This window comes from Notolabrus celidotus, chromosome 19, assembly GCF_009762535.1.
Source record: "Notolabrus celidotus isolate fNotCel1 chromosome 19, fNotCel1.pri, whole genome shotgun sequence".
Classification (NCBI taxonomy): Eukaryota; Metazoa; Chordata; class Actinopteri; order Labriformes; family Labridae; genus Notolabrus; species Notolabrus celidotus.
Genome location: NC_048290.1, coordinates 28,345,985 through 28,417,741, shown reverse-complemented (window position 1 = coordinate 28,417,741; position 71,757 = coordinate 28,345,985). Strand labels below are relative to the sequence as shown.

At 40.4% G+C, this 71,757-nt stretch overlaps 4 protein-coding genes across 7 annotated transcripts in view; 2 read left to right on the top strand and 2 right to left on the bottom strand.

Annotated features, from left to right (window-relative positions):
* LOC117830650 (matrix metalloproteinase-17-like) overlaps nt 1-13,133 on the top strand; it is a 169,925-nt gene extending 156,792 nt beyond the window's left edge. For both annotated transcript variants that reach the window (XM_034708838.1, XM_034708839.1), the window contains exon 10: nt 11,326-13,133. In XM_034708838.1, the coding sequence (XP_034564729.1) occupies nt 11,326-11,651 (326 nt within the window). In that variant the 3' untranslated portion in view covers nt 11,652-13,133. The remainder of the gene's footprint in view (nt 1-11,325) is intronic.
* A 15,105-nt stretch (nt 13,134-28,238) lies between these two features.
* Nucleotides 28,239-35,331, top strand: LOC117831315 (T-box-containing protein TBX6L-like). Its single transcript, XM_034709950.1, has 10 exons — nt 28,239-28,278; nt 31,523-31,703; nt 32,087-32,228; nt 32,413-32,515; nt 33,154-33,318; nt 33,397-33,543; nt 33,647-33,723; nt 33,847-33,920; nt 34,044-34,257; nt 34,486-35,331. The coding sequence occupies exons 2-10, from the start codon at nt 31,688-31,690 to the stop codon at nt 34,679-34,681; spliced, it is 1,134 nt and encodes a 377-aa protein (XP_034565841.1). The 5' UTR covers nt 28,239-28,278; nt 31,523-31,687; the 3' UTR covers nt 34,682-35,331.
* An 8,678-nt stretch (nt 35,332-44,009) lies between these two features.
* On the bottom strand, nt 44,010-58,237 carry crkl (v-crk avian sarcoma virus CT10 oncogene homolog-like). Of its 2 annotated transcripts, XM_034709183.1 has the most exons (4): nt 57,677-58,237; nt 56,966-57,278; nt 55,982-56,456; nt 44,346-46,352 (listed from the first exon to the last, which is right to left on the bottom strand). In XM_034709183.1, exons 2-4 carry the CDS (start codon nt 57,274-57,276, stop codon nt 46,218-46,220), a joined length of 921 nt encoding a protein of 306 aa, XP_034565074.1. In that variant the 5' UTR covers nt 57,277-57,278; nt 57,677-58,237; the 3' UTR covers nt 44,346-46,217. The 2 variants fall into 2 exon arrangements, with proteins under 2 accessions (XP_034565075.1, XP_034565074.1); XM_034709184.1 differs by having other exon boundaries at nt 44,010-46,352; nt 56,966-58,237.
* Nucleotides 58,238-63,299: 5,062 nt separating this feature from the next.
* Nucleotides 63,300-70,864, bottom strand: si:ch211-222n4.2 (uncharacterized protein LOC101885505 homolog). Of its 2 annotated transcripts, XM_034710358.1 has the most exons (7): nt 70,291-70,860; nt 68,001-68,048; nt 66,721-66,835; nt 65,094-65,289; nt 64,866-64,966; nt 64,711-64,770; nt 63,300-63,738 (listed from the first exon to the last, which is right to left on the bottom strand). In XM_034710358.1, the coding sequence occupies exons 1-7, from the start codon at nt 70,604-70,606 to the stop codon at nt 63,612-63,614; spliced, it is 963 nt and encodes a 320-aa protein (XP_034566249.1). In that variant the 5' UTR covers nt 70,607-70,860; the 3' UTR covers nt 63,300-63,611. The 2 variants fall into 2 exon arrangements, with proteins under 2 accessions (XP_034566249.1, XP_034566250.1); XM_034710359.1 differs by lacking the exon at nt 64,711-64,770 and having other exon boundaries at nt 63,300-63,774; nt 70,291-70,864.
* Nucleotides 70,865-71,757: the final 893 nt, after the last annotated feature.

Here is a 71,757-nt window from a genome sequence, read left to right as displayed (position 1 = left end):
ACACACGGCTTCTTTTTTTTTTTTGTCCGCCAACACTCTGCTCCACGCGCACACAGTCAAACACATTCAGACCTTGGAGCGGGCCCAGTGTAATCACAGCGAGCAGCTACACTGTAGCAGCTGAGCGTCAAGGTCAGTGACTGTTTCCACTAAAGCTGCACGGCCACTGAATAAATGTGCACGTTATTGAGAGGTGTTAAACTGTCAAACACCATTTTTTTGATGGACTTTGAACAACCTTTTTTTCTGTAAGGCTCTTAAACACGTGTGAATAAGACTGTGAATGATGCTAGGAGTTTTTAACACTGACAAGTACCCACAAAGCTGCTTCTGAGTCCTGAAATTTGAAGCCCCTTGCAATATCAGCCAGAAAGGCCCCAATCCCCCCCCTGCAGAATGTAAGGAAGCTCTTTCCCTGTCAGGTGTTTAGTGCTGTGTTTTATGTCTTCATCTTACTCCTGGCTCATTTTGATGTGTGTGTGTGTGCGTGTGAGGCCAGTAGCGCAGTCCAAACTCTGCTTCACCCCAGGCCATTAACTGCGGAGCCCACGGGGTAAACTTGGACACAAACACACAAACAAGCATACGCACACACACACACACACACACACATACACACACACATAGACCATGGGGCCTGGGAACTGAAGCCACATTAAAGCCTGCTCTCTATATTTTTCACTGACTCAGGAGGAATAGAGAGAAAATAAGAGATAGCAATAGACAGTGTGGGAGAAAGGAGTGATATGACAGCAAGAAAAAGAAAAGAGGTATGGTGACACCTTATTATGACCACAGAAAAAATAAGAAAGAGAGAGAAAAGTATGAAAGGGGGACTGAGACAAGAGGAGAAACGGGGACACTTGAGGATGCAGAAAGATCACAGCGACAGGGGAAGAGAAAGAAAAGATATTAGAAAGATAGATGGCTTGACTCAGAGGACAGATAGAGAAATCACAGAGACAGAGAAAAGCAGTAAAACTGTAGAGAACTGTTGCTGTAAAAGGAAATAGGGGGCATTAGGGATAGTAATGTGGCTGTAATGATTATACTAATCATTGCAGCGGCTGTCGGTTAGGCTCCCAGGAATAGTTTAGCCTTTTAGTCATAGGCAGTAAAAGGTAAAACAGAGGAAATGAAATTCGTCAGGCATCGATATTATCTTTAACCATGAGGAAGTTCAGTTCAGAGGAAGTTATGAGACCACATTTCAACACAGTGTTAATATTGTTTTTGGCATCATGGTGAGTCTGAAGTTGATGTTTCAAAATATTATATCTATGCCTTGGCTTTTAAAAAATAGACTGAACTAAACCATTTGAAAGAAGAAATTACTGAGTAAACCTGAGTGAATGACTGAAACTAACAATGCAATGGTCCCATACTGACAAACAATGCCTGTGATCTCTCATTTATATCATCATTCTGCGTGAATTATTTGATTTTGATGAGTCAAAACTCCAAAAACTGTGATTAATTCTCAACAGCTAATGCATCACCAGGGACAACCTGATTACATGTCATATTTAATCAATCTGTGGAAAGGAGTCCAGCAAATTTCACCTCTGCCTGTTGACACTGTGGCAAAAACAATAGTTTCCATCCATCCATTATCTTGACCGCTTATCCCGTTAGGGGTCACGGGGGGCTGGAGCCTATCCCAGCTGGCTCCGAGTGGAAGGCAGGGTACACCCTGGACAAGTCGCCAACCTATCACAGGGCTAACACAGAGAGACAGACAACCATTCACACACACATTCACACCCACAGGCAATTTAGAGTGACCAATCAACCTGGTGAGCATGTTTTTGGACTGTGGGAGGAAGCTGGAGAGAACCCACGCATGCACAGAGAGAACATGCAAACTCCACACAGAAAGGCACTCTTGTATTCCTTTGAGGAATTCAAAGTTAGGCCCATAAAACCAGATATTGTTATTAATTGAATCAATTTACTTTTTTGAGAGTTTGTTTTGGCTTTAGAAGTTATTGCACCTTAAGTACACTCTCCACATTGAGAAATTACTCACAAAAAACACATACTAGAGCCCCTAAGAGAAGTGCCTGTTCTTTAAGTGCCTTCATCTGGAGCTTCAGTTGTTCAGTCTGGCCACTGATTCCTTTTCAGTGAAATAATCTGAAGACAAACTGTACTTTTCAAGCGGATTCAGGAGTTATTAGTCAGGAGTGAGTGACATTTGATATGTAATCAGCTCCCTTGACACCGCTAAGACTCTTCGCCTCTGTGGAATAGAAAGGAGAATATGAAGAAGACAGAGTGGCACTCATCCCCACAGGCCTGGACTTCCAATAACAGCGATAGATAGATAAGGACGGTGACTTTGTGAGTATTTGTACTTAAGGACTTCTATCTCTGTGAAGATCAAGGTCAGTTCTAGACTTAGGGAGTGAGGATGTTTTCAGAAAGTGAGAAAATTAAGGTCAGTCCATGCTGCATAGGGCCTCACAGAGCTATTTTGGGACGAGTGTTTTATAGTTAAGGAAGTGAAAGAAATGAGCTATGTTACTGTAGGTCCTCAGACATTTAGAGGTACAATATGGGTCTGTGAACTCCAGAGAATACCTTATATTAATTCCAACAAGGTGTAGCCCTGCTTGAATATAGTCTCATGATTAGGCACAGGAAGTGGACTCTTTAGATGACTAGAGCCTTCACCCACTTACAAGAAAATACCATATCTACTTCTGTTTCACATTACCTCATACATTTGTCAATTTCCAATTGAAATTTTAGTCTTTAGGGACACAGAGAAGGGATACAAAGCTGTGAGGGGCACTCACTTTGGATACTTTGGAGTTTCGCAGGCGAATCATCCCAGAGCAGAGTCAGGTGTGTGTGTATCCTGATTGAGACCAGGTGTGAGTAGTTTATATATACTGTACATGTGAGTTTCAGTGCTCTGTGCTGACTCAGTGTCTCACCTTCAGAACTAGAGAGAGGTTCCCTCTGTGTGTGTGAACTATGAAATATCTGTCTGTAAACTGCAGAAGATCTTTTTCTGCAGGATTGAAAGCAGTTTCTAGTTTCTACAGTACAGTAGTTGGTTTTCGCTTGACCTATTTATCACCCAAGCATTTATTTGTGCACCCTTGAAGCCCTTTTAAGGGTGCACAAATAAATGAACAAATAAATGCTATGTAGTGGCAACTTAAAGCAAAAATGTGCCACTTCTGCAGGACATGATGTTTCTAGCTCGTGCTTTCCAAAACAGGTTTACCCAATATTGAAAGGGATGCTGTATTAAATTAAACAAACTGAGAATTTATTAAAAATATTGACAGCTAACAAACAAAAATCACAAAAGTCTCTATTAATTGGTTTACTAAAGAAATATAGTTTCATTTTACTCAAAAGCAACAAAACTATAAAAAACTAAAAAAGCTACAGTCAGATAATCTGTTGCTCCTCATCCTGCTCAGATCAAAGGCACTCATTGAAGCGCACATGCTCAGTTGCTCCTATCACCAGCACCAATTAAAGGCACAGATACCCTGACCATCTAGATGAACAAAGAAAGGCATTTAGGGGACTATAAAATATACTCAGCAGAATTCTAACCTAAAGTAATGACCAAGTCTCTTATTTCTATAAAATTGTTCTATAAGGCACATAGATTAGAATTACTCTATGGCTCTGATAGACCATATTTGTGTTTCCTGAGGAGTTGATCCAGGGTCCCCCTGAGAGTTTGCTCTCTGGTCAGCAGCTTGGCAGCAGTGGTTCAGTTTGCCTTGCTCCAGTTTTGTTTTGGTTGTCTTTGCTCATTATTATTGTCTTTTTTTCCTTTCCCTTTTCATCGCTTGCAAAATTAGTAGTTATTCCTTTGGGATAACTTTCAAACCTCCCCCCTCCCTCTCCCAGACCTCAATTGTGTTCCACTCCCCCGCATCCTGACACAAAGCTTGCCCTTCCTTAGGATTCCTGTCAGAGTTCTGCTCCTTGGAAGGCCACAAAATAAAATAAAGGCCCTCTCCAGATTTGGTATTGATATGCGTCCTGAGGGATCCAATCACAAGTAGACAGCCTGAAGTACAGGTATAAACATGCCCAGGATGCACTGGGCAGTGTGTGTCAAGGAATATATTAAAGGACCACCTTCTCTCCATCTTTAAGGCAATGATTTGGATGAGTGACGGACAGCTTGTCTCTCAGTCTAGTCTATTTTTGCTGTATTGTATTGCATTGTATCATATCATGAGTTACTTGGTGATTCCAGCCCCTTGCCTGTGATCAAGAAAAAGATGGTTACCATGTTTTCTTGCACACCCAACTTTAATGAATATTAATCAAACTGCTCATAATGACATGAATGGGTCTTGTACCACATTGTCACTTCAGTCCATGATTGTCCACTCCCTCATGAGTCCTCTGTCTCTCTATCCTAGTCTGTTTTGAGTCTGTATCACAGTCTTCTATCAGTGGAGGTTTTTTTATAATGAAGATGATGGTAATGGAATGTGTTAATTGAGCACTTTCTCTTGTCTGCTGACCTCCCAAAGTGCTTTTACATCACATGTCAGATTCAGCCATTCACACCACATTTATACACTGATGGCAGAGGCAGCTACTTATAGCGCCCATCAGACAGTTTGGGGCACTTTGGGGTTTGGTGTTTTGTCCAAAGTGGACAGGGGGACCTAGGATCAAACCCAGACCTTCCGATTGAGAGACAATCAACTCCAACTGAGCCAAAGCTGCCCCTTGAGGAGATGATGCAAGCTACATGTTTGGATATATGTAGTGCAATCTAATCACTGCTGGTCACTGGAGATCGATTTGGAGACACGCTTTAATGGTTTTAATTTTCTAGGTGTGAACAGACGTTCTTAGAACTGTCTACTTAAGATCCGATCACCTAATGTTGATACCTGGTGTAAACACCCTGAGAGAGGAAATGTAACTGAAAGTGAGATCAGAGATTGTGGTTGTTTGGAATTTATTATTAACACTGAAGAGTGGATAAGGAAATTTAAAGAGCAGAGAGCAATGTCCTTTAGCTAAAAGAGCATGCTGGCAAAACATTGCATCAGAATCATTGCTGTTATAACATTTTATTCCTAAAGTCATTTTTTCTCACAAATAGTCTTTGGTAGATATTCAAGTCAGAGTTCAAGTCCTCCAAAGTAGGTAAACACAAGTAAATGATAAAACTTGTCCTTCTTCTTTGAAGGCAACCTTCATAGCACAGAATAGAATTCAATTATTTTCTTTAAAGACAAAAGTATTGAATGTGGAGTTAATGTTGGGCTTCACGGTCATTTAGAAAAAGAGGCCATTCTTCACCTCCCTGGAGCTCCTTCACCCATTTTTCATCGAATCAATTAAATCAATTATCATTACAGTTTCTATTTGAGACGATGAATGAGCCACATCGCCGTCACATGGTTACTTGACTGTATTCAGAGTTCAGGGTTTCAATGAGATGATAAGGAAATGTTGATCTGCACACAAACAGGGCCTTTAATTAAAAGGCTGTTTTGGAAACTGCCTACTGGTAGATACTGATTTGGCCAAAATCCAGTATGTAGTATGCAGTATGTGAACAACAGCAAAATCTGCAGTATGCCAAAACTACCTGCTGTTGTGCTGATTTGGGAAAATTTCTCAGTATGCAGCGGACCAGTCTCCCTTGCGTACTATTTCCCACAATGCACTGTGATAACATCCCAGTTTTTCTTTTTTCTTCTTTTTTGGTGGGGGGAACTCAAGTATTAAAGGGGACATATCACGCTTTTTTCATCAATATATATTGGTCTAAGAGGTCCCCAAAACATGTCTTTAAAGTTTATGCTCAAAAAAACACTTTGAAATCAGATTTTGGTCTGCCTGAAAAACCCTCTTTTTCATTCCTCCTCAGAACACTCTGTTTTTCCTCTGACCACGCCCCCTCCGGAAGTGGATGTGCCTCGGCTCTCCAGCACGTTGATCTAATGTTTACATGTTGGCTGAATATACACGGCTGCTCAGAGATCACGTTACTTCAACCCTCTGAATCTGATCCTGACGGAGAGGCGCCTGTAGCAGGACCTTTCTGAAGGATTGGTCACAGATTTAGTGTTTCTTGTTGTTTTATTTATCAGTATGTAGACGTGTGTCTTGGTACACAGCTACGAACATGTAGCTATGTGGCTATGCTAACTAGCGCTAGCACTTATCTATGATAAATAAAAATCATCCACTAGATCTTCAAATCTGCAGACGTGGGGAGTAAAACCGACCTCTGCCAGAAAGGCAGCAGGACCTTTTATGAAGGATTGGTCACAGATTCTGTGTTTCTTGTTGTTTTATTTGTCAGTATGTCGACGTGTGTCTTGGTACACAGCTACAGCTACAGCTACAGCTATGAACATATAGCTATGTGGCTATGCTAATTAGCGCTAGCACTTATCCATGACAAATAAAAATCATCCACTAGATCTTCAAATCTGCAGACGTGGGGAGTAAAACCGACCTTTGTGTTTATTAAGACAGCCTACAACTAGCATGCCTCCCTCCTAAGCTCCTTGTTAGCACACATTTGTGCAGGTAATGAAAAACGGGGGAGGGATTCAGTATTATTTTATACAGTCTATGGGCTGAACAAGCTCCGAGCTCTGACTCCGTGACAGACCGGATATTGTTGTGACGTAACAAAAACACTGAAGTCTGAAACGGCTCGTTTGACACACATTTACAAAAAGGTGTAGAAATCAAAACAGGGGCAGAATGGATTTTTTTCATTCTCGGGGGGTTTGTAGACATGCCAGGGAAACATATTTCAGGTAAAGAACCATTGAAAAGTCAATTTTGCATGATATGTCACCTTTAAGGTGCTGTGAAAATTATTACATTCCATATAAACCAGTTCTTAGCTTCTTAAATCATGAGTGAATGCTAAAGAAGCAGTTTCGCAATAACCTTTGCCATTGTTTACTTCCATTTTCCAAAGCCAGCAACGCCTGACCCAGCGTACTGTAGAACAGATCCAACAGAACAGTCATACTACATACTTCTTTTAAACCCAGTATGCAGTATGCAGTACGCACTGCATACTACATTCGTAGGTAGTATGTAGCAGCAGGTTTCGAAAACAGCCTATGTATTCATTATGTCCTTTTTACTTATTCTACAGTCTTTATTTTTCATATAAAACTATGCACAGTCTTTTTGTTATTTTCTAATCTGTTATATTTTACATGCACAAACAAAAAGAGCATGTGGTTAAACAATTTCCCCTTCATTAAATGTGATTAGCATTTAAATTGTCACTTGTTATAATAACTGGATCTGTTTTTTATTAGAATGGAACATTTTGCATTTTGGACGATTTGTTCCCACAAATTGCTATTTTCACCTTAAGCACACACGGCATTTAGTTTTGTGCTTTTCCCTGCCAGTGCCCATGTGGTATTTCAATGACTCTAATTAACTAAGATACCCTGAAGTGAAAGGACAGGCGCAGTAATGGCTGTGTCACTAGCAATCAACTGACACAGCGCAATTACAGTGTCAGGGAAGTCCAGGAGGCGTTACACATACATACACACTCACACACACTCACAGAGAACTCAAATGAAGTTAACCCCTTTTCCTGGAACATTCCTGGATTTAAGAATTGTTTTTTCAAATATATTCAAAGCCCACAATCCTTACCACCTCTGCACGTCATGCACCCTCTCACTTTTGTATCTAATTCAAGGATGATTTGTGCATTCTCCTCTCCTGCTGCCTCCTTTTGCAGTCTCTTCCAATGCAAGTGCTCAATCTTGCAGCCATCACAAGCAAAGTTATTGGCTACAACTCAGCTATTCTGCGCAACATCCAAGTGTATACAGGATGCATCTGTCACCTTCGTTTAAGTTCATATCATCCATCAGCGTTTGTCATTGAATCAGTGCCATGTCACAGTAACTAACAGCCACAGAAATATAAAATCTTGTGACAACACAAACTGGCTGGTAAACACTGATGTGTGCCAGCTGAGCTATTATTTCAGAGAGAGACTGAAGGTTTCCATCTGAGCAGCCGGCACTCCAACTGCTGATCATGTTGTTGGTCTTAAACTAGTCTTTTTTTGGTAACACTTTACAATAAGGGTCCCTTAATAAACATTAGTTAATGCATTATTAAGCATTAATTAACAGTTTAATAATGTTTTAATAATCATTAGAATGCATTACCTAACATTAATTAACATATTAGTTAATGCATCAATAAGCAGTTAATTAATATCTACTGCTCAGAGTTAATTAATACATTATTAAAGCTGCTGTGAGGAACTTTTGTTTTGTATCGATTCTGGCGCCCCCCTTGTGGACAAAGTGATACCTCTTATCTCTTGTCCTATACATGCAAAAGGAGTGTTTTCAACAAAAGCCTCATCCTGTTGTGCTCAACTGTCAACTTTATCAGGCAATGTGATTATTTTCCATGAAAACAGTCAAATAAAGGCTGTTTCTGAAGCGAGATGTCCATCATCTGGACTGACACCTACCCTCCCAGGGCAGTTTCAGGCATTAAAAATTACAACAGAGAAGGTGTCAGTGTTGCTGCTGATGGACTTGTTTGCTATTGAAGGTTATAAAGAGGCATCGGTATCATTTTCAGTCTGTTTCTCAGCCAGTTCAAAACTCCTCACAGGGCCTTTAAGCATTAATAAAAGTTACATAATGTAATTAGTTAACCATTAGTAAATGCTTTCTGGACCCTTATTGTTGTTCAAAGCTCTCCTCTGTGTGAGTTGAGATTTTATCTGTGATTATCTGTTTTATTGTTTTAAATAAAACGTGTAAAATTCTTTATATGTGTTGCTTCAACTACCTTTCATCTAATAGTGGTTCAGCGTATGTGTTACCCAAGGGATATATATGTTACACTTTACAATAAGGGTCCAAAAAGCATTCACTAATGGTTAACTAATTACATTATGTACATTTTATTAATGCTTAATAATGTATTAATTAACTCTGAGCAGTAGACATTACTTAACTGCTTATCGATGCATTAACTATTATGTTAATTAATGTTAGGTAATGCATTATAATGATTATTAAAACATTATTAAACTGTTAACTAATGCTTAATATTGCATTAACTAACGTTTATTAAGGGACCCTTATTGTAAAGTGTTACCCTTTTTTTTAAATGGGGAGTAAAGTGCAGGATCTATTTTTATGGGTCAATGAAATGTTTTATGTTTCTTTACTTTTTCACATAGAGGTAACACAGATTGAAACTTTGAATGTGAACAAGACCAATTTTATCACTTTCTTATCAATGAATCAATCTTTATTTGTATAGCACCAAATCACAACAAAAGGTTGTATCAAGACGCTTTTATAAACAGAGCAGGTCTAGAGTCTAGACCATCCATTCATCCATCCATTATCTTGACCGCTTATCCCATTAGGGGTCACGGGGGGGCAGGAGCCTATCCCAGCTGGCTTCGGGCGGAAGGCAGGGTACACCCTGGACAGGTCGGCAACCTATCACAGGGCTAACACTGAGAGACAGACAACCATTCACACACACACACTCACACCTACGGGCAATTTAGGGTGATCAATCAACCTGGTGAGCATGTTTTTGGACTGTGGGAGGAAGCCGGAGTACCTTGAGAGAGAGAGTCTAGACCATCCATTCATCCATTCATTATCTTGACCGCTTATCTCGTTAGGGGTCACGGGGGGCTGGAGCCTATCCCAGCTGGCTTCGGGCGGAAGGCAGGGTACACCCTGGACAGGTCGCCAACCTATCACAGGGCTAACACTGAGAGACAGACAACCATTCACACACACGCTCACACCTACGGGCAATTTAGAGTGATCAATCAACCTGAGCATGTTTTTGGACTGTGGGAGGAAGCCGGAGTACCTTGAGAGAGAGTCTAGACCATACTCTGTTAAATTATTATTAACATCAAGAAAGGATATGATCCAGTCCCCTCTTACTGACAGGACTCAGTCTAACCTTATCTTCATCCACTATGAGCATTGCACCCCGCAGCATTTAGCTAGTTACAGCGGAGAGGAAAACTTCCTTTTAACAGGCAGAAACCTTGAGCAAAACCAGAACCAGTTGGCGTTGGAAAGAGGAATAGAGGAGATTGAGAGAGAGAGAGATAATAGTGATGAGATGGATAGTAGTAGCTGTTGCATTTTCTACACAGTTGGAACTATTTTCCCTCTAAGTTAAACCAGCTTATGCTAGCTTAATAGATATGACTTCAGTGCAGGGTCAGACTAATGAAAGCAATGTTACATTCAGACAGTTCTGGGAGGGCAGAACGTCCTTTATCCAAAATGTCAATTTGAGTACTATGACAATCATCATGCTTTTTTTTTTGCATGTAAGCTTTTTTGCTCTAAACCTGACTTGTGGGTAAACAGCAGTGTGACATGACTCTCCATGGTGAATACAAGGCTACATACCCACTGATGTGTATTTTGTTGTCCCTCCTTGTCTCAAACAGCTGTGCTGTGGGTTGGTAACAACAGTGCGAAAGTAAAAACATAAACACTCTGCAGCCTGGATCACCCATTCATGAAATGAAGGTCCATAATGTTGTGTAATCCAGATAAGAGAAAAGACAATCCCAAACCTTTAGTGAATAGAAAAGCACACAGTTTTGTATTACACTCAAATGTGAGTGTTGGTGCCCTTAGGGAAGCTTTAGAGGACTCTATGGGGTACTTGAGACTGTTCAGTGTTATTTGAAAAATATCCGTCACTCATAGTTTTAAACAATGAACCATATTTTACATTGTGTATATTTTTTTCTGTGCAATCTTGAGCTGGTTTTAGTTTTCAATTATCTGAGTAAACACAGCGATGTTTAAGTTCAGTGTTTGTCAGCCCAGAGTTTGTTGCACAAGGCCACTTTTGATATTGACTGACAAGCAAAAAGAAACACTAATGAAATAAATGTGTGGTTCCAACAAGAATATAAAGTAGACAAAATATGTAGTGGAAGGTTAAAAAAAGACAGAGAACCAAGCGTAAAGAATACCATCCAGATGAGGAAGAATTCATGTAAACGCTGATGGAACCCTCCCCAGTCTTTATGCTGAACAGTTGGAAAGTTGATTTTCGACAGCTTACCACATGGTGTGCTTTTCGGTTACAAGGCTGTTATTTTGTAAATTAGACACTGATGGCACAGCGCTGTTTTGTTCTTCTTTTGATATGCCTTTTCTCTCCCACCACTAATATTTTGCACCTCTCAGGGGGTACTTGGCAGAAAAAAACATCCTGCTGTATTGTTTTCTGTTCTGTGTTTTACACACGCACACACATTAATTCCAGCCCTGCTCTCTCTCCCTGTAGGCTCGTCCTACTTCTTCAAGGGGAAGGAGTACTGGCGGGTGCCGGGCAGTGACATGGAGGTGGAGGCAGGATTCCCCCGCCTCATCGCTAAAGACTGGCTGCTGTGCACAGAGATGCAGTCGGACTCTCCGGACACAGAGCCCAAAAGCACGGAGACGAAAGGCAACGTGCAGCATCACCCGGACCACGCGGAGAACGGGTACGAGGTGTGCTCCTGCACCTCTGACACTGCGTCGCCTTTAGGCGTTCGTCTCTCACCCTCTCCCCTGTGGCTGCTGCCACCTCTCTGGACGCTCTCACTGGCCCTCCACTCTGAACTTCTATGATGCCAAAGCACGGGACATAGTTCCTGAGCTGATGGGCGGGGGGCCAGAGGACCCTCAGTGGATGCAAAAACCAGAACATTTTGTTCTTATATCATTTGGTATCTTTTTGCGCTTATTTTGCTGTTATTTATTTGACATGTTGTTTGGCGGGCACTGAGTAGTCATCCTTATAGGCATCAGTTCACCCACAATGCTTGGCAGAGTTTTTTCTGAATGGTCACACTGCATCATTTTTGTGAGGAAAAAGCCTATTGAATAGAAATGTGTTCCAGGAGCACCAACAGTTATTGTCCACATGTGCAGCAGGTTTGCAGCAACAGTGACTCAAATACAAACCATGTGGGGGTGTTTGCAGGTGAAATGGAGACAGCATGCCAAGAAATTACACTTCCCAATTTTACATCACTTTACAGATGCTTTTTTACAGGGTACACCACCTGAATTTTATTACAATGACCAAAAACATGTTTTCACACCTCACTTCAGTGATATGCAGCCATAGTACAACACATAGAATTTCATTTTTCTTTTCTGCACACATCCAATTTGATATCCAATTTAAAAAACTCAACAGTATGTTTGCAAAAAACAAAGTCAGCGTGACTCAGGATAACCTGCTGAAGTCAGGGGGATTATTTTCTCCTCATTTAAAAGTAGCTCCAGTGAAAACAGTTTAAACAAAGTCTGTAGATTACAGAGATAACATGACATTTTTTTCTAAGGAGACAGTTCTGCTGAATTTGAAGTTGTATAGATTGTTGCTGTGTGCATCATCCAGCTGTATTGTAAGGGGATGCTGCAGAAACTGTAGCCATGAACACAAATCTACCTGAATGTCAAGAGCTAAAGTTGACTGAGTTAACTGACCTTTTAATAAACCACAGATTCCACACCAACACACACATGCAAACACATCCATGTACTTATCAACATGATGGCAGGCGTGTGATAATAAGTGTGATGTTCTGGCTCCTGCTCTTGCAGAAAATGTGTAAACTTCCTCCTGTGAGAGCTGTTTGGATGGACGGTTGAGTCAGTGGATTGTCTCCATGAGTATCACTTCTCCTGCATAAATCCCTCACTATCACTCTAAAGAGAAGAACTGCTGCTCATGTACTTATTTCTATGGAGTCATCACTCTCCACCTCTGGTTTGGAAGCATTCCCTGCTCTTGGTTAGGTTTTATTAAAATCTAATGAGGTTGTATTCCTGTTAATTTCACACCAATGATTATAGAGTTTTAAAGTCTTTTTGTGACTCCTGGACATTTATTTTATCATCCTTAGCTCCTTCTGAAAGCAAGAGTCACAACCTGGCTCTTGATTTATTCTTGCTGTAAAGATATATTTACCTATAGACTGATATATTTGAGTTGAAAGGCTCTGCAGTTATTGCAGAACCAAGTGGACTGTGTATATTTTAAGCTGTGTTTTCTAATGTAAAATATTTTTGTAAAAAAGAATAAAACCAATCTGAATTATTTTCGGGCTAACTCTGGAATAAGTTTGAAGAGGAGTTTTGCAGCAGAGTGTGTAATTATTTAGTGATACTGAACAGAAGCCCAGCCTTGAAGACAGATGAAGGTACCGTGACAGCTTGCAGACGCCAACTGGGAGCTGCTCTCCTTCGCACTGATGTTCTTCTTAAGCATGTTTCCTCTTGTAGTGGTCAACATGGAGACCACAAATCAATCATACCACACACTCACTCTGAGAGCCTTTATTAACAGATTTGCTGGCAGAAAATCAAACAGCCTTCCTAACTTTTTTAATAAAAGAATAATCAAAAAGTAATATTTCCTGATCCAAAAGTATTCATCGGATCAGGTTTTGTTGATTAATGGATCAAAGACAACAGGATGTGGAGCTTGTTTTTACTTGGTAGACTCAAAAACACCAACACATTCTGGGGCCGCTGGGGCTCAGCGGCAGTCAGTCATCTCTCAAACAGAAGGATGGGGATTCAGTCCCAGCTCCTGTAAATCATATGTCAAGGCTTCTTTAGATCAAAACACTCAGGGCCTGTGTCCACTGACTGCGTTTTTTTCTCTGGCAGCTCCTGTTTTCTCTACCAAAACAGATGCAGTTCAGCATTTCCTACACTTTGGCCTTCAGCTGTTTGTTGTTGTTGCACTCACTGCACTCTCACTTTATAATAGTTCACATTTCCATCACTGACCAATCAAAATCAAGAAGAAACAAGACTTCTGTTATCAACATCAATAGTGGAAGTCTGTTCAGAGCAAGCGGCAACCTCCGGTCTAAAAATATGAGTCAATGAGGAAGTGTTAAAAGCTGCAGTTCATCGAGGATCCGCTTGAGGCTGGCTCCGGAAGTACCGGAAGTCACATACACATGAATGGGGAAAAGACGATCTTTGCAGCAGAAATAAACATGTTTACAGCCTGGTACAAAAGATGAGTGTAGTCTGAATAGCTCATTTCTCGACGTCCTCTCCCTGTGAGGGGGGTGAATTTTTTTCTAATTCGGCAATTTCAAAGATATTGAGATTACCAGTCTTCCAATGAGAGGCACAGCTGACTGTGGGAACACTGCAGCTGTTGGCTAGGAGGCTCAAAGCCCGCCTCTTTATGTCACACTGGTTCGACAGAAGCAATATGGCCGCCGCAGCCAATTGGTCTCAAAACAGCTCTTCAGAAAGAGATGGGTGACGTCACGGATACTACGTCCATATTTTTTACAGTCTATGGTTCAGAGGAGAAACTTACAGCATGTCTTTTGAAGGGTACAATATCCAGGTCTAGAGCAGCTGCTAATGCTACAACATACATGTCATTTATTTTTTTGTTTTCTCTTTAAATTTATATTGGATTAATGTGTAAAAATTTATTTAACACAGATTTGGCATTCACTACTATTGGAAGTGGAACACAGGAAAGCTTTCATAACTTAGCACCAGCGAGTGTCAGTGGGAAGTGCTTTAGAGTTGAAGTTGTGGGCTTGCCAGTGCAAAAAATGCCATTAGTGGACACAGGCCCTTATACAAAATTGCTGCTGGTAGCATAGCCAGCAATGTGTGAATGCAAATGAATGGGTTTAGTTCATACAGATGAGGACTTTACATCGTATCCTTAGACATCAGTGTGCAGTGTGTGTGTGAATTGATGAATGGGGTCATGTTGTACAGAAGCACTTTGAGTGGTCAAAGGACTATGTAAATAAAGTCCATCTATAAACGCACAAGTAAACAAACACAGACATACAAGGCTTTTTTATATCAAAGGTGACATATCACGATTTCTTCATCAATATATATTGGTCTAAGAGGTCCCCAAAACATGTCTTTAAAGTTTATGCTCAAAAAAACACTTTGAAATCAGATTTTGGTCTGCCTGAAAAACCCTCTTCTTCAGTCCTCCTCAGAACACTCTGTTTTCTCTCTGACCACGCCCCCTCAGGAAGTGGATGTGGCCTGGGCTCTCCAGCACGTTGCTACAGCTACAGCTACAGCTACGCTAACTAGCGCTAGCACTTTTCCATGGAAAATAAAAAATTATCCACTAGATCTTCAAATCTGCAGTAAAACTGACCTTTGTGTTTATTAAGACAGCCTACAACTAGCATGCCTCCCTCCTAAGCTCCTTGTTAGCACACATGTGTGCAGGTAATGAAAAACAGAGGAGGAGTTGAGTTGTATTTTATACAGTCTATTGGCTGAACAAGCTCCGAGCTCTGACTCCGTGACAGACCGGATATTGTTGTGACGTAACAAAAACACGGAAGTCTGAAACGGCTCGTTTCACACACATTTACAGAAAGGTGGAGAAATCAAAACAGGGGCAGGATGGATTCTTTTCATTCTCGGGGGGTTTGTAGACATGCCAGGGAAACATATTTCAGGTAGAGAACCATTAAAAAGTCCATTTTTTTGCATGATATGTCACCTTTAATATCAATCTACATATTATCCAAGCAGCAACCATCAGTGTTGAAAAACTAAGCAAATACAAAAGTGCATAAAACTGCAGTTCTTCAAGTGTCCACTTGAGGCTCACCCCAAAAGCAAGAACACCCCATTGGAGCCCATATTAAGATGTGTATTTCTACAGCAATCCTTAACACACATGCAGCCTGATACAAAAAATAGTTTCCGCCTCTATACCTCATCTCTTTGCCTGTTAAACTCACACAGGGGGATTTTGTTCTGACTGTCGGCTTTGATTATTATAAGGCTGAGAAAACGAGGCATAGTTAGGGGCGTGACTGATTTGACTGACAGGTGAGCATGTTGTTGCCAGGAACCAAAGTTAATTTGGCCCGCCTCAGCTTCGCTCCTTATGAAGTTACCCTCCCCCCGATCCCTTCTGGTTTTCTCTCTCCCTCTCCTATCCTCTTTATACAGGAACCATGGGGTTACTGAACTAGAGGCATGTTTAGACGTGTCCCCACCCTGAGTCTTGGCCCCTCTATTCCTGACTATTCAGATACCTTAATCCCTATTCATCCCTCCTTACCTGGACCCCTACTCATCCCTCCTTTCCTCGACCCCTATTTTTCCCTTCTGTCCTCGACACTTCCCCCATCCCTCCTTATCTCAACCCCTCCATCCCTCCTTACCTGGACCCCTACTCATCCCTCCCTACCTCGACCTTCTAACCTACTTAAATTAAAATTCTTAAAACTGTACTATGGTGTGGTTTGGTTTTGGACATTCAGTGATGTGGTTTTCTTTATGTACTACATTAGATCTTGTTACAAATATAACTATAACATATAAGGGCCAGGTCTTGTTAGTGAATTCTCATGTCTAGATTAGACAAAATGTATTGGAGTCAGCATTTCCAATCCAGTCACCACCTTCTTTAGGCTTTAAAAACCCTCCACAGAAACCAGTGAGTGACATGACAGAGACTGTGACTATTTGTGTTATACAGTCCATGAGATCAACACAGGATTCAAACTTTAATGAAAACATGAAATGCTGAGTAAACTACAGAATTAATAAGCTTCAAAAATCACATTCAGGGTGTGTTGGTACAGACTGTCTGCGAGTGTATCTGAGCTCCACCACAAACTAATGCTTAATTAAAGTCCCTGTCTTTGCAGGTGTTTGTGTTAGTGCAGACGTTTTTGGTTTGTCTTACCCAAAGGCTGAGGATGAACTCCAAATGCCAAAATAATGCAAACCCCTGAGCTTCATTTTGTTTTGAGGTAGAATGAAGTTTAAAAGTTTAACAAGTCAAGTCTCATTTGCCATTTCTGCCAACAGCAGCATTTTCCCTTCCTTCCTCTTGACACACTGGAGTGGTATTAATTAACTGGCGTGACTCGACAGCCACGAGGAGAGCACCTGCACCCACCGGCGTCTGCTGCAGAGATGGTTCATTTTCAAGCTGGATGTCTTCTTTCAAAAGATAACACTGACCGATGGATTGGATATGTTTAGTTGAGTTATATGAAATGTTATTAGATATAGATTTTTTTCATTTTTGGAACAACTTTTTTACTGAATATGCTAAAATAGAGCTTCCATGGCACTCTTACTGCTTGAGTCTCCAGATGGGCCAGGCAGAACCAATCAATCTATCCGTAACTAAAATATTCAGGAGTGGAGGAGCTGCCTGCAAAGCGCAAGACTTGCTGAAGGATGGTTTACTGGAAGAGAGCGTGCAGTGAGAGGAGAAACAGACAGACAAACTGAGAGTGAGGGATTAATAGACACATATATACACACAGACAAGCGGGTAAACTAATAACTGGCGGCCAGATAACAAAAACACCAAGTAACAGAAAAGGACAAATAGATGAAGAGATGGATACAAAATGAAATGTCACCCCCACAGAGACATCAGAAAGAAGATAAAGAAGCAATTTAGCTGTAAGTATAAAGTCCACAGAGGAGAGAGGAGAATGTTTACACACAGGGGCTGTTCATACAGTCTGTTTGTAAGAAATACGCCTTTGTTTTCACAGTTTTGACTGTTGTTATATCTAAAATGCTAACCCAAGTAGCTTCTCACACCTGGGTACAGGTTAACACACAAGGCGTTTTTCAACCAGAGGAACTTTACCCCAGAACTACATGCGTTTCAACCGTTGGACCCAGGGTCTAAATTTAGTTCAGGGGTAGATAATCTCCCCCCTAAAAAGCCCCTGCTAGGGGGGTAGTACTTTTCAAAGGTCCCGGGACTTTCAGGGGGAAGGGCCTGCAATGCTGAACGTGTCTGATTGGTAGATTAACCTCAGTGTTTTTATTCCTCCCTCCGTCCACAATAACATCACACACATCTGTGATTCACTTGATTTCTCTTTCTTTCATTAGTTTTTATTTGTTCTATCTTTTTTGTATGTGTGTGTGTACTTTTCAAAAGAAGAAGCTGTGATTCTCTTGATTTAGCAGCTTGTAACAGTAGTCTTCTCTCAGCCCACCGTGAATGCGTCTCTCCTCCCGGTGTTCCGGTTTTAAAAGTGACCCTGTAAACTGGAGACCTTCAGCTGAACGTGTCAGTGTTTGTGGAGTTTACACAGCTGTTGAAACACAGAGGGAGTTCCTGGGAATGCAAACTAGTTTAGTTTGTATTAAGATTTCAAAATATCCTCATCAGATATTTAATGATCGCCTAAAGACGTTTATGAGGGATGCATCCGGCTGTAAGTCTCCAGTTAACAGGGTCGCTGTTTAAACCAAAACACCGGCCGATCTCTGCCACGGCTTTTTGAGTTCAAAAGGATTTTAAAGGCGTGTTGAAACGTCTTTGCTACTCGCGCTTATCTCCTCTCACGTGTTGATTCAGTGAATCCATCTGTGATGAAATATAGCACCATCTAAAACAGCACCAGCTGAGTCTCTTCATGCTAACAGGCTAACTGTTGTGTTGCTCATAATGATACCTGCCTGTCCGTCTGCTTCTATGGTGTCATCTGTGATGAATGGCCTTTGTCTTTGTTTTACTGCCCTCTACTGGTCTGGTGGTGTAGTGCATTTACTTTTTTTTTTTTTTTCATACGTCACTGGCCTGATTTGCACAATCTACCCCGGACTTCAGCCCGTGGTCGAAACGCAGACAACAATGGGGGCACAGGAACCTTATAGTTCAGGGGAAAGTAGTTCTGGGGGCTAAAAGACCCCAGAACTTTTGGTTGAAATGCACCTATACTGTACATTACGGTACAAGATAATTTAGCAGGTTATGAAAGCGCTTTGTAGCCATAGTATGCATTTTTTTTGACTGAGGTGAAACCTGATACAAGCTCCTAAAAAGCTGAACTGGACTAACATTGTACAGGTAAACAGAAAAATAACTACAGCAAGTCCAAGAAGTCAAAATGTAATCAGAAATGTGGGAAATAAACAGTGATGGACAGTTAAACTAGGTAAAACTTTCACTTTTTGTGATTATTTTCCCCTATAAAAGTTATATTAGTCATGTGACTGCTTGTTTTTCAGCTAGTTTCACTGCTCCAAGCAAATATTATTAGCTATTAATAATCCCAATGTTATGATTATAAAATTCAAGTTGTATTAAACAGAGTAATGCTCTTGAATAGCAATTTTTGAATAGAAGTCTGGAGCATAGTACTATGTGAATCCAAACTCTCTCCTGTTTAGACAGATGCCAAAACCTAAGACAAGATCCTGCAACCAGCAAAGGGCAACAGAAAATCAATCAAGTCTGTGTATGACTTTGATTTATGTAACAGGGATAGAGAGCAAGAGATGAAAAAGAGAGAGAATGAGGGAGAAAGAGAGAGCTTCCCTCAGACAGGGGAGATTAGTTCTCTGCAGTGATATGAATTCTGAACCATGCTCTCTATCAGACGCTCTCACACTCCCTTTGTACCGCTGCTAGCTTGGCTAACCCCACGTACACACATGCATATGATTATTTGTGTGTGCGTGTGTGTGTGTGTGTGTAGCCTTAGTCCGATATAAAACGGGAGGTGTGGGTCAGAGGGGAGAGGAGCAGCTGTTGTTGTGGCTGTCCATTTTGCATTTCTCCTGCCCTCGCTCACACTTCAAAGAGCGCCATGCAGGACCCCTGAAGCCGGGACGGGTGCAGAATACACAACACAGACCTCTAAACACCTGACAAGGAACAAGTCTGAGCCATGGGAGGAGGGACGCCAGAAATATGAGGAAAAGTGAAACTTTTTTTTACTTCAGCCACATAAAATCTAGGTTAAAATGCCCATGGGAGATTGATGGGCAGCTAACATTCAAACACCCTCTGCAAATATGACTCAAGCAGATTTAAGTGGGTTTCAGACATGCATGTTCATTACAGATATGTTAATGTATTAAAATCCGCTGGCAGGCTGTGGATCCTTTACTTTAACCAGAAATGACACCTTAAGACCTCTGCACAGATTATCAATGCCAGAGTTCCTGCAGGCCGCCCAGAGCCAATCAGTCAGTCTGATGTTAAGCACACTGAAGCAGCAGAATTCCCCGCCAGAGCAATTTTCTGCAGAATCTAAGATGTGTCTTGGGATGGTGTGAGAGAAAGTGGTAGGATGGTAACTGTGGGATGCACCATCTGTTGTGGTGGCAGACGGTTTAGCACTGCTTTCTAAACATGGATCTTGATTTTCAGGAACTATTTCTCCTCTCATGACTCATTCACACAATGACAGAAACAGTGTTTCAATTTCAATTTCTCACAGCAGGATGTTCTGGGATTGAGTTGTGCTTTTTTTGTGTTAATGTAAATGTCTTTTCTCAGCACAAACTCATGCATGTGTCAGGGTTCTGTGGAATTACACACATAGCAGAGCAACTTTCATAATAAGTGACAGTAAAGTAATGCTTTAGTTTATTGCTACTCTCAACTTGTGTGAAAAGAAAACAACATAAAAACATAACTACCACTTTCTGTAAACCACAAAAACAAACAATGATAATTGAAGTCAAAAATACTGTATACCATACACAGTTTCACTACTATTTGTTGGTGCTGTGCTGCCCTCTGTTGGTGATCAATAGTAGAATTTTGTGACTGGATGATGATGATTCAAATCATTAGACAGTCTGAGTTCAGATCAAGCATTATCCTGCTCTTCTTATAGCCTGCTTTAAGAAATATAAGTGTTCAATATATATTTTAAGGTCTTCTTGAGGTTTTAATTCAAAGGTGTGCACATTTTTAAAAACAATTGCGCAAAAGCACCTAAGCACATAATGATTATATATTTTCATAGATTCAAAAAATACAACAAAGAGAAGTTAAAAAAATTAAAGATTGGTTTACAATACAAGTAACAGCATATGTTTGTTCTAATAGTAGGAAGTCAAAACATGCAATGAAAATAAGGAGTGGACTCATGGATTGAGATGTATGCAACCATGGTTTTTTCTCACGTGATCGAAACTCAGTGATCTGTATTTGGACACTGTCAATAATTCAATCAATCAATCTTTATTTGTATAGCGCCAAATCACAACAAACATTATCTCAAGACTCTTTTACAAACATAGGAGGTCTAGACCACTCTATGTCAAATTATGAACAGAGACCCAACACCAAGACAGGGTAAGACTCAGTCTGACCCCACCTTAATCCACCATGAGCATTGCACATCGCAGTATTTAGCTAGTTACAGTGGTGAGGAAAAACTTCCTTTAACAGGCAGAAACCTCGAGCAGGACCAGACTCATATTAGACAGCCATCATGCCTCGACTGAGTTGGGTCTTGAAAGAGGGATAGAGGGGAGTAAGAGAGAGGGGTGATAGTGATGAGACGAGTCGTAGAAGCTGTTGCCGCTGGAGTCCAGCATATCTGTATCAGCTGGAGTCCAGATCGTCCACAGCAGGAGGACGTCTACGGCAGCTCAGAGGAACCTACGAGACAAGGGAGCTCAGAGACTCCAGGAAGGTCTATGGTTAGTAACTTTAATGGGACAGGCAGAGTTAAAGTAAGTGATGGGGGGGATGGGGGGAAGGGGGTGGGATAGGATCCCAGTGTGTCAGTGCGCCAGTTCCCTCAGCAGTCTAAGCCTATAGCAGCATAACTAAGAGCTGGTCCAAGCCTGATCCAGCTCTAACTATAAGCTTTGTCAAAAAGGAAAGTTTTAAGTCTACTCTTAAAAGAGGAGAGAGTGTCTACCTCCTGGACCCTGACTGGTAGATGATTCCAAAGGAGAGGGGCCTGATAACTGAAGGTTCTACCTCCCATACTACTTTTAGAGACTTTAGGTACAACTAGCAAGCCTGCATGTTGGGAGCGTAGAGTTCTAGAGGGGTAATAGGGCACTATGAGCTCTTTAAGATATGAGGGTGTCTGATTTTTAAGGGCTTGGTAGGTTAAAAGAAGGATTTTAAATTCTATTCTAGATTTTTTGGGGGGCCAGTCTAGGTACTGTCAGGCTTGTATCTCCTAAACCACTACTTTCCAGGAAGTACAACAACCCCTGAACACAGCATAAGATTCAACCACATACTTTTCACCTGTTGAACTGGTATAAAGCCTACTGACAGGCATACAGAGAGATTCTTAGCATTGATTCATGCAATAAAAGAAATGAGGAAATATGGTGATACATGGTTTCTGCCTAACAGTGACGATTTGTGAATGCAGCCTGAGCTGGTGTGACAATACAGCAGATATAAATCCCCAGAATTCAGCATAAGCATGTGGGGTGATCATTTTATATCATGTGACCAGTGTGGTACCAGTGTGATCGTTGTGCATGTAAAGAAGCTGCTTCAGAATCTTTTTGTCACTTATTCAGTGACAATGTGGAGTAAAAGAAAAATGTCATCTAAGGGTTGGGCTACCTTTTCATGTCTTGTCCTGCCTCCTGAGACACCGCTCTTCCTCCCCTCCAACAGGGAAAACTTCCCACTGTGAGCACATGTGTGAATAACAGCTTTGGAAAATCTCTGGGGCAGGCTGTCTTGAAATTTTGTCAAAACTTTCTGCCATGCGTATGGAAAAAGGGATATAAAAAACAACCCTGTTGGCATTTTAAACAATTAAAATGCCTTTATTATCATATCATGCCCTGCCTATGCAATGAAAGTAAAGGCTTTTAGAAATGTTTAGAAGACAGTACTTTGGAGATTTTAAGAGTTGTTCTTCTTTTCTAAGCCTTTTTGATGTCAGTACTCCTTCAGATATCACCCTACTCATCTGATGTAGTGCTGGTAGCAGAAATATCTGCAGGGGCTCTTCTCTGATCTCCTCAGGTGTCTCCTTTAATATTCCTGCAGGCTTGTCTTCAGATACTTTAGACTAAAGTCGGTCTACCCAGGTCCTATTTAGACCCTCTGTTAGTTTTTATCAGTCCTCAAGCCTCTTGAATTCCTGAGCAGTCAAAAAAAGTTATAAATGATAAATATCTTCAACTGAAGAACTTCTGAACAGACTCATGTCTGTATACAGACTCTGTGTCCCCACTTCTCTCTTCATTATTGTCTTTTCTCCCTGATGAGGAAACGTCTTTTTAATTCCTCTCTACCTTTTTATCAGTGGCTTCCCCTGCCAGTCTCCCTGGGTTTCCTCCTCCTCTAGAGCACTCTCTCAGGGGCTGCCTCATTGTCTTTCATCACTTTCTCTTTCCTTTCTCCTTGTCTAGTACTCTCCCCTTCCTTCCTACTCTAATTTTGCAGTTTAATCTTTCATTAATTTCTCCTTTTCCTTTTTTCCCTTCAGTTCTTTCTCAATTTCCTTCAATTTGTCATGCATTTCACACTAAGAGAGGACGAGCTGGTACTCCCTCTGCATGACAGTTTTAACCTTCATCTCCCTTAAAGATATCTTTGATCAGACCCAAAGCGCATTATTGATTTTTCCTGCTCTTATTATTTCAAATTGGAAATTTGACCCTTTAAGTCTTATACTATGGTTAATAAATTGCCTATCAGTATGGGTGTAATGTATTATTTATTTTTGTATTGCACAAAGGTGTAAGGCATGGACACAGGGGATATTATTAGAATTGTAAATATATAATATATCATACACTACCGTTCAAAAGTTTGGGGTCACCCAGACAATTTTGTGTTTTCCATGAAAACTCAAACTTTTATTTATCAAATGAGTTACAAAATGAATAGAAAATATAGTCAAGACATTGAGAATGTTAGAAATAATGATTTTTATTTGAAATAATAATTTTGTCCTTCAAACTTTGCTTTCATCAAAGAATGCTCCCTTTGCAGCAACTACAGCATTGCAGACCTTTGGCATTCTAGCTGTTAATTTGTTGAGGGAATCTGAAGAAATTTCACCCCACGCTTCCTGAAGCCCCTCCCACAAGTTGGATTAGCTTGATGGACACTTCTTGCGTACCATACAGTCAAGCTGCTCCCACAACAGCTCAATGGGGTTGAGATCTGGTGACTGCGCTGTCCACTCCATTACAGACAGAATACCAGCTGCCAGCTTCTTCCCTAAATAGTTCTTGCATAATCTGGAGGTGTGCTTTGGGTCATTGTCCTGTTGTAGGAGGAAATCCAATCAAGCGCTGTCCACAGGTTGGACAGTGCTTATGGCATGGCGTTGCAAAATTGAGTGATAGCCTTCATTATTCAAAATCCCTTTTATCTTGTACAAATCTCCCACTTTACCAGCACCAAAGCAGCCCCAGACCATCACATTACCTCCACCATGCTTAACAGATGGCGTCAGACACTCTTCCAGCATCTTTTCACTTGTTCTGCGTCTCACTAATCTTCTTCTGTGTGATCCAAACACCTCAAACTTTGATTCATCTGTCCATAACACTTTTTTCCAATCTTCCTCTGTCCAATGTCTGTGTTCTTTTGCACATATTAAACTTTTCCTTTTATTGGCCAGTCTCAGATATGGCGTTTTCTTTGCCACTCTGCCAAGAAGGCCAGCATCCCAGAGTCGCCTCTTCACTGTAGACGTTCACACTGGCGTTTTGCGGGTACCATTTAATGAAGCTGCCAGTTCAGGACCTGTGAGGCGTCTATTTCTCAAACTAGAGACTCTACTGTACTTGTCTTCTTGTTCAGTTGTGCACTGGGGCCTCTCACTTCTCTTTCTACTCTGGTTAGAGCCTGTTTGTGCTGTTCTCTGAAGGGAGTAGTACACATCGTTGTAGGAAATCTTCAGTTTCTTTGCAATTTCTCGCATGGAATAGCCTTCATTTCTAAGAACAAGAATAGACTGTGGAGTTTCATATGAAAGTTCTCTTTTTCTGGCCATTCTGAGAATATAATCAAACCCACAAATGTGATGCTCCAGATACTCAACTAGCTCAAAGAAAGGCCAGTTTTACAGCTTCTCTAACCAGCAAAACCGTTTTCAGCTGTGCTAACGTAACTGCACAAGGGTTTTCAAGGTGTTTCTAATCATCCATTAGCTTTCTAACGCGATTAGCAAACACAATGTACCATTAGAACACTGGAGTGCTGGTTGCTAGAATAGTCATTTACCACATTAACAATGTATAGAGTGTATTTCTGATTAATTTAATGTTATCTTCATTGAAAAAAACAGTGCTTTTCTTTCAAAAATAAGGACATTTCTAAGTGACCCCAAACTTTTGAACGGTAGTGTATATCAGCTTCAAAGCATGAACTTTGGAGGGTGCCAGTGGCCTGTTGGTCTAAGTGTGCCCCATATAAAGGGCTATAGTCCTTGTCGTAGAGTTCGCTGGTTCAACTCCCAGCCTCGACCATTTGCTGCATGTCTTCCCCCACTCTCTACTCCCCACATTTCCTGTCTCTCTTCAGCCGTCCTATCAAATAACGGCAAAAAATGCCCCAAAATATATAACTTAAAAAAAACCATGAAGTTTAGCCTGTCATACTTGAAAAAAAAAGACCCTTGTGTCAAACACAGCCTCTCTCCCCACTCAAACAACACAACAGGTAAAACTGAATAAATGTGTTTTATGTCTTTATCTCCTATAATAATTGACTGCCTCTTTGGAAATCCCATTACCTTCCTCCTAATATTATTTTTCCATGGTACAATAACATAGTGCATTGTTAAAGCTTTTTCAGAGAGAGCACTTTGTGTTATTGTATTAGGAGCGGAAAGCTCATTTTCCCAACTGCATGTGTCAGCGTGCTCAGCAGAGCAGGGAATTATGGTCTGCAGAAGGTGCTGCTCTGTTGCACTGTGCTCTGCTGTCTCATGTGTATAATATATTGCATATATCTGTTTAATAAACATTGTTATAAAGTGGCATTACAATATGTTCATTTTGATGACATCTGTGGGCCAACTTTTGACGGAAAGGCTTTGTTTTATTTATCTACAGAAGGAATAATTGGAAATGTACAGTAAATGCAACATAGACCTGAGGAATAAGACATCTGCAGTAGTGGTTTTGCACATACTTTCATTCACACTGGTTTAATATAAATCAATCAATCAAGCTTTATTTATAGAGCACCTTTCATACAAATAAAATGCAACCCAAAGTGCTTTACAGCGATTGAAAACAAGAAAGAAGCAGAAATGAAACAATGCTAAGACATTTTAGTGGAAGATAATAATAATGATAATAATAAAACTAATAAAAATACAAATTACAAATAAGAACAACATAAAAATAAAATAAAATAGAGACCAATGCACACCAAAATAAAATATGTGTAATTAAAATAAGTTAAAGCATCAAAATTAAGAAATAAAAATAGTTAAAATAAATAGATTTAAAAGGTAAGGATAAGAGTTGAAAAATAAAACTAAGGCTGAAAAATATCAATAAAACTGAGTAGATAAATAAAATTAAATAAATGAATGAATAAATACATAAAAATAGAATAAGATAACAGTTAAAATTACTAAAATAATAAAGCAACATTTAAATCAATATTATATTAAAAGGTAGGTAATAAAATTGTTAAACCCTACATAAAAGCCAGACTGAATAAATATGTTTTTAGTTTACGTTTAAAAGTCTCAATATCTCCATCAGCTCCTCTCAGATCCTCCGGCAGGCTGTTCCATAGTTTGGGAGCGTAGTGGCTGAAAGCAGCGTCACCAAATGTTTTAGTTCTGCTCTGAGGAACAGCTGAAAGAGAGGAGCCGGAGGATCTGAGAGACCTACCTGGTTTATATACTAAAAGCATCTCTGAGATGTAGTCTGGTGCAAGGCCATGCAGTGCCTTAAAAACTAGTAAAACAATTTTAAAATCAATACGAAAAACAACAGGCAGCCAATGTAAAGATTTTAAAATAGGCGTAATGTGTGCTCTCCTTCTGGTCCTCGTTAAAACTCTAGCTGCTGCATTTTGTATTAACTGCAGTTTGTTCTTTGGAAGACCAGAAAGGAGAGCATTGCAGTAGTCCAGCCTGCTGGTTATAAAAGCGTGCATTAGTCTCTCTGTGTTGCTCAGAGAGAGAAACGGCCTCACTCTAGAAATGTTCTTTAAATGATAAAAGGCTGTTTTGGTGATAAAACGAACATGTGGTTTAAAATTAAAATCAGAATCAAATAAAACACCTAGGTTTCTGGCTTCTTGGCTTGGATTAAGTCCATGAACAATAAAGTACAGGATAAGATACACAGCTGTCTATCTGATATTTTCTGATCCATTTGTGTTCAGAGGAGATCCAGCAGGGGGCAGTCTTGAAACACAAGAGCTTTTATTGTGGTGTGTAAACAGTTCCTCATATCTTCACAGTTGTTGGGCATGGGTGAGCATTATGATGTGTTTGTTTTATTGTAACACACTGTAAAAAGTAAATACTAGCCATCATGTTTGATCTATCTTTGGAATCATTGTGAAATTAAAGCAGCATTCGAACAACTGTGTTTGAATCCAGCATCCCTGTTCATCTTTAATCTGTTGATCAGCTCTCAGTTTAAATGTCATGTTGACCATGCAGTTCTCAGTTTCCCCCCTCTGTTTTCACACACAAACACACACCTCTTCTTTCACTAGAAATAAAACGCCTTGCTTGGTGTGCACCCCTTTTTTGTTCTCTTCATAGCAAGGGGAAACTTTCATTCCAACCACCTACAGGGTTATCCACTTTATTCAGCATATACAGATCACAAAGCATTATCTCTGAATCAGCACCATGGGGTCATGCTCTGCATCCTCCAGATGCGGCTATAAGATGAACTTGTTAAAACTGTTGAAACCACAGTTTCCTGTGCCATGAGATATTTTTACTGCAGCAGAACTGATGCATTACTAGCAAGATGCAATGTAGAAAACATATGCAGCTATGGCTTTTACCTTTGCAGAATGAGAGAAGCATACCACCTCCAATGAAGAGAGCTGATAGTAATTCATTTACATTCCACCTACATAACCAAGTCCAATCATGCTTAAACCACCATTAGCAGCCACAGATGTTGGTTATGCTTTTTTTCTTCTACATGAACTTGACTTTGTAACATAGTTGCAGTGGTGACACATGCCGCTGGCAGGAACACACTGAATTCCATCTTCAAGCCTGAAGTTGTTTGAAGCAGAGGAGAGATGTTTCAACATGCCCTTTCCAGTGTTTGATCGGAAAGACTCATAAAGGCAGGAGACACTTTTTTACAAAACATCAGGAGAGGTGGAGCACTCTGCTCTGGCAATACTATGTACTAACAGACACACCATACAAAGACTAGTGTGCCACACTTTTGATTCTAAGGGTTAACACCCTGCTACCTTAGTGGCTGTTAGACCCCCGACTCTGAAACCAAAAATTGAAAGGAAGAACTGAGACTGCGAGTAAAAGCAGTGAGTAAAACTAAACAAATCAACAACAGTGTGTGTCATTTATCTCTGTTGACTCTCTGGGTAATATTTGTATTGAGATAAATTAGATTGAGTCAAGTAACAAAGCAGTGAGGGGCAAAAATAAATGTTTTCCAAAGCTAAGTTCCTTGAGGTTTTAAAGGGATAGTTCAGTATTTTGAAGTGGGGTTGTATGAGGTGCTTTTCAATAGTAAGCCCACAGGAGATGACTGTGTTGCATGTGGAGGTGTTGCTTTCTGATTGCAAATGCTGAGAATTTTCTCTGTATAGCATACACTTACAGACATTGGTGTTCTGGTCAGACTGCCTTATAATTAGCTAAACTGCATGCTAAATATGGCCAAGTCAGTAGCAGTGTAGTTGAGACATCTATGGCTTAAAGGTAGAGTTGATTGTCTTTCATTCTGAAGGTTGGTGGTTTGATCCCTCCCACAGTCTCATGTGGAAATGTCCACTGAACCCCAAATTGCTCTCAGTGTGTGAATGTGTATGAATGCAACTAGTCAATGGTCCCTTACATCACCCTCTACCATCAGTGTATTAATGTGCTGCAAATGGGAGAATGTGACATGTAATGTAAGAGCACTTACAAGTCCATTTGCCCGCTGGTGCCCTGGTCTCCCCCGGCATTTTCTGTGTGTAAAATACTTACTATTGACAAGTACCTCACACAACCCCATTTGAAAAACTCTGAACTATGCCTTTAAAGGGTGAGAAGCATTAAGATCAAACTGAATGTCACAGTGTGACCCCTGATAAACACACTTTGATGTATACTTTACACAAATCGGCCCACACTCCATACAATTCACCTGCATATTTTGACTCCAAGGACTCAGTCAGACTTCAGGTTTTCTTTATATGACCACTTTGATGTTTGGGTTATCACTGCTCTAGTTTGCAGAAATGTTTACCTCCACTGTCCATTGTAACCTTAGGGTAAAAATGACCTTTCCCTCATGACCTCAAAGGGAGGCCTCTGTACGCCTCAGTCATTGAATGATTTGGGTTATCATTTTACACATGCCTGATTTTAACTTTGATTCTGACTTTGACACACTTGCTCTACTTTATGACCCCTCTCATGTCTTTTTGCTTCATTTGAACAGTCTTCAAAGAATTAAACACCATCACCCATTTGCAGATACTTTCACTTGTCTGTATAATGTAAGAGTCTCACCCCCTCATCATTCACCTCCTCTTCAAGTTTGAGGTTGCAAACTTTCACTCCAACAATAGCACTTACAGGAAATTCATCACCAGCTTGTTCCAATTCTGCAATGAACTCCCATTTCATATGCACTAGTTAAAACACCCTAGTGTCTTTGGAACCTTTTAGATTTCCACTGTAAAGGTGACATATCACGCTTTTTTCATCAATATATATTGGTCTAAGAGGTCCCCAAAACATGTCTTTAAAGTTTATGCTCAAAAAAACACTTTGAAATCAGATTTTGGCATGACTGAAAAGTCCTCTTCTTCATTCCTCATCAGAACACTCTGTTTTCCCTCTGACCACGCCCCCTCCGGAAGTGGATGTGCCTCGGCTCTCCAGCACGTTGATCTAATGTTTACATGTTGGCTGAATATACACGGCTGCTCCGAGATCACGTTACTTCAACCCTCTGAATCTGATCCAGAATCTGATCCTGACGGAGAGGCGCCTGTAGCAGGACCTTTCTGAAGGATTGGTCACAGATTTAGTGTTTCTTGTTGTTTTATTTATCAGTATGTAGACGGGTGTCTTGGTACACAGCTACGAACATGTAGCTATGTGGCTATGCTAACTAGCGCTAGCACTTATCCATGATAAATAAAAATCATCCACTAGATCTTCAAATCTGCAGACGTGGGGAGTAAAACCGACCTCTGCCAGAAAGGCAGCAGGACCTTTTATGAAGGATTGGTCACAGATTTAGTGTTTCTTGTTGTTTTATTTGTCAGTATGTAGACGTGTGTCTTGGTACACAGCTACAGCTACAGCTATGAACATATAGCTATGTGGCTATGCTAATTAGCGCTAGCACTTATCCATGATAAATAAAAATCATCCACTAGATCTTCAAATCTGCAGACGTGGGAAGTAAAACCGACCTTTGCGTTTATTAAGACAGCCTACAACTAGCATGCCTCCCTCCTAAGCTCCTTGTTAGCACACATTTGTGCAGGTAATGAAAAACGGAGGGGGGATTCAGTATTATTTTATACAGTCTATGGGCTGAACAAGCTCCGAGCTCTGACTCCGTGACAGACCGGATATTGTTGTTACGTAACAAAAACACTGAAGTCTGAAACGGCTCGTTTCACACACATTTACAGAAAGGTGGAGAAATCAGAACAGGGGCAGAATGGATTTTTTTCATTCTCGGGGGGTTTGTAGACATGCCAGGGACACATATTTCAGGTAGAGAACCATTATAAAGTCAATTTTGCATGATATGTCACCTGTAAATTAAACTCTGATAAACTGTGATTCATTTGGCTGTAAACTTTGAACGTTGTCCTCTCATGTCCAGACTGCCTCTCTTCCCTTTCGCCCATCACTCTTTCATGTGAACGGGCTGCTAACTGCTGCTGGCTCCTTCAGAGGGGCCCATCACTCTCCTCCCAGGGGCCCGCAGGTAACATGAAGGGTTTCAGAGGGGGTGATGACCCGGGCCAAATGGCCTCATAGGATTAGCAGCATTGTAAGCCATTGTCAATGCTACGCCCACACTACCATCACCACTGTAATCTCCCTACTTGTTTCCAATACACAAACTGGGCTGCCAGGAAGGGGCCTGTTTGTCTGCTCTTCCACCACCCCCCAGGCATGACTGAATACAACTCACTGTCCTTCAACTTGGACAGAAGGGGAGTTAATCTTTAATGCATTTCAGGCCTCATACATGCATGTTGTAGTAGCACTGAAATTGAGTATGATAAAAGATTACATGGTACTATGTTACATGACCCAATTTAAGCCCTATCTGAAGATAGTCTTTTAAAACAGTTATATTGTTGAAGGTGTCGCACAGTTGTCCTGCTATAACAAAAAAGGATTCAAATCAATGGATTCTGACTATTAGCATCAGTGTTCCATTAGCTTACATGTGAGATCATCTCTACACACTGCAACATAATTAAACACATACTTGCAAAGTTACAAGTACACCTACACAAACCAGGTAATATTCATACCTGCCCCCCTCTGTCTGCTCTGACTACACCCCCTTGCCGGTTTAAGGCCCCACCCTCTCTGTGATGACCAATCAAGGTCAAGGCGCAGGGGTTCCTCTGTCTCCAAGGATAGAGACCCCTGATGTGTTTGAGTTTAGTAGTGGAGTACCTGAAAGCAGCACTTCACCTCAGACCCTCTGTGTTGGCGGTCGAATAAGGAGGACAAAGAAATATGCAACACGTCTCAGGTATGTTTCATCATATAAAGTTGAAGTATGTTGTATGAGGATGTGCAATGTGACATGAGATATTTAATGTTAAAAGAGGTGGACTTTAACTTCAATAACTTGTTGATACTGACTGTCAGGAGCATACAAATGATTGAAGTGCTGTTTAATTTGATCTAAGTACTTTTTATCAGCATCCCTGCCCATGCACTGTTATTGCACAGCTAAAGAAAACAGGCTATAAGTGTTGTATGGATAAAATGGTCACACTGAGATCATTTGTCTGCAGGCTGTGTGAAAATACATTCAAAGTTGTGCTCTAAATCTTCACAAACTCTGCAACAAACTGTCCTGATTTTGCACTTTGAACTGTGTTAACATGCATGTTCTTACTTTCCTCACAGACTCCAAACCGAAGCTAAACATGTCTCCTCCAGCAGCTGACTCATACCAGCAGGGCAGCATCAGGATGACGCTGGAGAACACTGATCTCTGGAAATCTTTTGACAAAATCGGAACAGAGATGATAATAACAAAGCATGGAAGGTAACCAATATGGCTGTTTACCTTAAAGATGTTGTTATTATAAGGTTTCAGCACACATAATTTATCTGCATCAAGTCTGGTTAATTTGTGTCAGGATGCCGGCATTTGTGCTCATCATATTGCATAAACACACTCCAGTTACCTGTTACCAGTTTTAAAATATGGATGTCTTTGTGTGTTCCAGGAGAATGTTTCCTCACTGCAGCATCAGTGTCTCCGGGCTCCACCCTTTTGCCAACTATGTCATCATGGTGGACATGGTTCCTGTAGACAGCTTCAAATACAAGGTAAATACATCTGCATGAAAGAATGAGCATTGTCTGCACCATCTCCATCCCCTGGATTCCGCGCTACATGTTCATTTAGTGATAAAAGTTTTGTTGTCTTCATATTGTTTTGCTTGCCATAGACTGAGCCCAACAGATTACAGTATGTAAAACGCAGCAGTCTGCAGCCAGACATGGGCCTGCCCACTCTGGGCCGTTCACCGCTGCATTTCAAAGCCTTTCATTGCTTCCTGTTTGTGCGCTCTCGGCTGGAGGCCCAATCAATTAGCATCCCTCCTCATTCACAGTGGCTGAATGAGGAGCAGTTGGCCATCCTTGCACTCAATGGCTCTCACATCAACTGCTGTGGCCCATTTGGTCACATATATCGCTTTTAGCACACAGTTGGAAACAATGGAGTACATGAGAAGCACAAAGGACTTTTAGGAGAGCACTGAAGAAGTTTGGATTCAGCTGGAAGTGCAATTTAAAAAAATGAGGTTTTTACTAAATTTGCCTTCAATAAACTCTCCTAATAAGGATGTTTTTATGCCTCACTGTCTTTTTGCAATGCAGAAGTCATTATGAAGACTTTTGGTGAATTAGGCAGTCTCACATCTGGTTTCATTGCATCCCTCTTTTTCCCATTTACTCTGTAGTGGAAGAAGGAGCAGTGGGAGATTGCAGGGAAGGCAGAGCCCCAGCCCCCCTGTCGGACATATGTGCATCCTGACTCCCCTGCCCCAGGAAGCCACTGGATGAAGCAGTCTTTGTCTTTTCTTAAGATGAAGCTCACCAATAACACCTTGGACCAGCATGGCCATGTAAGACCAGTAAAGTTAAAATCAGCTGTGTTTATTTCTTTTGAGGGGTTTTGCTTATTCTGCCTTTTTACCCCTCAGATCATCCTGCACTCCATGCATCGCTACTACCCCAGATTCCACATCACCCAGGCAGACAGTCCTTACACAGTACGCTGGGGCCCATTTCAGACCTTCTCCTTCCCAGAGACAGTCTTCACTGCAGTCACCGCTTACCAAAACTCAAAGGTAGCAGCTTATACAAACATCATCCAATGTAATCCCAATAGAAAATGTGATGATGTTGAAATTAAATGATTTTGACATCTTTCTCTTCTGTACCTTTTTTAAGATAACCAAATTGAAAATTGACCACAACCCTTTTGCAAAGGGATTCAGGGAGGGAGGAACCCACTCCCACAGTAAAAGGTAAGGTCCAGATTATTAAAGTGAACTGAAGTTTCTTTTTTTTGTAGTTACTTTTTTCAAAGCTAATGAAAAAAAAAGCCTAACACATGCTTTACATTTTTAAAATTTGTGAAATATTCACAGGTGTCGCTCAAATGGAAGCCCTGCAGCAAAAAGAGCCATGCTGGAGAGAAATGCCCCGCCCAGCAGTCCTCCATGTAAGCTTTTAATTGCACAGCTTTTCTGAAACATGCTACCCCAACCATGGTAGCATGTAAAAAATAAATAATACTATGTCCTTACACTATAAGATCCTGATCATCATTGTATTTCCTTCTCAGGCCTGCAGAGGATGCCCTCCACCTCTCATTCAGAGCATGCAGAGAAGAGCCAGGCATCCACACATCCGTCAGTGAAGGGTGGTAACCCTTCAGGCTGGGCTCTGGAACAGGACCCCACGGAGAGTCTCCACACTGAGCTCCTGGACCTGCATGAGAACGACTACAGCTTTGAGGAGCAGATGGTGCCTGCCTCTGTGCCATATCAACCATACAGGTATGAAACAAGACATCTAGGATGAGATCAAATCTAATTGTTAACAATTAAAAAATGAAGTAGAAATAGCAGATCACACCCTCATCATACTCTAACAACAGTAAGCAGAAATAACTACATTCATTTATAACCCTCATAACTACTGGACTGATTAAAGGTACATGCATGGACGCTAATAATGACAAAGCACAAATATTAACCATAACATTGCTTTTTTCCCCCTTCCAGATCTGTGGACTACCCCAGATATCTACTGCCTTCCAATGACATAGATGTAGCCCACACCCCTGTCCCCCCTCCGTCCCATCCACTCGCCATACCTGAACACAACAGCCAACAACATACCTACTACAACCATCCTTACCAACACAACCATGTGGCAGACTGGAGTCAGTACCCTCTCTTCTCCTACTCCTGCTGGTGACCTTTGACCCTATGCAATGTGTGAATCTACATCAACATTGGAGCATGATGTTCCTACACATGGTGGACCAGCAACTGACGGAGATGGGACTCCAGTAGTTTGTATTAAAAGTGTATAATTGTGTACAAAGTATACTTGAATACCTGAATGCTTTTATTGTATTTGGAGGGTTGTTCCACTGGAATTAATATGTTGTGTTATTTCATACACACACATGCTAGTTCAGTTCGAGTTGGCCCAGTTGTGTGTCTTTAAATAGGTGAAGTATGAGTTTTCAGACATGCATCCAGTCAACTGGGAAATAAACGTGATATTAAATCTGCAGGTATGATTAAAAGATCCCCATATATAGACTGTACTAGACCTTTAATAAGACTGAAAGTATCATATGTGGTTTCCTCTTTCATTGATTTTGTCTTCATATATGGCTGACAGCTGAAATTGCTTTAATGCACATGATGGTAATAAGAATTTATTTTAATTACACGGCAGACTGTGTGAGATATATAGTTTCTGAGTCATATCAGAGGAGTCATACTTTGTTGCAATCAGTACCTGCATTATATGTGACAGAGTTGTATATTGGTATTAAGTTTTATGACAATAAATGGAGAATGTGATAAATAAATCTGAAGTGTTATATAAACCAGTGCACAAGTCTCTACTTCAACTTAAACCACTCTGTAAAGCTGGATTAAAAAGGCTAACAGGTTTTGCGAACACTAGCATCCAAACATGTTCACAATGACAATGCTAGCTTGTAAATGTTAAGCAGACATAACATAGAGTGTGTCTCTGCTCTTAGTTTAGCATGCGAGAGTGAATGTTACAGCTTTAGCTATGTTTTTTTTATTATTATTTTTTATTTAGCCTTTATTTTACCAGGAATAGTCCCATTGAGATACAAAGTCTCTTTTTCAAGGGAGTCCTGGCCAAGACAGCAGCATAAAAAGTTTCACAAAATAGAACAGGACAAAACATACAGTGGCAAGTAACCATTACATTGATTTATAAATGAGCAGTGTTAAGCTTTAAAACATGTGCACAAGCTGATCAGATCATCCTTTATCCTAGTTTTGAAATACTCCAATCGAATTAAACAGTCCAGTTTCAAGCGACCCTGAAGCTCAAACCAAGAAGACGGAGCAAAGACATTAAAGGTGACATATCATGCAAAATTGACTTTCTAATGGTTCTTTACCTGAAATATGTTTCCCTGGCATGTCTACAAACCCCCCGAGAATGAAAAAAATCCATTCTGCCCCTGTTTTGATTTCTCCTACTTTCTGTAAATGTGTGTGAAACGAGCCGTTTCAGACTTCAGTGTTTTTGTTACGTAACAACAATATCCGGTCTGTCACGGAGTCAGAGCTCGGAGCTTGTTCAGCCCATAGACTGTATAAAATAATACTGAATCCCTCCTCTGTTTTTCATTACCTGCACACATGTGTGCTAACAAGGAGCTTAGGAGGGAGGCATGCTAGTTGTAGGCTGTCTTAATAAACACAGAGGTCGGTTTTACTCCCCACGTCTGCAGATTTGAAGATCTAGTGGATGATTTTTATTTATCATTGATAAGTGCTAGCGCTAGTTAGCATAGCTACATGTCCTAGCTGTAGCTGTGTACCAAGACACACGTCGACATACTGACAAATAAAACAACAAGAAACACTAAATCTGTGACCAATCCTTCAGAAAGGTCCTGCTGCCTTTCTGGCAGAGGTCGGTTTTACTCCCCACGTCTGCAGATTTGAAGATCTAGTGGATGATTTTTATTTATCATGGATAAGTGCTAGCGCTAATTGGCATAGCCACATAGCTACATGTTCATAGCTGTAGCTGTAGCTGTGTACCAAGACACACGTCGACATACTGACAAATAAAACAACAAGAAACACTAAATCTGTGACCAATCCTTCATAAAAGGTCCTGCTGCCTTTCTGGCAGAGGTCGGTTTTACTCCCCATGTCTGCAGATTTGAAGATCTAGTGGATGATTTTTATTTATCATGGATAAGTGCTAGTGCTAGTTAGCATAGCCACATAGCTACATGTTCGTAGCTGTGTACCAAGACACACGTCTACATACTGATAAATAAAACAACAAGAAACACAAAATCTATGACCAATCCTTCAGAAAGGTCCTGCTACAGGCGCCTCTCCGTCAGGATCAGATTCAGAGGGTTGAAGTAACGTGATCTCTGAGCAGCCGTGTATATTCAGCCAACATGTAAACATTAGATCAACGTGCTGGAGAGCCGAAGCACATCCACTTCCTGAGGGGGCGTGGTCAGAGGGAAAACAGTGTTCTGATGAGGAATGAAGAAGAGGGCTTTTCAGGCATGCCAAAATCTGATTTCAAAGTGTTTTTTTGAGCATAAACTTTAAAGACATGTTTTGGGGACCTCTTAGACCAATATATATTGATGAAAAAAGCGTGATATGTCACCTTTAAAAGCACTTTGACCGAAGACAGAGCGAGTCCGAGGAATGACAAAAAGAATTTGTCCATGGGACCGAAGATGACAGCCACCGACAACTTTAGGAGTCAATAAGGAGCATAAAAAAGACGGCAGCTCCTGTAGTATGGTTTTATAAAGAAAGACATACCAATGCTCCATTATTCTGTTGTATAAGGAAGACAAGCCCACCTTCTCATACAAGATACAGTGATGTGTGCGGAAACCTAAACCAGAAACAAACCGCAATGCAGCATGGTACACAGAGTCCAACATTTTCAGATGTGCTCAAAGTACAGCTAATGCAGCAGGGCATCCAATTTAATGTGATAGCTGATTTAAATGTTAAACTCATAGTGGTAATTTGGCTAGGTTTTCTTTCCTTAATTTTTTGGTAAACCATCTCTTCAGAATTCAAATGAAGCACTTGATAAGATGCTAATTATGCTAATGGGAAACTTAACAGAGACAGCTTGATTCACCCTTGTAGAATCATGAATGCATGAACAACATTTGATGGCAAGTTTAGTTTAGCTAATTCATCCTTCAACATTAGCATTCATAGCGTGCTGATACTGATGTTAGAGCGAACACACAGCTCACTATTCTCATGAACCTGCAGCTCTAGTAATGTGTTGACGTCAATCTATTGTTATATTGTCATCTACCAGTCAGGGTCCGGGAGGCAGACACCCTCTCCAATTTTAAGAGTAGACTTAAAACTTTCCTTTTTGATAAAGCTAATAGTTAGAGCTGGATCAGGCTTGGACCAGCTTTTGTCATGCTGCTATAGGCCTAGACTGCCGGGGGAACTGGCACACTGACACACTGGGATCCTAGCTCACCCTCTTCCCCCCAACCCCTTCATCACTTACTTTAACTCTGCCTGTCCCATTAAAGTTACTAACCATAGACCTTTCTGGAGTCCCTGAGCTCCATTGTCTCGTAGATTCCTCTGAGCTGCCGTAGACGTCCTCCTGCTGCGGACGATCTGGACTCCAGCTGATACGGACGTGCTGGACTCCAGTGGCAACAGCTTCTACGACTCGTCTCATCACTATCACCTCTCTCTCTTACTCCCCTCTATCTGTCTTTCCAGACCCAACTCAGTCGAGGCATGATGTCTGTCTAACATGAGTCTGGTTCTGCTCGAGGTTTCTGCCTGTTAAAGGAAGTTTTTCCTCACCACTGTAACTAGCTAAATACTGCGATGTGCAATGCTCATGATGGATTAAGGTGGGGTCAGACTGAGTCTTACCCTGTCTTGGTGTTGGGTCTCTGTTCATAATTTGACATAGAGTGGTCTAGACCTCCTATGTTTGTAAAAGCGTCTTGAGATAACATTTGTTGTGATTTGGCGCTATACAAATAAAGATTGATTGATATTAAATGTTACAACAACAAGCTGTTTTAATCAGATCGTTTCAGCATTTGGGTTACACAACACATTTAGGGGCAAGAAAAATGGAGAATGATTTTGGCTTTGAGAGACCGTCCCAGAGCAGCGAGTCTGACCTGATAAAGCCGTGACAGACAGTGAGCGTGGAATTACCATCACAGTCTGGCATAGTTTCCCCAGCAGAAGGCAGGAACGTCTGTGCTGTAAATGTTTTACGAGAGAGAGAGAGAGAGAGAGAGAGAGAGAGAGAGAGAGAGGAAAGCCATATCTGGGACATTTATAAAGCTTCAGGGAGTGTGTACTGCAAAGGAATTTTCTAGAGCACATCAAATGATGTGTTTTTCTGTAACACACTTTTTTTTAACTTCACTGTACAAAATACACACAAAGAGGGCAAAGTCAGTGGTATTAAACCTGGAACCAATAAGAATGTTCAAAAGGGCATTGTGGTATCATCAGACATGTGGGCTGTAAGTATCAAAGTGACAGTCTGATCAAAGGATGGTCGGTTTTACCTCCAGCGTTTCCTGAGGTAGCCCAGGTCATCTGGGTCACCCACATAGCTCATCCTGGATTCCTCTCACCTCGCTGTAAAATGAATTATGGGCCGCAGATGGGGTCAATTAGTGTGCTCGAGTTATAATTCTAGCACCGTGGGGCATGTGAGACGTGAGTCAAGGCTTCAACCACTGCTCTTCAGTTGTGTTCTATACCTAAAACCTACTGAGGAGGAGCTAGGTTAAAGAATATAAATGCAACAATATGCAGGTTTTTCATTGCCATAAATGAACAGCTTTAATGACTTGAAGGGACAACACTGGCTCGTTTCATTTCATTTAGCACCATGAGTTGCCTATTCCTGCACTATGTAACTTGGGTTGGGCATTTGCAGTCTAGCAGAGCAAGTAAGGCTTTCTGACGGAGAGCCCTGGAGTACACCTCTGGTACGAGTTTGTTCTCTGTGTTCTCACCAGGAACACTGATTTTCCAAAGAGACCTTAGGATGTCCCTTTTTGGCTCAGAGACCTAAGGAGGAGAGAGACAGCTAAGGAAAGAAACAGGGAGCAAGAGGCTGAACAAGGGTAAATCTCTCACTGGCTTTATAGTCTCTGCAGAAAAAGTGAACAAGCAGTGGAAGTGTTAGGGTAGTGTAGCTTTAGGAAGAAATGCTATTATCAGAAAAGATGTCCCGGAAATGAAACAATCATGTGCATTTAGGTTTGTTTCATTATTGTAAAAAGTCCACTTGTCATGGGTAGTAGTTGGGATAATCAGCTGAAATAAGCAAATGGAACTACTAGTATGACTGTACATGGATTTTAATGACTCATTAAATCTGAGCAACTGAGATGTCTGAGTTGCACATCCAAATGTAAGGCGAGGAGGGATATTAAAGGTGACATATCACGCTTTTTTCATCAATATATATTGGTCTAAGAGGTCCCCAAAACATGTCTTTAAAGTTTATGCTCAAAAAAACACTTTGAAATCAGATTTTGGCATGCCTGAAAACCCCTCTTCTTCAGCCCTCCTCAGAACACTCTGTTTTCTCTCTGACCACGCCCCCTCAGGAAGTGGATGTGGCCTCAGCTCTCCAGCATGTTGATCTAATGTTTACATGTTGGCTGAATATACACGGCTGCTCACAGACCCGCGTTTCTTCAACCCTCTGAATCTGATCCAGAATCTGATCCTGATGGAGAGGCGCCTGTAGCAGGACCTTTCTGAACCATTGGTCACAGATTTAGTGTTTCTTGTTGTTTTATTTATCAGTATGTCGACGTGTGTCTTGGTACACAGCTACGAACATGTAGCTATGTGGCTATGCTAACTAGCACTAGCACTTATCCATGATAAATAAAAATCATCCACTAGATCTTCAAATCTGCAGACGTGGGGAGTCAAACCGACCTCTGTCAGAAAGGCTCAGGACCTTTCTGAACCATTGGTCACAGATTTAGTGTTTCTTGTTGTTTTATTTGTCAGTATGTCGACGTGTGTCTTGGTACACAGCTACAGCTACAGCTACGACATGTAGCTATGTGGCTATGCTAACTAGCGCTAGCACTTTTCCATGGAAAACAAAAATCCTCCACTAGATCTTCAAATCTGCAGACGTGGGGAGTAAAACTGACCTTTGTGTTTATTAAGACAGCCTACAACTAGCATGCCTCCCTCCTAAGCTCCTTGTTAGCACACATGTGTGCAGGTAATGAAAAACAGAGGAGGGGTTGAGTTGTATTTTATACAGTCTATGGGCTGAACAAGCGCCGAGCTCTGACTTCCTGTGACAGACCGGATATTGTTGTTACGTAACAAAAACACTGAAAACTGAAACGGCTGGTTTCACACACATTTACAGAAAGGTGGAGAAATCAGAACAGAGGCAGAATGGATTTTTTTCATTCTCGGGGGGTTTGTAGACATGCCAGGGAAACATATTTCAGGTAGAGAACTGTTAAAAAGTCGATTTTGCATGATATGTTACCTTTAAAGTAATTACCATCATGTGCCATGTTAATCATATTGTCCATGATGGCTTAACAAATGTGCATACTGGTTACAGGACAAAATCGATTTAAGCCTAAAAAGGTCAACATGTAGACGAATGTCTATATGTTAATGTCAGAGGTGTCAAGTAACAAAGTACAAATACTTCATTACCTCACTTAAGTAGACATTTTGGGTATCTATACTTTACTGGAGTAGTTATGTTTCAGCCAACTTTTTTACTTCTACTCCTTACATTTTAAAAATAGCCCCGTTACTCCTGTTTCACTTCGGCTTGTTTTCATTCCGGCTTGTCATCGTTAAAAAAACACATTGATGTACATTGACATTCCAATAAAGGCCAATAAATGATAACATGCCTGTGAAGTTTGACTTTTTGCATGATTAAAATACTTATAGGCAAATAGTCATCATATCTTCCACTCCATGAAACACGTTAATGCTCAGTAGTATGGTTCTTTAATGTATTTGCATTGTACAAAAATGTGTTCATTTTCAATGGGCATAAATGTGTCTGAAACAGGTGCAACCCAAATACTTCAACATTAACATATTAATATAACATTATAGTCATTATGGCCTTTAGGTATGGTTTTTTTTGGGAGGTGGGGTAGTGCACTATAGGCCCCTCTGGCGCAGCCTAAGCTTTTGTCCTTAATAACATTTTTCCACTTACATTACTTTCACTTTGATACTTGAAGTAGTTTTGAAACCAGTACAGCTCTTACAGAATGCTGCTACTCAAGTCCTAACAAGGACCAAAAAAGTAGACCACATCACTCCAGTTCTTAGATCCCTACACTGGCTTCCTGTCTGTCAGAGAATAGACTTTAAAATCCTGCTGATGGTTTAGGCCCAAAATACATTGCTGATCTGCTGCTACTGTATGAACCATCTGGACCTCTGAGGTCATCAGGTACTGGTCTGCTTTCAGTCCCTAGAGTCAGAATGAAACCTGGTGAAGCAGCGTTTAGTCATTATGCACCACATATCTGGAACACACTCCCTGAAAGCTGCAGGTCTGCTCCAACTCTCACCTCTTTTAAATCAAAGACTGAGACATTTTTATTTGCCACTGCCTTCCTATCTTAGCTCATTTTAAACTGCTTTTATCTAATTTTATTTTTAATATATTTCTAATTTTCCTTTTCTTTTCTATGTTTTGTTATATTTGTCATTTTAATTGTGTTATTCTATGCTTGTCTGAATGTAAATATTACATTATACAAATAAAGTTGCCCTGCCTTGCTTTGCCTGACTTTTACACTTTTACTTGAGAAGAAAGCTTGAGTTGATGCTTCAACGTCTACAGAAGTCTTTTTAAACCCTAGTATCTATACTTCTACCTGAGTAATGAATGTGAACACTTTTGACACCTCTGTCCATGATGGCTTAAAAAATGTGCATACTGGTTACAGGACAAAATCGATGTAAGCCTAAAAAGGTCAGCATGTAGATGAATGTCTATGTGTTAGTGTTCATGTTCATTAGCAGTGTTAGAAACTGTTGGTGTCAGTCTGTCTGTGTGAAGGCTGTGGCAGTTTCCAAAGTAGGAGTTAGTGGGTTTCAAGTCCGACTGTAGAACAGGAAAGTTGCTGGTTCATACCTCCAGATGCTCTGTTGTATTATAATTTAATCAGGATAATGCATGTCTATAAAAGTTTTGGTTATATATTCTTTTCTAGGATTTTTCTTCATCGCTGTAGACGGCAAAGACTCACTGTGCATCCAGTGTGCTGTCACTTCTGGCCACATATTCAACATCACTGCAGCTGCCATCACAAATAGTTGGAGGGCGGTGATGGTAATGGACTGTAGGAGGACCTCGATCTACCACACTGCACATCCATTTACACACAAACACACTCACACATACACAGTGCCCTGAGGAGAGGTCAGACTCAGCTACGCTTGATTCATTATGGTCATTCTTACTGCAGCCAGGGCCTCTCCCAGCCCAGAGGAACACATCGACTGGCTTTAATGGCAGTTTAACCAGGCACACACACACACATCCACACTCACACAGAGTAGGCATTCAGAGGGGGAAGTCAATACACTGTTTTGCTCATTGTTGAGTAGTTTTAATTCCAGAATCTGAAATTAGCCTACAGAAAAGGGAACGGCATGTATATCTATTGAGTCTAAAATTTGTGCCAGTCTTTTTGAACCGTCCCATTCTGTAATGACTTGATCAAGTTGTTGTCCGATGCCATGTTTTGCATCCAAGAAGGCTGAACATTTAAAAGTAGAACACTCATAGAACAATATATATTAAGTATTCATAGGCTGCTATATCATGCATGAGTGAGGACTTGAGTGTATGAAAACATGCTACATGTTAAGAGGACTATTGTCATCTGTGTAGAAAGGCTGCATATAATAGTCGTACATTTACTACAAATGCATCCATTTCAATGGAGGACTCAATATGCAAACAAATGCATAAATCTTGCATATTCATTTATTATTCAATAAAGTTCCAGCAAAGGGCAAATGTGAATGCTCTTACAGTACATTGTGATGAAAACATCCAGTGACTGCTTATAAATTATGACTAAAGAACCAGAAGCCTGACTGTGTTTAATCCTCAGGAGAGCTAAAGTTGTGTTATTTATACCTGGTTTGAAGGTGCTGGACAAACAGGCACAGAACATGCCCATCTGAAAGATTGCCCTTGAAAAGTTTTCCATTCCCCATCTGTGTGTCAGCTGACTTTCTTTTATTAGCACTTCATTAAAATTCATTAATTGCTTCCTTTCTCCTGGGCGCAGCCAGAATCAAAAACTGGAACTGTCAAAAATGAGAGCAGAAGCAACTGTCCTGTGCTCTAGATACACAACCTGTGACGCCAGGCTGCTGCAAACACGTCCACACCCACACCCACACCCACCCATCTGTGCGACAGAAAAAAAAACACAACACGCAGGGAGAGGACAGAGACACAGAGACGGCGCAAGTTAAAGAAGTAGACGTAAATTTTATTTACTTGTTCTGTACATAAAGGGTCAATACCAGCACAGGTGTTAACCATGGGAAATATTAACACATGTAAATGGTATAAGAAAATAAAAGGCACAATTTTCAATTCTGAAGTAAAAGACAGGCTTTCCTAGAATATGAGAAGAGAGCACAGTAATACTGTTAATGCCAATACAAAAACAATTTAGAAGCATGAGAGAAGCAAGTTCACCTCAAGAAAGGAAATCATCAGGGTGTATTGCTTAATTAGTAGATTTCATTATGTTTGATGAGGAAAAAACCCCACCTGGTTTGTTTGCACAGACCAGGTGGGATTCAAATAAAAGAAACCTTTATTTAATACGGAAACAAATGACATTAAGCAGCATTCGGCCAGGTCGAACCATCTCCCTGGGCCAAGAGGTCATGCACAGAGGCAACCAGCAGGCATTTTTCCCTTTTGTAAATGTCACCATAGGTACTTTTTAACATCACTTGTTAACAAAAAAAAAAAAGAAGCTTGCTTTAAAAAGCTGAATATAACCTTTCAAAAAAAAAAAAAAGAAACTAAAAGCTGCACAATACAACTCTGAGCGACCGGCCAATCAATGATTTCAAACCGAAGCATTAAGGAAACGGGGTTAGTTCATTTTTACAGCAGAACTCTGGGGTCGGTACTGTTTGCACGACTCTTCCATTCTGAGCTGCTTCTCATCAAATCCCTCTCTCTCCTGCAGCTCAGTATGAACAAAGATGCTTTCCACCACTCCGATACAGTCTGTTTGCATAAAAGAGACCAGGAGTTGTGCACTGATCAGAATTTAAGGAATAAAGCGGTCTGAAATCCGAGCTCGGCGTGGGTATCATCACATCAGAAAAGTCAGAGAGGGTATTGCATGCGCTCAAAGATGCATTTGTGTCACCCTCTGAGAAAGGCATTGATGGGATCTCATTGGCTTTGCTGAAATATCTCTCTTTTCCTGACCTATGCCACTGAGATGCGTGTATCTCACCTCAGTGGACAGCCTCCGGTTGTCATGCCCACACTGCGTTTTAAGCTAGCCTTGTAGTCAGATGCTTGTGGGAAGTGCTGGCGAGGGCTACTGCTGTTGCTGTTTGACTTTTTATTTCACCTTTAAGCTTTGCACTCCTCTGCAGAGAGCTGGAATTTATCTTCTAGTGCTTGGTGCTGTTGGCACTGCAGACCTGCTAGTCTCTAAGCATTGTCTGTTTAATTGACGATGATGTGGCAGACAGTTGAGAGGGGGAACCAAGAGGACATGCTAAGTTACTCCTTTACTAAACATGTTTTCTATGTCACAAATCAAAATAAAAAAAAGGAACGAAAAAGGAAAGAGAACTATAGTTGATCATGTGGCACAAATAAGAAACAGATGAACCAACATATGGCCTTGTCATGTCTTATAACAAAAGATAAATAACTCTGTCAGCCAGACTTGTGCCAGGTTGAAGAGCAAATCATCACTCCAGCTTCCGACTCCAGTCACACATCACATACACATCAAAAGCCTGTCAGCTTGAATCACTCATGGCTGATCAGTGTGTGTCTGTGATTGCGTGATGGTTAAGGTACAACAGTGACTTGATTGTTTGGAGAAATTACATTTGACTGGCTGGTTAGTTCCTTGTTGCCTCAGTGCTCTCCCAAGTCCATAGGGATGTTGCGTTTCCCTACTTTGTACAATGTCCTTACATCAACGAAACAAACACACACCAACACGCTCCAGATTCCCCAAGACTTCACACAGAACACATATTCAGAGAGTCAAATTAAAAAAAAAAAGAAGATGTGATGGTGAATATTTATCAAGAACACACACACACACACATGCACTTTTACACACTCGTACACAGACACACTCACACTGATGCCCAGTGATCTGGAAATGAAAAGGACACTAAAATGCAAAATCAAAACACTGCCCAGACTGGAACTGAGCGAGACACAGAGAGGGAGGGAGAGCCGGCAGAAGTGGGGTCATGGTTTTAGTTTGGATCCAATGTCCAAAGCTGTAAACAGTCAGAAAGCCTTGCGACGGTTGGCAACAACAGAGGGGTCGTTATCATTGTACCGCAACAAGCAGGCAAGCACGTAACCGTGGTGACACTGGCGGGACAGGGTGGAGGCAGCCAGCACATTCAGGTACAGGTGGATACTGGCTAAAGGGTCCAGTTGGACTCTAAGGTCAGTCACTCTCGTCTGGATTCTGGGGGTCTATGATTTTGACGTGGGTGAACGGGAAGAGGCCCCTTCGGCCGTTCACCTCTCCCTCCCACTGACCGCTGATGTTCATCCGTGTCACCTTGACGATGTCACCCACCTGTGGAGAGACAGAGAATAAGATCATGTCTCACTTGCTTGAGGACAAAAATTTTTAAAAAAGTAGTCCAGTGGTTGTCAAATCAAATAATGCAAATGCAATACAAGAACATCTTCAAATGAATGTCTTTAATTCAAACTAAACTTTAATAAAGATGGAGTATGGGCTTCCTTTTCACTTCTTCTCTGCGGCTCTAATAACCCTGAAGATTGTTGTGGATAATCTTGTCAGGACTCTGCAGCCTTGACAACACTGGGCTCTTAGTTCTTTTAACTTGCATCCTCAATTTGGATCTGAGAGAGTTTCATCTGGGCTTTTCTAGCTGTGACATTTGACATTGAAGCTTTTCATCACCGCCATATCTGAACACAAGAGACAAGCTGGCTTTGAACTGCCATTGGGAAGAACGAACAAGAGCCTGTCTCATAATTCAACTGACCACTTACTCGACATGGAACACGCCACGTTTACTTTTGCATGACTTTGCATTCATCTATATCAGGACATTCACACTGACAGTTGACACACAGCACTCATCAGATTTTAATATATAGTGTTTTTCAACCTAACTAGGGACTTCCCCCAGGAACTACATGCTTTTTCAACCACAGGAACCAGGGTCTAAATTCAGTTCTGGGGTAGTTAACCTCCCCCCAAGATGCCCCTGCTTGTGTTATTTCACTTGCCGTCCACAATAACATCACACACATCTGTGATTCAATTAACTTTTCTTTCTTTAATTCGTTGTATTTGTTCTATCTTTTTTTTGTGCGCATGTCCTTTTTCACAAAACCAGTTCTGTGAACTCAGCTGTGTATTAATAGAGACTATCCTATCTTTATTGTTAAAATCAATAAATACATTGTCTAAAAAAAAACTTGGTTTGATAACTTTATAACAGTTGTCTTCTATGAAGCTATACCGCAAATGCAGCTCTGTCAGCTCCTGGTGTTCCGGTTTTAAAAGTGACCCTGTAAACTGGAGACCTGAGACTGAACATGTCAGTGTTTGTGGAGCTTACACAGCTGTTGAAACACAGAGGGAGTCCTCAGGAATGCATCCAAGTGTCATTTTTTAACAAAATGTCAAAAATATATACTCATCAGATAAGTATTTAACATAAACTGTATGAATAATGGACGTATTATCCATGACATCACCCATCTGTTTCTGAAGCATTGTTTTGAAGCTGATCGTCGGTGTTAGCAATATTGTTAATGCTGAACTCAACCTAACTGTTGTAGAGCTTGTGTGAGGTAAAGAGGCGGGCTTTAAGCCTTCTAGCCAACAGCTACAGAGTTCCCGCCTGTCAATCAATGGAAAACTTTTAATCTTAACATCTTCCAAATTGCGGCGTTATGAAAAAATTCATCCCCCGTACAGTGTGTGCCGATTAATAAATAAGCTATCCAGACTACACTTGTCTTTAGTACCAGGCTGTAAACATGTTTATTTCTGCTGTAAAGATTGTCTTCTTTGAAATGGTGTGTATGTGGTTTCTGGTACTTCTGGAGCCAGCCTCAAGCAGACATTGCAGTTTTTAACACTTCTGCATTGGCTCCAATTCCTGCAGCCTGAAGTTGCAGCTTGGTGTTCAGTTATCAGCTATAGGTTTGTGAGGAACGCATCCAGCTGAAACTCTGCAGTTAACAGGGTCACTGTTTAAACCGTAACACCGGTCGATCTCTGCCATGTCTTTAAAATCCCTTGAAGTTCATTTGGTTACCATTGTTTGAGATCATATCTTTTAGGCATTGCAACAGTAAGGTGCTGCATTTGACTGACGTGCCTTACAGTTTAGGGTTTGGAAACACTTTGGGTTTTATAATGACCATTATTAATTTCATCACAATTAAGTACCCATAAGAGTCAATGTGTCCTGTTAGCACCAGTCAATATCAGCATTCCTCTTCAAGAAAGAACACATGAGCCTAAAAGTTAGTGATCACAAGTCAAGATTTTTTTTGTTTTCTTATTTATACTTTTTAAAAATGTAAGCTGTGTGGTTATACACAAAGCAATGTAGGAGCATCAACATGGAAGGCTTCTATGATGTTCTTTAGAGGACGTCAGGAGGTTCTACTGTGAGCTGAGCTGCCACTAGCTTTATTGCAAACGGTCCACTTGTTTGGAGGTAGATTGTCCACTGAGGTCTCTGACTCTGCAACACTACAGATATGGTTATTAAATCAGCTACAACATAAAGCAGTTTCATGGTAAAAACCAGTGTTCGTGTGATTCTCTGTGGGTCCTTGGGGATGCTACTTTAGCTGATAACAAACTTAGGCTTTGTAAGCTGATTAAACTCTTTCACCCAGTTGAAATATTGCGACAGTTGATGTGACTGTGACGAGACTTGAGAGGCAAAAAAGTGGGCAGAAATATAGAAACATGGTGCTCATGTGGGCTGGTAAAGAGAGACTGGTGTTATGCTATCCTAAGAAAACAGGAACAAAGAGTCAAAGCGTCATGTTAGAGAGACAGACATAATACGACTTACTAAATTTAAGTAGGCACAGCCCTACATGTAATAGTGGGTTCACTGGTTGCTGCTGTATGACGTTATAAATGGAGAAAAGTTACAGAATGAGTCAACAACATGTGAAAGTGTCGAGTCATTGTTTTCAGAATGCACTGCGGAAAAACTACCGAATGTCAAAAGAGGTCATCAAGTGATTTGGTTGCTATGCGCGAGCTTATACAACATCCAGTACATCCGATTCATTAACCTCTAAAACAACTGTTCATCAAACCTCAACATGCACAATGCACTGTGGTTCACACTGTCTTCAGAAGAGCACCGAGCTATCACTCAGATGAGTTTGTGACACTGAATTTGACCCCAATCTGTCAAAGCCATATGTTCTTTATCAGGATTAAAAGAGAAAAGACTCCGTCGTCAAAAGCATGATTGGAACTGGAATGTGAGGGCACGCTATTTGTAGCTCTTTACTGTAGAACGAAGCTTCAAGGACAGCTAGTCCCGGACATTATTTGTATCAATAATCCGTTACACATGTGGAGAGGGATGAGAGGTTACTTCATCATGAAAAGTCTGTCAGTCAAATCTTTATCAAAACCTGGGAAGAGCCGGATTAAACTAGTCCTGTTCATATGAAACCAGATCTCTTCTTTTTCTTCTCACTCGTACAACTCCATAGCATTTAGTGCATTTTAAAAATCATTAAAATCATGACTTCATAGATTATATTATTGTTTATTTTTGGTATTTCTCTTTTTTTTGGGGGTATTATAATTTTTTTTGTTATTGCTTTTTACCTTTTGCACTTATTATTTTATTAAAATGTTAACCTATTTATTTTATTGCATTTTCACTATTATTAATTTTCTTATTTATTTATATTTTATTTTAAATTATTATTGTTTATTTTTTCATTCATTCACTTATTTTGTTTTCTTATGCAAAAAAAACACCACTTGCTTTAATTGTTCACATAGATCTTCCGTATATAATGTCTATAAATTCAAATTGAAAGATCTTTGAAAGAAAAAGAAACATAACTTCATGGAAATATCTTTGTTAATGAAGTTCTTCTTGGTATTCTGAAAGAAATGCAACAAAAAGCTGCAAGAACACGGAACCAGAAGAAAAGAAACTAAAGAAAAGTGACTTAAAATAGACCAGTTCTGTGTGATGAAACTTGAACAGAAATATAAAAGCTCATATTATTTGTTGATGACTGCCTTTCTCAGAAACTAAAACACAATGACTCATATCTTCTGCTTTTTGGACTGCAGAGACCCTAAAATAGCCACAGGACTAAACGAAAGGGTTTTGGCTGTAAACCATGATCTCTGATGAGTCAACCCCAAAGAGAGTTAGAAGAAGCCTGATGAGAACGGGTAAGGTGTGCAGAGTGCAGAGCAAGTTTGAGAGAAATAAATACTAATACCACAAGATATAGAAGACTATGTGGTCAGTTCATTCTAAGAACCACTTTCTAGCATTTCTAGTCTTAAATATAATTATCAGGACTTGAGTGAAAGATAACGGAGTTACTGTAAGGAAGACAATTCTGTGAGGACATCAGAATATGGTCAAAGATAGGTAAGATGCGTCTTGCAGACAAAAGTGAAAGAGTAGGGCTGGGCGATAATTTGATAATGACAATTTTTGCGATATAATATTATCTCAATATAAATATAAAAAAAGTTTGATACAAATGTGATATATTTGGGGCACTAGTGGCTTAGCGGTCTAAGCGCCCCACATACAGAGGCTACAGTCCTCGTTGCAGGGTCGCCGGTTTGATTCCCAGCCGGTCGACCATTTCCTGCATGTCTTCCCCCACTCTCTACTCCCCACAATTCCTCTCTCTCTTCAGTTGTCCTATCAAAAAAAGGCAAAAAGGCCAAAAATATAACTGATATATTTAAACCTGTAATTACACCATCAGAAATGAGGGATTCAAGAAGCTGATCAGAGAACTAAATCCAGATACAAGCACACAAACCGCCTGGTTCCTTCAACTTTCACCCAGGGGGAAAAAATCTGCCTTTAAATTGAAATGAAATAATAATTTGATATTTATCCTGATAATTATAGATATCATCGTGATAACGTCCTTTTCAATATCGCCCAGCTCTAGACTTGGGTGCAAATTTCAGAAATGACTGGTGAAACTGAGGAAGGTTTTTCTCCACAGCTGTATTCACACAGCTACCAAAAACTTCCAGAAATGTTCAAGGTACGCAACATGTGTCAGAAATTGTCACCCTGATTTAACCCACAATTTTGCCTTCAAGCTTCCTGGTAAAATGTCTGTGAAGTTGGAGTGAGCCGCTGTGAGATGGTTCACATCATGGGAATGGTGCGAGCCATGAAGAGCGATGCATATTCAAAACTGGATGAATATAAACATCCGAAGCTGAAGAAGTCTGTGCATCGGTCTGTTTGCATGCAGCGTTGATATAAATACAAAAACCATCAAGTTCTAATTATTAGAACATGATAAGGTCACTGTGGCTTTCGTAGCGTACTACAGACCCTAAAACCCCCTGAACACCACATATGGAGAACTTTGCGAAGTCAGAGACGTGTGTGAATAAGCAAATTTGTAAAATTTCAGAGGCAGAGCTCCTGAGAAGTTTTGGACATTTTCAGGGATGTACATGTGAAAGAAGCATGAGTGAGTGTTTTAGAGGTACCACTAATGTATGTGAAGCCAATTCAAAGTCTTCAGGAAAATAAAAAGTCTGCAGCCTCACATTGGACATCAAAACTGTTCTACCCCTTGCAAAGTCAAAACAAAGTTGCATGATGCATTTCTGCAACTAGTCACGACTGAAATGAGCGGTCATTCTAAAACCCAGAACAAGAACGCTAGCATGAAGTAATAGCATCACAGTCTAAAGTTTAAGTTGAAAACCCCCAAAACATAATCACAAAAGATAGCTTTGACATCTTTGTGACTTGTTTTCATGACAGAGGAGGTATGATGACAGATTTATGGGGGCCTTTAAAATTGAAATATATAATTTACCATCATTGAAAAAACCTTGAAAAGGAGAACTACAAACACGGAAGCATCATATCATCCAGCTTAAAATCAACGCCCACTCAAGTTTGCATGACAATGTCCATTAGAAGCCTCCTATGGTCTTGTTATGTGTCTGTGGATGGCCTGGCAGCAATCTGAAACTGTTTAATTCCAAAGAAATGACCTCCCTCTGTCCAATTTGGCTTGATTCAAATGGAACTGTGGGCCTTTATTGACAGCTGGTTAAGCCTGGGTGTAATGGATCAGCAGAGAAAGATTGTAATGGACCTAATCTCCAGTTGCTGATTATCAGAATCCTGTCTGCAACTGTAGCTCCATGCACTTAGCTGTTTGACCAAATGATAACACTAAATGACATTACATTACATCAGCCCCCAATAAAGGCATGTTTCAGGTTTGCAACTACTCTCCAAGTATAGGTCTTTGTGAGGTATTTGACATGTGAGGCATTGCAGTGGAGAAGATCCACTCCATATGGCGCTGATTAATCTGTGGACAATGTTCTCTTGTAAACCTGTTTACTGTAACAGGAAGGGTCAACTGACAATCTCTGCAGACAGAGATAGAGAGATTAATTGTGGTGCATTCTTTCATGTTTAAAATAGGTCACATACATAGGCTAGGTCTGATTGTATTGATACACTAGTCTCCTCTAGATGCAGGACTCTTTAATAGTGAGATGAAAACGTTGCAAATCAAGTTGTGTTTTGGCGCTGATGACAAAGTGTACAGATAAGCCAACGTGTCCACACAGATCTCAGAGGTGCACTTTCATTCAGTGGGAAACTGACTGGGAATGCTATAAGTTACCATGTGTTGGTAACTAATAACATTACACAGACAGGGAGCAGAGAACAGGACTAATGTTGTTACAGGGAGCTGAGCTTCCTCACCTTTAGCCTGAATATCATCCACCAGCTTTCTCACAGTCCTAATGTACACCACTGCTCTTAAAGCCATGAAGAAGACTTGATCACTGTACCCAGCTTTTACAGGCTGCTTCACTTCCCCTAACCACTGACAGACTTGTGTGTGTCTGGGCGTGTGTGTGTGTGTGTGTGTGTATCAGCGCAGAGATAGGCAAAGATACCTCCCATATTCATCCGACTCCCTGGGGCATCGCTTAGAGCTCCGTCTGCTATCAGAGTGGAGCATTTTCAGAGCGGAGCATTTTCAGAGCTTCCACAATGCATGTGTGAAGTGTACTGTACGCATTACATCACATGCTTCGACATGTTACCACAGTCAGAGCAGATTTGTATTAGCCACAGTGCGATGCTGAGAAATACAGCAAGCCTGCTGCGTGTTGAGCAGCTTGCAGGCTAGCAGGAGCTGGAACCAATGGGCCTTTGAGAAGACTGTTGTATGTGGGCTTCACAGCAGCCCAATAGTGGAAGTTGAGTCACAATACTGTGGTCAGTCTTGGCAGAGTCCGTGCACTCCTTCTATTACTTGATGAAAAAGCAGATTTTGCACTTAAGTTATGACTCTATGTAAAAGTAACTAATCTGTCAAATGGACAAACACAGCTCTCTTAACAACTGCACCCTCAACCAAACGTGACCCCGGGGTACAAGTTTCTCTGCATCAAACAACACAGTAAATCAGGCTGGCTTTAAAGCAATGTGAATGAATGCTGGCATCATCATCATCGTCGTCGTCACACGGCATAATGCAGTGACCAGAGCCACACCATGATGTTGTAACACACACACACACACACACACACAGAGCCCTGGCAAACCCAGAGAGCAGGTGGTTAGAGTGGCAGTGTTTTTGGTCATCGGTGTTTTGGTGTGTTCGCACAGTGAGAGCTCGGTGGACGCTGTGAAAGAGGATTGTAAAAGAGGCTTGACTTTTCTTTCACACATAGAACCGCCACAACTTCTGTGGCTTTCCCTCCCACTGTCATTTCTAGTCTGTGACTTACAAGAAATAGGGTAGTACTACTCTCACACACACACTATGTTTATCTTTAAACTTATTCTTTAATGTGATACAGCTTTTCAACGCGTGCTCTTTCTGCCTTTCCAAATTTGACGAAGATTAAAAGAGAAAAAGCAAATGTAGTGAATATAGTTGCCCCATAATCTCTTGTGATCAGGTAGCAAAAATGTATAGCTAGTCTCCCTCTGAATGAATGAGATCTGTGGCAGATGCTATCACTGTACAATATGTAGGAGATTATGTATAGTGAGCAGGTTATTGAGATCCAACAGGGTGTGGTGCAAAGCTTTATGTGTTTCTTGATGTCTCATCTTCCTTCTTTATACTAAAAAAACTGAACAAAAGACGCACTTATTTAGTCTGGCTTTTATGTAGGGTTTAACAATTTTATTATTTACCTTTTACTGTAATATTGATTAAAATGTTGCTTTATTATTTTAGAAATTTTAACTGTTATCTTATTCTATTTTTATTTATTCATTCATTCATTTATTTATTCATCTACTTTATTGATATTTTCCACCTTAGTTTTATTTTCTCCTCTTATCCTTACCCTTTATTTATTTTAACTATTTTTATTCTTAATTTTGATGCTTTAACTCATTTTAATTACTCATATTTTATTGTTGGTGTCCATTAGTCTCTATTTTATTCTATGTTATTATTATTCTCCCCTAATATGTCTTGCCATTGTTTTATTTCTGCTTCTTTCTTGTTTTTCAATTTGGGCTGCATTTGATTTTTATGAAAGGTGCTATATAAATAAAGCTTGCTAGCTTGATTGATTGATTCTTTGTCTAGTGACGAGTCAGCAAAAGTAAACTGAAATTATGGCTCAAGGAAAAACAATCATGTGATCATCTGAATGCATCAAATTAGAGACAATGAAATGTAATTTTAAATGTGTTGTTATTAGTGATGGACTGTGTTGAGTAGTCTATGTATTGTTTTAAATGCTAGTTTTTTCGTTTGTATTGTACATTTGTTAACATCTTCCTGCCCAGGGACCACAGATGAAAATTAGCTTATAGCTAACTCTGGCTGGACAGTTTATGTTTTGCATGGCCCCTGTCAAATAAACTAATAAATAAATAAATTAATTAACCCCAGATATTAGGTTCTGTGTTCCCAAATCAATTCATTTTGAATTAATGGTCAACAGGAAGAAGTGAATTCATAAACTTTCTAAATGAACCAGACTCCTTTACACAGCATGTTTTGATATAACATGTGAACTGGTCATCCCAGGCGCTGCTTTCACCATCACCCAGCTGTGTTAAATACTTGACTCTGATTGGTCAAAACCAATACTGCTAATTCAGTCTGAATAGCAATAGTGGCGCCTGGCACGACCAGATAACACGTCATATCAAATCAGTCCTTGTAAAGGAGTCCTGCTCATTTATAAAGTTTATGGTATCACTGCTTCCTGTTGACAATGTGGCAAAAATGTCAGTTCCGCATAGTAACAGTGAACAACATGAATAGAAGTACAATTTGGACAAGACTGAACTGGGTCCAAGTGTGTTCTGTTTAACAAATAACTTATTGGCACATTCTTAGCACTGTAATCAATAGCTTTCAATACATACTGCCTGAAAATCAGGACTTTTGGGTTCTCCAGTTGGTGGACTTTAGCGTCTATGACAACACTGTTGGGCGTGGTTCCAGGTTCAAAGAAAACAGCCAACCACAGATGTTAGAGGTGAAACAGATTTCAACTGGATCCAACTAAACAGAAGAGTACTGATCTTCAGCTTGCTGTTTAGAGACTCTTTAAGTTGTGCAGCCTACCGTAGTTTGTCTCCAGGATACATTTTCATTGATTTCCAAAAAGCATACAGCAAATATTGATATGGATTGAAAGTGTTGACGAAGGATTTTGGTGCTTGGTAATGGACCCAAATTTATACCCAGAATAAGTTGGTTCAAAACCTTAAATTAACTTGTCCCAAGACTCTGGAAATATTAGTACCAAATAGTCTGCTACTTACTTCCATTAGATATCTGTATCAACAGAAGCAAGCCATCAAAAGGTCATTTTAAACAGCAGGTGAAGTCAACTTGACCTCCTACTGAGGAAGGGAAGATAAGAGAGGGGAGAAAGAGAATGGACAAACAAAATAAAGGGGGATAAAATAAAATCCCATTCCACAATACCTCTAGAGCAAGAGCTGTTTTGTCATAGGCGCACGGCACACGTTTCTGGATTGCCTTTGCCATGACTGGGCCGTTCTGCATGGATGGTAGAGGGGTGATAACTGCTCCAGGTGTTCCTGGGGGCAATGGCGTAGGCGTCTGTGGCTGGGCGTAGGCGTGGACGAGTGCGTGGGAGGGTTCAGGGATTCCATAGCTGTTGGAGTTGCGAGATCCATGGGAAGGCTGACCAGGGTGAGGGGAAGGTCGTACCAATTTCTCCACGTAGGGCACGGGGATCATCCCGACACGTCCTTCTTTACTCTTGGCGCTCCACCACTGCTCCTCGGGCTTCTCCAGGATGATAAGGATCTCCCCTTTCTTGAAGGGTAGGTCCTCTGCATCGCTTCCAGTAAAGTCGTACAGAGTCCGCACATACTCTAGGTTGTCCTCGGGGCCACCCATGGGCTGGATAGGACATGTCACTGTGCTTGGGTACCTAGGGTGATATAGATAATGAGGAAAGGGACAAAGACCAATGAAATCAGGGACATGTTTCCTGCACATACCATTGATATTTTGTTGAATGCAATGAATCAAATCTGTTGTTCATTACAGCAACAGCCAAAAACAGAAGCAAACATTAGTAACAAGAGTACATGAATATACAAACTCAACCATTTACATGCATCTAGGCTGGTCATTGTTATTTTCTATAAACTGGTGTGTCAGGAGACAACACCACCTCACTAAAACAGACAACTGGAGCTGTGTTTACAGTGCTGGTGTGTGCACCAGTTTATAACCTGGAAAACTGGATGCTCCACCAGAAGTTGCTGCAGTCTGACAGAAAGTGGGTTAGTTTGGATAAAAATAGACAGCCCCTTCATAACCTACATTAGCCACTGTGACACATCCCAGAGGCCCAGGTGTTATGGTATTTTACCATGATGCACATCTGAGAATCATGTGAGATAGTAGAGAGACATCATTGGATGAGTGCCCTACCTGGGTGCTGGCTCTATCAGCGTGGTTGTATCCAGGTAGTGGATCTTGTAGAAATCCAGTAGAGCAGGAAGGTTCTCAAATTCTTGATCCCCTATCTTAAACCTCTTGCTGGGCAAAGAGTTGATAATATAGTGAGACACTTTGGAGTTTTCAGATACTGACAGCACGTAGTCGCCTGGGCAGGTCGACGAGTCTCGAACCAGAAACATGCCATGTCTCTGTCCCTGTAACCTATTCTGTGCCTCTTGTCGTGACACGGGTCCAAAATACCACGCAGACCGATCAGATGACTCAAACCGAGCAGTTGACATTTCTGTTCAAAAATAAGTTATATCAGTCAACAAACAAGAAAAAAATCTATATATATATTACAAGCCAGGCTAGACAATAAGTTAAAGGAGCGTGCGTGGTTGGGATTGGCCAATCACAGCAAAGTGTGGGATTTGGAAGATGCAGGGCAGGGCATTCTTCGCCCTGTGAGGTTGAAGGCAGATCTCTGCTGCACAAACGCTGCAGGCTCCAGAGACCTCGCTTTGAAAAGGAAAACACGAAACCCCAAAAAAAACAAAAACCAAGCAGACGTTTTCAGACACAGGCTGTGACTGACTCGATCCAACTTTGAAGCATGCTGTGGTTTCCTGTCTTCACCAGTCAGTCAATGGCAGAGAGATTGTTGGAGTGGTCAAGGGAGATATATTAAAACAAACTTACGACAAAACACAGACGGAGCCCGGAGCAACAAATGATCAATGAAGCTTCCCTTTTTTGTTCCGCCTTCCGAGAAAACACCAGGCTTCTCTTCTAATGTGTCTCCTCCAGTCAGTGTCAGTAATGAGAGCGGAAAGGGTGGCCTTAGTTTTTCATTTGTCAAATCCTCATGTCTGCCAAAGGTTGCCAGTCGTCACTGGTAGGGCTCGAAATGAAAACTTTGTATCTCCTTGTTCTTATGGTGAGGCACGCGTCATGGAAGTGCGGTTTTCAATCCCCTTTCTTGAGTCGGAGCAGACTTTAGAGGCAGCACAGCAAAAAAATGGCGGCCCGCAACACGTCTTCACACAAAAACTGATTTCAGAGCAGCGGCTTGATTCATGCGCGTGCATCTCAGGTGCTACTGCGTTAAGCTGTAGCGCCCGCGTGCAACCCTTGACCACTCGCGAGGGATTCCGGCTTAACGATTCTCTATTTTATACTTTCCCTTGTTTCTACTTGTCCCCCCCTCATCCGAGCCACTAGTAGTGCGAGTACGAGACCGAAAAATGGCGTCGGGAGGGCAGGTCCCGCTTTCTATCTGCGCGTCACTGACGCCCGGAGGGAGGGGGGGAGGTGGGAGGAGGAAGGGGGGTGGGCGGGTAATGACTACACGGACAGCCCCTAACCATAACCCCTATACAGAGAGCAAGGTGTCAATCATGTTTCCATGACACAGACACACAAGAGAACATTTTGTATGACAAAGATTTAAACTGGGGTGTCGTCAGCACTTATCAAACAACCAGTCAGTCTGCATATAACCTGCACCAAAGGCCTATTTATAACTGCAGCACGAGCCTGTGTTGTTTTTGTGCAACATCCTGTAAAGTCCCTTATTGCTTTAGTAACATCACTGCAAAAACTCAACATCTAACCAAGTGAAATTGTCTCATTTTAAGTCAAAATGTCCTATCCCACTTGATTTAAGATACATTTACTTAACAAGTAACATTTGAGCAAGATAGAGGGACTTGTTTTAAGACAATGAGTTGTAGTTTTGAAGAAACAAGGTTTATTTTTACAGACATTTTCAAGCTGAGATCTTATTTGTAGAAGACGGATAATCTTGATTTAAGACAAACCTTTTACTTGATTTAAGTAAATGTATTTTATTGGAGAATCTATCAGAAAACAGCTCCATTGATAAAAGAAAGAAAGAGAGAAAGAAAGGTTGTTTTTTTTAAAGGGTGGGTTACAGTTTTCAGACACTGTTTCTTCTAAATCAGATCAAAATATTCATCCTCAAACTACATGCACACAATGAAACACCTACTTTAGAGCATAGCTGGCTTATCCTAAAAAGCAACATGACTGAATGTTAGTATATCCAGCTCACTATGAGAAGACATTATATCTCAAAATGCTCAAATTAAACTTTGTCATCTTATTTCAAGTACAAGATGGTCTTAAACCTAGAGAAGTAATGCTATAATACAACTCAAATGAATATATCTCAAATGAAGAAGTTGACATGAAATGTGTTAGTGCAATAATCTATTTTTGAGTGAAAAAATACAAATTGTTAGCATTCCTGTCTTATTCTAAGACACTAAGATTTAACATACTGGTCAAATATTACTTAAAATAAGTTGCAATGTAAAAGTAACTTGAAATAAGTTTTTTTTTCTTGTTTTAGGAGGGGCATTATTTCCAGTGATGCTACCAGGTGCATTTGAACATTTGATTACTTAATAAGATTCATAGTATTTCTATTTTTTTTTTAAATTACACCAACATAAGTTTGATCACAAGCGATCTTGTATCTTGATGATCTAAAATAGGACGGTTGAAGAAGATGCCCAGGCCTCAAGAGAAGCAAAACAAACAAAACAAAAACTACAAAAATGTTGCTTCAAGTAAAATAAACAATGTGAATATTTATCAAAAGTAAAAGTACTTAATAGAATTAAAAGCGGCCATAGCCTACATGTCTTAATGTTCACAATGTTCTGTTTTAACTGTGTGAAAGCACTTTGAATTGCTGCTGGATGATGCTTCATAAATTGGTATGCTTTGTCTTGCCCCTGTCACTCTCATAGTTCCACATATTTTTTACACTTCATATTGATTGAATGTAGGCAAGTGGTAATTTGTTGTTGAGGTGTTTCAGTTATCTCCATTATTATACTACAGATATTTTTCCTATTTCTTACGCTGACCAAATACTTTTTGTGTGATATATTAATCTCCAGATAAGAGACCACAGCTGTCAACCGACCCAATGGAGTCAAAGTAACACTTGCATTAAAAAGTAATGCAGATCTAAAACGTAGCCTTTAATGGAAACATGAAAGAATGCCAAAACTGTTCATCTCTGTAATGATGAATAGGTAGATATAACTCTTGTATCTGTTGACAGTCATAACTGACAGCTAAGTTCCCTGAGGAGATAGTGTCCTGTCAAATGTGCATGTTAATGTGAATTTGCAACATTAATGACAGCATTTAAATGTGGCCCTTTATGTTAATCATATATCTCTAGCTCAGTTTGACATACAGTGTAGTTCTTGTTCAGTCAACATATATTCCATGCCCCCAATTAAAGGTTGGACATATTTCCCTATTTTCATTTCCCTTTGTCTCCAACTTCCTCTCCATTCAATCTCATAAGTATTATCTGGCACTGAACTGTGACACATTGATTCTGAGCTCCCCAACCTATCCACCCTACCCACAAACACAATATGCTGAGAGAAGGAAAGTCAATTTAAATGCAGGGGACAGTGCCTCAAAAGAGGCCTCAATGAAGAGTAGAACAATAGAAAGAATGTGTTAGAGAGCAATGACTGGGCATAACAAGCCGCTCAATGTGATGTGGACAACTTCTGCTCATTGATGAAAGTGAAATATATGAAGAAGTAGCTCTGTTCCTCTGGTTGGTGAGGTTTTAGTGACCATGCCTCACGAGGCTGCAGCTGGCACAGAGCAGCTCTCATCACTGCAGCACTGTCTGAATGTTAATAGATTTGCACCCACTGGGTCTAAATGGCCCTGCCTGCCAATTCCCACTTTTCTACAAAGACGCAGTGATGCAACAAAGTGTGTGTGTGTGTGTGTGTGTGTGTGTGTGTGTGTGTGTGTGTGTGTGGCAAGACATACTCCCATTTCAAATTAGGAGATAAACAAGTAAGAAAGAGGAAATTTAGAGTCAAGATGTTTCACTCTTTGAGGTTTCACACAAAAAAAAACCTACATGTAAAAATGATTTAAGCATAATATCAGGGATAACTGTGTTTTGGCAATATATTCTAACATTGTTATGACTAAGTATTGACAGGCACTTATCAAATTTGTGTTCTTTGGAGGTCATCATTTTGACATATTAGTTATAGTAATTCTTCAATTGTCCTAAAAAATTTATTAAATGGAGAATTTAAACTCAATAACTTAAAATATATATATTGTGAAATTATAGAGAGGAGCTAGGGTAAGTTAATACCTTCATATGTGTAACCTACTGCTGTCAAACATTTGGGCTTTGACGGAGTGCATGCTCACAAGCTTCTACAGAAACACCACCATCTAGTGGGTGCATGCAAAACAATGCATGTCTTCAACTGAAACAATAGACATGTTTCATATGATTTGGACAGCATCAGGCTTAATGTGCAGCCTGTGGAGGTTTGATAAACTGGATATGTTAATGTGTAGATGTTGGACTTCAAACTGAGACTGTTAGGTTAGCCATCACATTGCTCCAATATCGTTCAGACATGACAGATTTCTGATAAAGCCGAGGCGTGTCTTTCCAGTACGGTGGGAATTGGAGAGGAGTATCAGAGACCTGGCAATGAAATGTGAACATGTGCGTGCAGCCTTCACTAACTTCCATGTAGACCATAACTGAAAAGTTGTATGCTCAGATTACATCTACATAACTGTGTAATCTAGTCGCTATGGATTCTCACAGGTTGTAGAAAAAATGTTGACTCATGCTGTGAGTTGTCTGCCTTGCCTTGCCTGGCTGTGTGCAGTTCTTAACCTGCCCTGACTTATTGCTCAACTAGAAGCTGATGTGTGCTAATGTTATGAAATTGAGCCAGGTGCTTTTTCAGTGTGTTGACTTTTGTTTCTTATGTTGACATCAGTGAAGAGCATATCTGTTCTACTAATGGGAGGATGAACCCTCTGACTGAGGCAAACCTGCTGTATTGTAAATATAATTGTAACACTTATTACAAGAGGAGTTAAGAAGGCACCTCAGAGACAAAAGCACTCACATTTATTCCTCTAATTAAAGTTTGATATCATTCCTCCGTTTAATTTTGGAGTCAAAAGTTCCTTGTAGTTACACCTATGAATCTACACAAGTGTATGATCCAAACTCTTCCTGTGCTTTGGAGCCAGACTTCACTTACATGATAAAAGAAACATTATGTGGAAAAAGTAGATCAGTCTAGGAGAAGAAAAGTCAAGCATAAGGTTGTTTTGTCTTAAAGGTGACATATCATGCAAAATTGACTTTTTAATGGTTCTCTACCTGAAATATGTTTCCCTGGCATGTCTACAAACCCCCCGAGAATGAAAAAAATCCATTCTGCCCCTGTTTTGATTTCTACACCTTTCTGTAAATGTGTGTGAAACGAGCCGTTTCAGTTTTCAGTGTTTTTGTTACGTTACAACAATATCCGGTCTGTCACAGAGTCAGAGCTCGGAGCTTGTTCAGCCCATAGACTGTATAAAATACAACTCAACCCCTCCTCTGTTTTTCATTCTCTGCACAAATGTGTGCTAACAAGGAGCTTAGGAGGGAGGCATGCTAGTTGTAGGCTGTCTTAATAAACACAAAGGTCGGTTTTACTCCCCACGTCTGCAGATTTGAAGATCTAGTGGATGATTTTTATTTATCATGGATAAGTGCTAGCGCTAGTTAGCATAGCCACATAGCTACATGTTCGTAGCTGTGTACCAAGACACACGTCTACATACTGATAAATAAAACAACAAGAAACACTAAATCTGTGACCAATCCTTCAGAAAGGTCCTGCTACAGGCGCCTCTCCGTCAGGATCAGATTCAGAGGGTTGAAGTAACGTGATCTCTGAGCAGCCGTGTATATTCAGCCAACATGTAAACATTAGATCAACGTGCTGGACAGCCGAGGCACATCCACTTCCTGAGGGGGCGTGGTCAGAGGGAAAACAGAGTGTTCTGAGGAGGACTGAAGAAGAGGGTTTTTCAGGCAGACCAAAATCTGATTTCAAAGTGTTTTTTTGAGCATAAACTTTAAAGACATGTTTTGGGGACCTCTTAGACCAATATATATTGATGAAAAAAGCGTGATATGTCACCTTTAAGACCATTAATGAAGTTCTGTTTTAAGGTACCCTGTTGTACTCTACATGCCTGACTGGTACCAGTTAAAGCAGCACACTGTTACATACAATTTAAATACCAACCAATACAAAAAGTGCCTGAGATATGTGCCTTTTATTGTCTTCTGTTTCATTCATTGCATTTGCTTTTAGAACTTTACTTAGTTTTTTGTGCTGTTAAAAGTCTCTTTGAAAGTCTGTAGTTATGTAGTACAAAATATGTCTGCCTGTATTTGGCAAAATAACAACAAATGTTGCAACAATCTGAGTCAAATGTCTCTACAGTAACAACCTTTAATGGTTCAAATATCCTTAAATGCATTATCTGGTAACAAAAATAAATTAAATACATTTCCCACTCACTGTATGAAGCTAGCATTTAGTTTGTAGGTTGTTTTTTTTGTTTGTGCAAAACTTACCAATTATAGACGTCTTAAGAAACATAAATGTTTTATTTGGATATCCGTAACTTAAAAAGTCACCTTAGAGTGGAGTTTTTCTGTTTGTTTTTTTTCAGAATAGCCTTGAAAAGCAAAAGTCCTGAGATGGATTTAGTAAGTGCATTGGCAGTATTCATCCTGTCAGTGCACTGTCCTTTTGAGGCGGTCCCTCTGCACAGCACGGGTCCTCCTCTGTCTCTCTGCAATAGTGGTGCTGAGGCTCGGTTTGAGGGCTGGCAGGACCACGCCAGACTGAGAGGGTCCAGACCTGGAACAGGAAATATCTGTAAAGATGGCTTTTTGACTTCAGTGTGGTGAAAGGCAAGGCAAGGCAAGGCAGCTTTATTTGTATAGCGCATTTCATACACGAGGGCAACTCAATGTGCTTTACATTAAAACATTAAAAGCATTGGAGACATTCAGACAAGCATAAAAGAAGAACACAATTAAAATGAAAATATGATAAAACAGAAAAGAAAAGGAAAATTAGAAATATATTAAAAATTACATTAAAGTTTTAATTTAAAGTGGGTTAAAATAATCTAAGATTGGAAGGCAGTGGTAAATAAAAAAGTCTTAGTCTTTGATTTAAAAGAGGTGAGAGTTGGAGCAGACCTACAGCTTTCAGGGAGTGTGTTCCAGATATGTGGTGCATAATGACTAAACGCTGCTTCACCATGTTTCGTTCTGACTCTAGGAACTGAAAGCAGACCAGTACCTGATGACCTCAGAGGTCGAGGTGGTTCATAAAGTAGTAGCAGATCAGCAATGTATTTTGGGCCTAAACCATTCAGTGCTTTATAAACCATCAGCAGGATTTTAAAGTCTATTCTCTGACAGACAGGAAGCCAGTGTAGAGATCTAAGAACTGGAGTAATGTGGTCTACTTTTTTGGTCCTTGTTAGGACTCGAGCAGCAGCATTCTGTATGAGCTGCAGCCGTCTGATGGACTTTTTAGGGAGTCCTGTAAAGACCCCGTTACAGTAGTCTAGTCTGCTAAAGATAAATGCATGGACGAGTTTTTCTGCATCCTGCTGAGACATGAGTCCTTTAATCCTTGATATATTCTTAAGGTGATAATAGGCTGACTTTGTAATTGTCTTAATGTGGCTGCTGAAATTAAGGTCTGAGTCTATGACTACACCAAGGTTTCTGGCTTGGTTTGAACATTTCATCGTTGCAGATTGGAGCTGAGCAGTAACCTTTTAGAAAGAAAGAAAGAAAGAAAGAGATTACTTACACTTTTTCTGGTAATGTTTGAAGACCAAGTTTTGGTAGTCTTTTTTCTTCATAAGATTTCCTAAAATAAAAAAAAAAGATACATCTGTTCTGCACTTTTTCAGGTAATGCTGTTTGTTGTTGACGATAAATATGATAACATTTTCATCATTTTACCTGGTGCCATCAACAAGGTAGGTCTTGGTCAGGATGTAGTTTTCTGGGGTGATCTTCTTGCTCAGAACAATATCTCTCAGCAACGCCTTCACACGCATTATCTAAACATAACACACATAAAATCATCAAGATTGTTTAAAAAGATAAGATGTTATACTTCCATATTCCACAGAGCTGTTAACCAACACTGTCTGGGGGGGGGGGGGGGGGGGGGGGGGGGGCACTTACTTCCTGAGACTGTAGACTGTTCGCATTGTAGAGCTGCCGTATGATGACCTCACACTCTTGTAGTGTGGGGGCACGAGGTGGATGGGAGGGACCGCTGTGAATTCGTAGAGGTTGTAATGAGGTAATGAGGCCCCCTTTCACTTCTGGACCATGGTCCGTTCTGGCAGTTGTCAGACCGTCGGCGCTATCTCCTAAGCTTCTCCCCAGCAGTCAGTAGATCATATCAATGAAAAGTAACACACAGATTGTTTAAGGCAGTTTTGGTTGCTTCTTCAGGCACGGTGTGAATGACATTGAAATTATAATTGTGTCCCTCACAAGTGGATTTTTACTTCAGTCATTTCCTTTTTGCCCTGAACTGCATTATAACTTTTATTACTTTTATGACCATTGTTTTCTTTTTATTCTATAGTCTTCTTTTTTAATTGATTATTTTTTTTTCAATTGATTAAAGTATTTCATATCACATTCCTCTCTCTTGTTTTAGCCTTGTATCATTGTATCTGTTCCTGTTGTTTTCTGTCTCTGTTCTTTAATGAAGCACTTTGGGCTGCATGCTTGAATGTATGAAAGGTTCTGTATAAATAAAAAGGAGTGAGTTCTACACAGTAGAAGTAGTCATGACTAGATAGGCTACAATACACAGACGCTATTTCCCTCTTCTTAATGACATTTTTAACCTCATTCTCGTGTCTTCACCTTTATTCTCCCGTCTGAGATACTCTATCTCTGCATGCAGCTTCTCCTAATGACATGAGGAGGTTTTTATTGACCAGTTTCAGTCTAATATAACGAGCAATGTGATACCAGTCAATCAAAAAGAACACAGGAACCAAAGAGACATTGGTCTGATGGGTCTTAATGTGAGAATGAAACTAAAGTATACAATAATTTATACGTTGCTCCTAAAAAGCTGCATAAGAAAGTGGTGCTGGAAGGTTTTCCAAAATATTAATTGTAAATAATAAACGTGGTTATGCACTTTTATCTTGTACATAGCATGACTGTTTAACATGAGTAAAACTAGTCTTTGCACAAGTTAATATTTTTCAGAGTAAATAAGTGGGTGGGCTAAAAAAACAAACAAACCCCCCTCAAGTTTTACATAATAAATGACAGTATTGTGTTTCAATAAGCAGTATGTAATAGTTAATATGGCCATTATTTAGGTGTTTGAAGACTATATACAACTACTACAAACAGCTGAACATCTTTAAACAGATGAATGTATCATCCTCTGTATCTGATGCATTCTGGGAACCTTATCTGTCTTCACATGCTGTATTCACATGGCATACAACTGCATGCAGTGAGCAACTTGTTTTTTGTTTCACATCCTCTTTGGTATGATTCTTATCATTTTACATGTAAATCTCACTGGCTTTATGAGTTCCAAGCTTCCCCTGAAGTACACTCATCATGTGCTGTCAGTACTTCCATCAACATATCATTTTGTATTCATGTTTTGTAAGCTTTCAGAGCTCATAGTGTATTCAGTGCCTGCTCTTTGGTTATCACACCCATGTTACAGTATGTGAATATCTTCTTCTAACAAACAACATTTTTAAAAAGCTTTATCACCTGATGACACTGAGTTAGAACCAGATGCGACTGGACTGTAATTCACCTTAGGTCTTGGTCCTGTGAAGATCGCAGGTCTTGCAGTGGCTCCTCCAGGTAGAGTCCCATACGGGCGTCACTTCCCTGAGTAGGGGGTCTGATGCCTCTTCGACTGCGAGTTCCTTAAAAATAATGGTTTCCAAATGAGGACAGTTAAAAACTTTAAACTGCTGCCCAACAGTCAGTGTCCTAGCAGGAGGTTTGTATAACTGCAACATATATTTTTAAGGTTGCCTTAAAAATACTATTGGATTTGGTAATATGACACAGTTTGAGACAGTAGACAGCATGTAGAGTTACATACACTCTGTAAGGTGATTCTTAGGGATGCACAGAAAATTCGGCCACCGAAAGACTTTTATCACTGAAACAACACGGCCGAAACAGAAGGTTGTGATGACACAAGCAAAAACCTGGGCCAGTACAGCTTGTCTGGATAAGGGCCAACAGGTCTGCATCAGTTCTTCCTTTAATTCAGCACTAAAGCGTCTTCTAAGCAAAGAGGTTGAGAAGGACCAAGGAGTGAAAACAATGAAAAGTACACTCTTAGAGTCTGTCAGCACACGTTTCACTGAGATCTATTCAGATCCTCTGCACTTCATCATGACTGTACTTGATCCACGTTATAAAGACCAATACTTGGATGTGGGAATAAAGCAGCGCGCACGAGAAATGATCCAGGCCGCGATGGATGTGGGGAACCTGCTTGGAGATGGAGAAGCGCGCAGTGCAGGAGAACAGAGTGCAGAAAAAAAGACTGGTCTCTCTGAACCAGATGAGGGGCATGCACCCTCGTTGTCTGATCTGTTCAATGAGATCCTTGATTTTAGTGAGGTTAGCACACAGTCAGAGCCAGAAATGCAATGGTAGGGGAGACCGGGGACAGTTGTGACATTTTTGACATTTCTGTCTGTAACTTTGAGCTCCTTTAACACAGTGTGTTCAAACTGCTATACAAACTAGCTTCAAGTGTCTGCTACTAAATGGCCTTGAACATGCCTGTGTAACACAAACAGAAAATACATGGCTTAATTTCAAATCCAAGGAGTGAAGTGTTACAACTGTCCCCAGTCTCCCTACTAATAATTGGCATATTCATTTATTTCAGTGTTTTGGTTTTCGGCCTTGGTTTCCTCATTTTCGGTTTTGGCCAAAAAATGTCTGTGCATCCCTAATGATTTTATCCATATCTCTACTATTGCAAACAATTGCAATCCTGGAAGACAAGATGTGCATGCAAGGGTGACACAACAACAACAACAACAACAAATCAGCATCACATCTTACCTTTTCTACCCGTCATCGGGGGCTCCATTATCAGCTTATACTGCAGCTCTGAAACATCCACATAAAGAGGACTTTAGTGTGGGATACACTGTAGGGAGGCACATAGGAGGCACAGTCTTGCAACACCGTCCCAGCAAACAGCCCATGTTTCCATGGGGGCCTGTCTGCTGTGATGGCGCGAAGACAGATGACTGGGGAGTCTCCTGGTGGGTGGTGAGACACGGTTATATGGAGCACCATGTGCCCTGACACCGGATCTCTGCTCACCTCCCACTGAGACACACACACACACGCACACGCACATGCACACACACACACACACACACACACACACACACACACACACAAAAAAAAACCTGGAGTTGCTATGCTACCACCATAGCTAGATTGAATGTCTCTCTTTTCAGCAACTTATCAGGAAAGCAGTCAGGTCTTTGTCGTTAGCATACATTCATTACATTAAGGATGTTGAGGCTTTGGCACTGAGTTTAGCCTATGCACTGTTGAAATAATTGTATGGACTCTTAAGAATAAACTGTTGCCCTCTTTCTCAGTGTGCACATATGAATACAAGTCAGGGTACATACTCTATGTGGGTCTTGATTCATGTTTTAGAACTACATTCCTATTTCTCATACATGTTCATACATATCCTTGAAATCTTGCTGTGCAGTTATTCTGAGTAACCATTCATTGATGTCCTGTGTACTGTTTGTGTTACTTTTATTATTTACTTGTCTTTTTTTGTGACATCTTTTAAGGTTCTTGTATTTTTCTATTTTTGAAGCTCCTGTGAGGAGTTTTGAGGATTTGATTAGGGATGTCAACAATTAATCGAGTATTGATTAATTGCTTGTTAAGAATGTACTAGAACACATTTTTTTGTTTTGATTTTGTATCACATGGAATAAACATCATGTGGTCTCATACTTGATTCAGCTATCAGGGAAGGGTTTTAACTTTAAAGCATGTTTCCATGTGAATCAGCTGACTGAAGGTGTTGTGCACAGTGGAGATGTTCAGCTTCACAGTCAGAGTTCGGACTTTAATCTCAGAATTCTGACTTTAATCTCAGAGATCTGACTTTAATCTCAGAGTTCTGACTTTAATCTCAGAGTTGTGACTTTAATCTCAGAGTTCGGACTTTAATCTCAGAGTTCTGACTTTAATCTCAGAGTTCTGTCTTTAGTCTCATAATTTTGACTTTAATCTCATAATTCTGACTTTAATCTCATAATTCTGACTTTAATTTCAGAGTTCTGACTTTAATCTGAGAATTCTGACTTTAACCTCAGAATTCTGACTATAATCTGAGAATTCTGACTTTAACCTCAGAATTCTGACTATAATCTCAGAATTCTGACTTGAACCTCAGAGTTCGTACTTTAATCTCAGAATTCTAATTTAAATCTCAGAATTATGAATTTAATATCAGAATTATGACTTTAATCTCAGAGTTCTGACTTTAGTCTCAGAGTTCTGACTTTAAACTCATAATTCTGACTTCTCATAATTCTGACTTTAATCTCAGAATTCTGACCTTAGTCTCATAATTCTGACTTTAATCTCATAATTCTGACTTTAATCTCAGAGTTCTGACTTTAATCTCAGAGTTAGGACTTTAATCTCAGAGTTCTGACTTTAATCTCAGAGTTTTGACTTAATGCCCAGAGTTCTGACTTTAATCTCAGAATTCTGACTTTAATCTCAGAGTTCTGACTTTAATCTCAGAGTTCTGACTTTAGTCTCAGAGTTCTGACTTTAGTCTCAGAGTTAGGACTTTAATCTCACAGTTCTGACTTTAATCTCAGAGTTCTGACTTTAATCTCAGAGTTCTGACTTTAATCTCAGAGTTCTGACTTTAATCTCAGAGTTCTGACTTTAATCTCAGAATTCTGACCTTAACCTCCGAATTCTGACTTTAAGCCACTGAAAAAAAATGAAGGTCCAACATATTTCATTATTAGTCGGAGAAAAAAGTCAGAATTCTGATTTCTGAATTCTGGAAAAAATATTCGACCTTCTGTTTTTCTCAGTGTCCCTAATCCTCTTCCGTACATTCCTCTCTCTTGTTTTAGCCTTGTATCATTGTATCTGTTCCTGTTGTTTTCTGTATCATGTCTTTAATGAAGCACTTTGGGCTGCATGCTTGAATGTATGAAAGGTTCTGTATAAATAAAAAGGAGTTGAGTTAGAAACACAGTAGAAGTATTCATGATAGGCTACATACACAGACGCTATTTCCCTCTTCTTCTTACAGACATTTTTAACCTCACTCTCGTGTCTTCACCTTTATTCTCCCGTCTGAGATACTCTATCTCTGCATGCAGCTTGTCGAGAGTGTCCTTGTGTTGTTGTTGAAGGAACTGGATGTTTCTCTGCATTGACGCGACGCGGGGGTCCATGTTGCTGTGACAGGAGGACTTCTCTCTAGCTCTCCCCTCTCCTCTGTCGCTGTCCACCGGCGGAGCAACAGGCAGCGGGGGTAGTTGGCCTGGAGGTAACCGCCGTGGAGGGGCAGGCTTCTCGAGGCGCCCCACTCGTGTCCACTGTGGTAAATGTCTCACTGGTGGTAGGTTATTACTTGACATTGCTGCTTGGTCCATTCAGCTAAGCATACTAGCATTGTTTGCTAGCAACGTGTTGACGGTCTGTTTAAGTGATGTAATTATCCCAGTGTGTTCTTCTACCACTACATGACTGTGTCGACATGGAAGCTCACCTAGTTATCCGACAACTGCCCACTAACTTGTCGACTAAAGTCTGTGGATGCTAAACAGCTCAGGTAACTTTTGCCCTCATTTGACACGCGCTCCATTCGTTAACAACGTTGCCGTGACAACGAGGTCGCAGTTAAAGCTCTTCTTGAGTCCTGCCTTCTGATTGGCAACGGTATGGGTGAAGTATTCAAACACAAGCATTTGATTGGTTAAGCTTGAAAGGGGCGGGGACAACCCCGGAAAAGCTGTCTGGTTGGTTTAAGCTTTGGCATCTGTCAATTTGACCCCAGCAATTTAAACCTCCACAAACTGACTGTTACCCAGGTGTATGTGTCAGGTACTTTATGTTTATTTGTTGACTACTTAAAGAGCCATTTAGATAAAACATATTTCAACCATATCAACTGTGCAATACACTGTACAATATCCCTGCCACTTTAACATCCTGTATACAATACCTTCATTCCCAGTGCTTTTGTATATAGCAAACTGTAACTATTCTGCATTTCTGTGTGTACTTATTATTAATCCAATTTTTATTATTTAATTCGTATTTATATCTTATTTTATTCCTTCTTTATATTAATATTTTGACTTTTTCATACTGTGTATAAGAGCATTCTGTAACAACTGAATCTCCCCCCCTGGATAAATAAAGTATTTCTGATTCTGATTCTGATTCTGATAAACACAATTTAAAGCATTTAGAAGGACTTCATTTGTAAAACAGAACATCAAACTGCTGTGAGTTTGTTGTGCTCTCGTCGGCCCTGCCTTGTTTCTATGTTCTCAAAACGTATGACACAGGACTCATCATTGGATGCCTTCAGAGACATGGTGGCTGGAAATATTATATCTCAATCTAAAGGTTGGCGGTTTGATCCCAGCTCCTGCAGTCACATGCAGAAGTGTCCTTGGTTATAGTGACCTCAATACCATCCAAAACAACTAAAACAAATGTGTAAAATGTTGATATTTCTTATGTTATATACAGCTAAAAGAGCCTGGCCGTCAAATTGACTCCAAGGAACACTGAT

What these genes read in the sequence shown, in the direction of transcription:
- LOC117831315 (XM_034709950.1), top strand. An exon ending in ATAATAACAAAGCATGGAAG is followed by an intron (nt 32,229 to 32,412) that starts GTAACCAATATG and finishes TGTGTGTTCCAG; the next exon opens with GAGAATGTTTCCTCACTGCA. An exon ending in CCGCTTACCAAAACTCAAAG is followed by an intron (nt 33,544 to 33,646) that starts GTAGCAGCTTAT and finishes ACCTTTTTTAAG; the next exon opens with ATAACCAAATTGAAAATTGA.
- crkl (XM_034709184.1), bottom strand. Translation starts at nt 57,276, where the DNA reads ATGTCAACTGCTCGGTTTGAGTCATCTGATCGGTCTGCGTGGTATTTT. An exon ending in CTGATAGAGCCAGCACCCAG is followed by an intron (nt 56,457 to 56,965) that starts GTAGGGCACTCA and finishes ATATCACCCTAG; the next exon opens with GTACCCAAGCACAGTGACAT. An exon ending in AAACAGCTCTTGCTCTAGAG is followed by an intron (nt 46,353 to 55,981) that starts GTATTGTGGAAT and finishes GTCTCTCCACAG; the next exon opens with GTGGGTGACATCGTCAAGGT.
- si:ch211-222n4.2 (XM_034710358.1), bottom strand. Translation starts at nt 70,606, where the DNA reads ATGGACCAAGCAGCAATGTCAAGTAATAACCTACCACCAGTGAGACAT. An exon ending in TCTCAGACGGGAGAATAAAG is followed by an intron (nt 68,049 to 70,290) that starts GTGAAGACACGA and finishes TGGATGTTTCAG; the next exon opens with AGCTGCAGTATAAGCTGATA. An exon ending in CCCGATGACGGGTAGAAAAG is followed by an intron (nt 66,836 to 68,000) that starts GTAAGATGTGAT and finishes ATTATTTTTAAG; the next exon opens with GAACTCGCAGTCGAAGAGGC.